This window comes from Melanostigma gelatinosum, assembly GCF_949748355.1.
Source record: "Melanostigma gelatinosum genome assembly, chromosome: 13".
Lineage (NCBI taxonomy): Eukaryota > Metazoa > Chordata > Actinopteri > Perciformes > Zoarcidae > Melanostigma > Melanostigma gelatinosum.
In genome coordinates, this window is record NC_136646.1 from 13,287,887 (window position 1) to 13,359,322 (window position 71,436).

Below are 71,436 nucleotides of genomic sequence, written 5' to 3' on the forward strand. Positions count from 1 at the left end.
CAGCTATTAGTACGACTGCTACTAGTACTACTACTACTGCTACTTCAAAAACTGACTTTACTATTACTACTACTACTACTACTACTTATTCTACTACTACTGTTATATTAAATACTACGACCACTACTACAGCTATTACTACGACTACTGATACTACTACTTCTACTACTTCTTCTTCTAATTACTAATACTTCGACTACAACTTCTACTACTACTGCTACAACTAGTACTTATTCAAATGCTACTAATACTTATACTGCTAATAATACTTCTACTACAACTATACAACTTCTACTACTACAACAAATATCACTACCGCTGGAATTCTTTGAAGCTACAGAAACCGTTCGAATATCAAAATGTTCAGCTCTCTCAGGAGAGGGGTGATATGACTTCATATTTGTAATCTTTAAACCTTTTGAATTATTAAGCTTTTTGCAATTGTTTTTGAATTGGATATCTATTTTCAGCAATGTTTTTTGCAATTAATTTCAGTTTTCAGCATTCCAACGCATTTTCAGCAGGAAATGCATTTTCTAGTTACACTTCATGTTTACTTCTCCTGATCTTTACCTCCTATAACAAGGTCCATAGGGGCATCTCAATAAATGAACATGTTATATTATATTATATAAGTGTTATTTACTTTTTTTTCGTGTTGGAATACATGTTAAATATTTAACTGCAAAGTAGTAATGCGTGTTTGATACTTACATTTTTTTGCATTAAATCATACTGGGATGTTTGCTAAAATTGATAGGATGGCCCGACCTAGAACATTTTCCACCAGCCGCCACTGGACATAAACTAAAATGTGTAAACTGACATATTGTGGCCCATTAACTTCAAAGCTGGAAACAACCCTCATCCCAACCGCGACTGTTGTCTTTATTTGTTTATATATGTTGTTTATGTGCACTGACCACAGTAAATTGCCTGCACCTGAACGCAGCATATGTTTTTGCAGTGACATTGACAGCAGCAGTGAGCACGTGTACAACAAGTGCGCTCTCCAAAAAAAGACTGATGGAAGTACGGACTACATTTCGAGCTTTCTGATTAGTTGGCGAATAAAAGGGGTGTGATTTTTCTTGTCATTTTCTGGCTGCAAGTTATGCTCCGATACTTTCCTGCAGGAAGCAGCATGGAGGCTAATGTGCGCTCAGCAGTCTGAGGTAAAGTATAAACACCAGCTGCTGTAACAACGAGGCTTAAATAAAACACTTGGTAATTGCATCAAAACATTGTTATTACAGGTGGTTTGCGGCTGCGGTCTGTGACAGGAGTTGACCTGCTAGCCAGCTAACCTCAATTTACTCAGGGCCTCGTTGGCTAGCTCACTCTGAGTCAGAGAGTTGGAAGCAGGTAAATACGTCATATTTAACTGTTGTCATCCAGAAGCAGACTGTTATATCGACGGGCCGGGTTAATTCACCCTGAATCTGGAAAATCATGGACGTCTGCACGAAGCCTCTGTGCTACGAGCTGCTGGCAGAAGTAGGAGAAGGCTCCTACGGTAAAGTGTATAAAGCCAGAGAGGTGGGGGGGAAACAGCGCCTCCTGGCGGTGAAGAAATTCAATGTCCGCGAGGACTCGTGGGAGGACGGGATCCCTGCTTTCATGATCCGCGAGGTGTCGCTGCTGCGTAAAATGAAGTTCTTCAACCATCCCAACATAGTGGAGTAAGTTTGTTTGGTAAACCTACAGTTTAAATTAGGCAGTCTAACACAACGGTAAATAAATCATTCATGAATGTTTTAATGTTCATTTATTATTATTTTTGTGAGAGAGGACTGGATTCAACTGGATACTGTGGTTTGTTCTGCTGTTGACTTGTTTTACATTACACAGAGAGGTGTTTCTGGTATTTAGCCCACCCTCATTGATGAAATAGAATAAGATACACATTTATTCATCTCGAGGGGAATAGTTGTGCAGCAGTTTTTAAGGAAAGAGTGCAAATATGAAATATACACAATGCAACGTTCATGGTATGGATCGTAAGTTGCTCATAGAGGTGTGTATGAAAAGTGACGTGTCTGTTTGTAAAATATCCAATCTCAAGTACCATACATGCTTAACTCTGAATGTTGTCCATCATATTGCACATTAGGCTATGTCGCATACACATAATACAAACACTTGTCACCTGCCACAAACTACATCCTCCAAAATAAAATGAATAGTAAAGTTGAAATGACACCTCTTTCTGCAGGTTTGTTGTATTAGACAGCATTTGTTTGATCTAGGTGTACCGAATAAACTGGCAACTAAGTGTGTATGACACAATTTAACACGGTTGCATTGAAAAGAAAAGAAAAAAGCTACGTCTACAGGCTACTTCGTGCTCCAATGGTGTTATACATGCAGATATATGTCATGTGTTTCTGACTTGTTGGGTTTGTTCATACTTATTTTAGAAACCATTTTATAATTTGCCTTTTGATATTATTGATTAGGAGCCATCTGTGGCGAAAATGCATGGTGCAAGAAATGTTTATTGTATCTAAAGGACAGTGATGGCAGAACAATACCGAGTGTATATATAGAAGTAGAAGTCTTGTATTTACATATTCCCTTAAGTTGAAGTAGAGCGTAAAATGGACTTATATGTATATAAATAGACCTATATATGGCTTGTTTCCATGTTTAGTTTTATTTATGTAATATTTAATAAAAGCAGTTAGTCACAGAAACAGCTGAGCACATTTTCTTGTTGTGTTTTAGTTTTTTTTTAACCCCTGCTGATTTAAACGTCCAGGTTGTTGGATGCCTCTGCTGTGCCAGTGGGCAGGTGCTTGGACCTCACTCTGGTGCTGGAATACATTGACCAGGACCTGTCCACCTACCTCTCCAAGGCTCCTGCTTCTGGACTGAGCCGTGACTGTATTAAGGTGTGGACTCATCACCAGACTTATCACCGCATATCTGCATGTATTTCAGTCTGGAAGAAGCACTGAAACAAACGCTTGCATACTCTACCTTTTTATTAAGTGTATCTATCCTTATAAACACAGGATTTACATGGTCCCTTCTTGACATTTGGGCAGCCAGTCTAGATACAATTTCTTTATCTTTTGTGTGGCTTTGAAGCATTTGAGGCATATTTTACACACTCCTACCGCACTCATTATTTCTCTGGTCAGACATCTAATATAAGAGACTTTATAAATCACTTTTCGACAGCAATCAATAAATGAAATGCTCTGACAAACATCTCCCGGCTTTCGCAGGACTGTAATCAGCTCGTCCAATCATTTCATTCTTCTGATTGTTTAATGGCGGTTACATAAAGCACAAATAAGCACAACCACGCCTCCGTGCAACCCTGTGGGACGGTGTTGCATTGCCGTGTTTTGTGTAAAGGCAGTTGAAGTGCACGCTTCATCCTGCTGTGGCCTCTCTCCTCTCATGTGATGCGTTTACCAATAACTGATGACAACCTGAATGTTAAATATGCTGTGGTCTTTTAATATCTCCTGACTTCCCAACTTAATAAAAATCCACATGTAAACAAATAAAGCAATGACTTTTGAGATACAGAGACATATTCAGTGTGAAAAATGGTCCCTGAGTTTTTTTTTGGCACATCTCTCAAGCCATTCTGCCGTCTGTCTGCACAGGATGTGATGCAGCAGCTGCTGCAAGGATTGGACTTCCTGCACACAAACATGGTGCTGCACCGTGACCTGAAACCAGAGAACATTCTGGTCAGCAGCCGCGGAGAAGTCAAGATTGCAGACTTTGGACTGGCGCGCATCTACACCTTCAATATCGCTCTCACTCCAGGTGTAAGTGATGCCTCACTTACACCTGGACACAGGCTCATCCTAACGGCAGTTATCCTCTCCTAAGACATTTTAGAGCCTGTTTCTTTCCTGCATACAGCAATGCATTCTGTCTGTTACTTCACCTGTTCAGGTGGTGACGCTGTGGTACAGAGCTCCCGAGGTGCTGCTGAACTCTGTTTACATGTCCTCAGTGGACATGTGGAGCGCTGGCTGCATCTTTGCTGAGCTCTTCCTCTTGAGGTAAGATGTCTTGTGTCTGGCCGGAGGAGATGTGTGAGGCCCTGGAGAGTGTAATGTAAGAGGTAAAACATTCTCCTCACTTGTCACAAATAGAGTTACAGGAGGCTGTTTGTTGTGCTTTGTTCTTTGAACACCTGTCTCCCACAGACCACTGTTTAAGGGATACACGGAGGTACAGCAGCTGCAAAAAATCTTTGAGTGAGTCTCTCTCTCTCTCGCGCTCGCTCTCTCTCTCTCTCTTATATATATATATATATATATATATATATATATATATATATATATATATATATATATATATATATATATATATATATATATATATATATATATATATATATATATATATATATATATATATATATATATATATATATATATATATATATGTTCTTTGCTTTACTGCGTGTCTTTCAGTGTGACTGGTTTGCCCAGCGAAGAGGACTGGCCCAGGGACAGCCCGATCTCATACTCGGTCAGCTGGGGACCAAAGGGCTCCTGCACCAAGCTGCTGCACAACCTGGGCCCAGACGAGAACGACCTCCTATCTGTGAGCAGATCTGTGTTTCTGTTTTCATGACATCTCACAGCCGGAGTTACACACTCGCAGAGAAAATGTACGGACAACATAGAGACAAGATTATAACGCTGATATGATTCGTAATTGAATTGAAATTTGACGTTTGTCGTTTATTTTATCAAGTAAGAAGGCAAACTTAATAATAATCACAAACTTTATATCATATCGCACATTTTATAGGGAAATGCAGCTCAGAGTGGTTTAGACATAAAAATAGGGAAAATAAGATGGAAAATAAAACACTCGATAAAAGATCTAGATACAAATGAGATGAAATAGAATACATAAAATCAGATCGAAAATATACCCATGAAATAATGATAATAAATTCAGTGTACTATTTTCTTTTCTACATCAGTGGTGGAGATTGAATTTGTGAAGTACACTCCAGCATTTCCACAGCATGACATGGCTCCACTCCACTCAAACCGTTCTTTTTGGTTTATGAATAAAAGTTGTGGATAGTACCTGATACGTTGAGGTTTCAAGAGAGCTGAGCAGATACTAGAAGGTGGAGTTAGAAAAATGCAGACCACTGATTGGTCAGACAGAATCGTTTTTTAACCAATAGCAAAAGCATCAGCAATTTCTTATTCATTCAACCCAGATTTTTAAGCAAAACCTTGCTTGGAGGCCCGTTGATGAAGTACAGACTTTCCTCTGTTTTTTGTGTTTCAGAATCCCGCTTACATTGAGGGTTACTATCTGCAGTGGAAAATTAAATTGATAAAAGTACCTGGTACCAAAAGCCAGTTGAGCCGAGCTATCTGCGCTTAAAAAGAGTTTAAAACCATGCTAGCAGCTTTGGCAAAGTGTACATTCCCACAAAGTCTTCTCTAAAAGTGAATACATATTTGATATCTGAAAAACCCAGAACGTCATTTAAAATACATGTATATGCAAAAAATAGTCCTTTGCTTGATTAAAAAGATTTTTAACCTCTTTCCCAAGGTGTGAGTTAAAGTAAGGTGTTCTCCAAAGCCAGTAAGATTCATCCTCTGGGAACCACGATCATCTGTACAACATTTTGTAGCATGTAGTCCAACAGTTGCTGTGATATTTCAGTCTACTCCCAGATGTGGAATGACCAGCATTGCTATCTCCAGAGCCATGATGCCAAAAATAGCCAATATTTTCTAGTTCAGCTTCACAATTGTAAAGAGTTGCATGTTTATCTGCTGATTATAAATCAATGTTTTTGTTGTGTTTTCGGCTACCTGTCAAACTTAATATGGAGCGACCGTTTGAGAGTTTATACAGTAGACGATTAACAGATTATTCAAATAATTCAGATGCATCTGAAACAAAAAGGATCACAGCAGCACATCACTGAGACTCTACACTTCTCCAAGCTGTTTGTAAGGTGTGACCTCTCCTTACCTGCAGCAATGTTTGGCATTCAGACCGAGCCGCCGCATCTCAGCTGCCAAAGCCCTGGCCCATCCTTTCTTCATGAAGCACTGAAGCTTTGGGAGAACAGAGACGTCCGCTCCTTCTGCTTCTCTACTGTCAGCTGTACTAGCTAGTCTTTGCACCTTTTAAACATCAGTGTATAGAAACGTATTATGCCTGACTTGTAGAACATGACTCGGATGGTTCGAAACACTGACATATATTTAGAAATGTTTTTCAAATATGTATTTGATAAGCAAAACATGAGACTTTTTTTTTAAGGAAGTTTGATTTACTTATAATTTGACAAGCATTCATATGAACATAGTAAAAGTATGTTATTTGATTCGAATTTGATAGTACGCTGTGTATTTCCACAAAACGTACCGCTGCTTTGTTGTTGTTGAGTGTTACCATTAAAAATAAAAATATCAACATCACTAGTATGAGCACCTTTAAGTTGACGCCTTGGTTAAATGTTTTTTCACCGAAACTTTTTTTGTTCTAGACTCGTGTCTTTATTTTTGTTATTGTGGTGAAGGTATTTATGGTGTAATCACTGGAATGGTTTGCACCTGTATTTTTGTTTGTATTGACAGATTGTACAAGACATCTATTTTTTTCCATGAGTTGCACTGTTCATTCCAGAAGTATTTCTATAAATAATTGTCTCTCAAACCCGTCTCTGCGTTTGAATCTCACCGTCGACAGTTGATACATTCAGGTTGATTGTAAGATCTGATGGCTTTGGTTCTGTGGCTGATGGTCCGTTTGAACATGGTGAGGTCTGGTCCTGCGCTCGTGTGAACAGTTCATTTTAGAAGTAGATGGAGATGATGAACGGATAAAAAGAACACAGATATCTTTCTCTTGCAACTGTACAGTCCGAACAGAAGGGGGCAGTGCTGAAACAGTAAGGGAACATAATGGGTCCTCGCTTTGCCCACAGACAGAAAGCGTTGCAAGTATTTGCTCCCCACTTAACGATCATATCATCCAAAATACAAAACAGTGTTTACCTCTAGTGGTGTCTTGCTGAAGAAACCAACCAGTGTTCTAATGCTAGAAAGACAAAGAGCCTGAAGTTTACTGTGTTTAAATAAAGTAAAATCAATTCTAAGTTTTCAAACTAGATTTTGAGTTCCTTTAAGTAATATGTTTATTTGGTTGGTATTGTGCTTCAGATTTTGGAATTAACCAACGAATGATCGCAATTATTGAAATTGCCAAAAACAAAACAACTGACGTGAAGTCATTTGACGTGAAGCTCGAAACGCCACAAAAACGCACGTGACCACAGCTCGAGGAGAGCTGCGTCTTTAGTTGCCATATTTACGGCTGCTTCCTGGACGGTGGCGGGGACGTCCCGGGGTTTGTCCTTCTATTTATACTCTCCCCCTCGATGCGGCGAGCACTCCGCAGCTGCGAGTGCGACTACATTTGGAGCGACAGTCCGGTTGAAGGGGGTCAGTGGGGAGGGACCGCCGGTCTGAGGAAGGGCAGCGGCACCACTCATGCCCCGGTTCACACGGCGCGTGGTTCATGTAAGTTCTCCATTCTACCCCCGCTGTCTCTAATAACGAATTTACAGTCGAAAATGTCGCCAGGCGCCAGCTAGGACCAAGTTCTGAAGATGTCATCACTGTTGGTGTTTGTTCTGTCAGAACCTGCTTAAGTTCGGGTAGTAGTACGGTGGTCATGGAGGTTCTGGTGTCCGGTCACTTTGCGAGCCTTGTGTTAAAAGTTGTGTGTAGTATTGTCTAACTCTAAAATATGCTTGGAACATGTTTTACGCGCAATTTACGCACGAACGAAACGGAAAGAACCGTTAATCTTAACACCTGTTTGGGTGTTAGCCTTCTCATTATTCCCCAACTGACTCAATTATGGTCTTTGCCTTTTGTTATAATACTTTATTTTTGTTCTCTATGAAGTACTGTAACATATTTCAATTTAAAAGTACTTTGGTAGTCCAAACATGTATGAATGCATTTTACTCTATGCGTCTGGTGATTGAAATGTTCATCTATTTTTTTCACAATCCATTTTAAATATTAGGAGTTTGACACTCTGGGTAATTAGTTAGACAAATGAATAAAATGTATATCTGAAATGTTAAAACTGCCATCAGAGCAGCTGTTAATGTGCTGCATCCCGCTGTGAGCTAACAAGTGGATTAGGGTGGTTACATGAGGAGAAAGCTCCTCTTTGCCCTGCATCCACATGCCTTTTAATGTAGGGATCAGGCCAAAGGTCAATGTAATATCTACATGAACACATCCAGAGTCGCGACTTTTGCTGCTGAACACTCTCATAGTGGCTGTATGAAGGAAAGGTCTCTGAGAAGTCCTCATGCGTCATGATGTGCTTTCATGCCGGTAGACCAGCCAGGACAGGTGTAATTGGTCGGAGGCTTATTCCTGGCTAGCCTTTTAATCAGGTTTACTCTGCTGCTGCTGTCTGCTGTCTGCACTTTGAGTAAAACCAGTCTGTCAGCATGTCAAATATATATCCGGTAAGGTTGAAAGTGCTATTGAGGAATTCATCTGATGAACTGTGTCGAAGATTTGGATTCATACTCTTAGCTTGACACTAATTGGCTTTTGCGTAACGCTCTTGATATTTTCATGAGAATATCAAACCATTGTGGAAGTTTCTCTGTCTGAGTGAGACATGGGACCCGTATGCTCATCCACAGGCTTTATTTCAGAGCTAGTGTCGCTGGATTAGAAGCCAATGATCCCTGTTCAGCCTCTGTGGCACCCCCTCCCCCCCCCCCCCCCCCCCCAATCGGCACTCCTGCAGCTTGTCACATGGCTTTTCGCTCTTTAAACAAGAGTGGCTACTTTCTTGTGTTCTGCCGGCAAAAAGCATAAAGGAGTGTGGCGTCCGGGGCACTGGGGATGCTCGTGGCTTGCTCACTCCGAGTTCTGCAAATCTGGTTCAAAGCACATGCACGCATGTTTTGAAGTGGCAACACAGACACACAGAACACAAATCCTTGAGCTTGTTGTCTTGTGAAGGGGATCAGTCAATCTCCTGCTGACAATGTCTGCAGCAGACCTGACCAGTAGTTGTGCAGGCTATGACAATCATCGCACTGTAGTCACTCTGTGTTTCTGTCCAGCAGTCTAAGAGAAGCAGCAAACATGCTAAAATAAACTTGCATCTTTCACTTTGTGAGCTGTACTGTCACCAGAGCCGTTCAGCCCTGCTGCAGATATATCTGCTTTACTAAGTCAGTGGCTCACGTCTCTTTGTCCTCGCTCCATTGTGCTTCCTGCATCAGGAATGCTGACATCCACAGTTTCAGCGCTCACAGTCGCTCATTTGTGAACCTATCTGGTGGTTAGCCGCTGTCTTTAAATGCAAATTGTGTCATATCTGTGCTATTTATATGTGGCTTACAGCCTCGGGCGTTGTTAGTGTTGTTTATTCACCTCCAGGCAACCACCATGTAGCCAACTGGGAGTATTTTTTTGGCTCATCTTTGTCAGCACGTTGCCTAGGAACATGCCATAATTTAGATAGGTCATAAAATAATTTGAATCCGTAGCCAATCAGGGATTCATTGCACCTTGTTTGATAACATTTGAACAAGAGGTTACAGTCAGTGTTGTGGAGAAGACCAGCAAGCCGGAATCCTCGGTGCCATCGAGGCCCAGACCCAGAGTGGAGCTGAGGTGTTGCGTTTCAGTGCAAGGGGAGATCCCTGCATGGCACTGCAGGCGGGCGCAGGTCGTCTTACATGGTCTCTAGCAAGAGGATGCGCTTTTAGAGAAATGAGTTAATTTATAATGAAGACTCCTCAACGTTGTCATGAACCTCTCTAGGAAGACGTATACAGACTGCTGAAGGGCACATGAGTGGTGAGTCTCTGTCTGAGTTAGCTTCTGACCTATTTTTTGTTTGCTTACTACTGTTTGCTTACGTCTCACCCATCAAGGAACAGATTGTTCTTCAACCTCTGATTGGTGGACTTTCAGCTAAGACAGTCTTTAGGTCCAATGGAATCTGAATTTTACCGGAGGCTCTCGTGTTTTGACTAAGCTGAAAAGTGGAGAAAGAACAACCCGTCTGATTTCTGTTCCCAAATGCTTTGCAATTGTTCGAGGAGCAGATAATCGACTAAATCCTCCCGAGGGACATGGACGCCACGGAGAACCCAGTCCTGGAGCCCAGGTCGGAGCGGATCGCTCGCTATAAGGCCGAGAGGAGGCGAGAGCTGGCCGAACGCTTTGGCAACATGGAGGAGCTACCTTCCAAGTGGGTGAGGAGGGATGGGAAAGAGGGGCACGACCCAGCGACCGAAGCCCACAGAGGGACTTTGAACTCAGATGGCCTCAGTGAGAGCGTGAACGGCAGGACGCGAGGAGTTACAAATGGATTAGAGGGTCCTGCAGAGTCCAACCACTTGAGAAGGTGAGTCATGTCTGCAGTGAAGGATGACTCCATTGAGTGAGTAATGCAAACGTTACACAGCCTTCACCCGGGGCTAATGTTTTCATAAAATCCCAAAATGTTGTTTTATTAAAAATCACATACGTGAATTCATCTCTGTTCAGTGTCTCCGTCCAGCTGGTAACGCAACACATTTTAGATGCATGCGGCCATACAATCTGTGTGAGCATCTTTTTTTTTTTTTAAACACTTTTATACAGAGCTTTAAAGAGGTTTTGCGTTGTGTGGATGCAGCAAAGTGTTTGTGTCTTTCTGTTTTCTCGAGCCTAAATGTGGAGGAGAGCAGGTCTGGGCTTAATTCGTCCAAACACCAATAAAGCAACATGGCCACATCCTAACCCCCGATGACACCGTTCACCTGCTTCAACCTTTTCCACCTTGACATCGATGCAAACTGTCGGTGTCGTCCTGAAATAACTAGGATAGTAAATATTTTGGTAACGGCGTCGTATATATATCATCACTGAGGAGAAGGGTATCGTGTAACCAGAGAGACAAAAGGGATGTCGTGTAGTTGTATGTTAAATGCATTTGTAACTTCATGATCTGTTGTCAGTAAACTGTGTGGAAAATGCACACAAGAGGATGGCTTTCTTCTTCTTCAGAAGCATCAAAAGAGTCTGATCCTCCTCCCTTTGTTTTAGTCACTGCTACTGAACAGCGTCACACAAACCTGGATACAATTAGAGGCCAAATAAGTCTTGATTTTAGACTTGAGAGCAAGAAGTTAGTGAGCGATTCTAGTATTCAGGATGTATTTACAACTTTTCCTCAGAGGAACTAGAGACTGCTAACCTCTTTAGTGTCAGAAAAAAAAAAAGTACAACGTTGCACCTTTCATGATTGGAGCTGCACACCCCCGAGAGCGTTCCTCACCCCTACATTGCCCACACCTGCATCCTCACTTCCTTCCCCTCACTCCCGCCCCCTCCAGGCAGGGTTCCCCGGACTCTGCCAGCATGCTGAGTGGGGAGGGGCACCTCGTCCCTGTTGGACTCGATGCCCCGCAGCTCCGCACTCGCGTGTCGGTGGGCCAGTTGAGAAGTGCTCTTCTGCAGCAGACGGGGAGCGGAGCGCCGCCCGATAAAGTGTAGGGTCACCTGCATGTGTGTGATCCAGACTCACTGTCAGCCCTCTGTACCTCTGTGGCTGTATTTTGTTCTCGCCTCAACATCTTCTTCCCCCCCTCCCTCCTACTGTTCTGTTTGTGTGGATACTAGTTGCCCTGACGCTGGGCAAGCCATGTCCTCTCTGGATCTGGCTGTGAAGCCGGGCTCTGAGGGGGGCCGCCGACGCTCCCGGCGGTACCTCCCCGGCGGGTCAGGCGGTGGTCGCAAGACACGCGGACGCTTCAGGACACAGCCGATCACAGCCAATGAGATGGAGGAGAGCAGCGGGTAGGTGCTGTGGTGCAAGATGAGGCACGTGGTTTGGTTTTTGCCAAAGAAGATGCTGTTTGCAGTGTTTTGCTGACATGTTTTTAAAGTAGTGTATGACTCGTTTCCAGAACCACTTACATCTGGTAACTTCCACGGCTTTCAAATTGCTGACGGTTTGTGTTTGATATCTGCTCTTTGCAGACACATGCAGTCAAAGTGCAGCACCTTTTACATAAATGCCCACGGGTGGTGTGGTTTGCATGCGTTTGTCCTGCGTCATGACCGCCACAGTGTTGCTTTACCGAGCATGCAAATATGACACAGTGTCTTGATTGTTCGGCGCTGCATACTGAAGCACAAAGACAAGTATTGTAAAGCTTGCAGCCGGATCTGAAAGAGGAACGCACAGGAGCCGGAGATTCAGCTCCACATCGCCAACCTGTTTGTGACTTCATGTTTTGCCTCTTTTCCCTCTTCTAGGCAGTTGGACGCAGAGGAAGAGGAGAACCGTAAAGGTAAAGCTGTGTTCCCGCCTGGCTTTAACCGCACAGTTTGTTATTGTGTGCAGAGACAAACGGCTTTTGTCCGTTACGCTGCTACGCTGGCCGTGTGAACGGTGACGCAGAGAGGGAGAAGGTCACAGCGGCACAATAATGGCCGCCACTGACGCGCCGTGATGTAAACACAATGATTGCAGGAGGGAAACAAGTTAAAGTCTTCAGTGGGATATTAAGTGGCAACAGAAGGATCATGAACGGCGTAAAAAAAAGACATCACACGCATCTTACAAAACATTTAGACAAACATAATATTTAGAGTGCATCCAACTTGCACAGTTGCCTCCACAAAGCCATATAACAGCTCATAAAATGAATCGGGTTATATTTTAAGGCCCACAATGTTTAAACTCCTCTTTGATGACAGATTTATGTCTCACAAAACCAGAGCGGTGGAGCACTGCTAAGTCAGTCCCCCCCCCCCCCATAAAAAGCAAGTCTTTACCAAGATTGACTCGCAGAGAATTTACGCCACAACTACAGACACAAGCAGACAATCTGGACACAAGTTAAAGGGATAGTTCTGATTTATTTTAAAGTGGTTTTGTATGAGGTACTTATCTTTAGTCAGTTTATTATTACCTTCAGCAGACGGACATTGGCGCTCCCCCAGCTGGGAGAAGCAGCAAAGCAAAACGTAGTTTAGAGACCTAAAAGAAGTGCAGGCTGTGTTTAGCATATTTTAACTGCCATGGTCTACTCTCTCTTTAAAGCCACCTTTGTCAAAAACAGTAATTGTACCTCACAGAACAAGGGAGCTGCTCGTCGACAGCCGCCTCGATCACTTATTTTGTTTGTGTTGTTTGACTTCGGTGTTTTAAAGGGTCAGTTTATCACAAACTAACCGATTGAGGCCTGTTTGAGCTGCAGCAGCTTCCTTACATTAGACAGTGTCTGAAGTGTGTGATGATTCATAAGCTAATGACACAGTGATGAATGCCTTTTGTCTTCTCGCAGCTGATGTGAAAACAGACGACAGAGCCAAAATGAGCGTGGCAGCCAAGATGTCTTTGTTTAAAGTGAGTCTATGTTCGTCTCAGCACTGAAACGGGATCCTTGCTGCTGCTCATGACCTGCTTCTTCTCTCTTATGTTATGTGCTGTCTGTTGCCCGCTTCTAAATACGATCCATCCGAGGCTTTCCCGTGCTTCTCCGTCTGATGTGACGGAGACGTCCGGCCGCGCACACTCGCAGCTGAATAATTTAAGGCTTTCTGAAAGTTTACTCACGACAATTAGGCTGCGATGAACTCGTCTAACTAGATCTGCTGCCAACTGCAAACTCAAATTCATCTAATGACAGATGCCCCATACCCGATCAAAAGCTACTATTATGACCTGGTGATACGTTATCGAGAAATGTATTGAACAGCCAGAGAAAGCTCCGTCCATCAAGGACAGTCATCTCACCTTACGGCTTGAGACGCATGGCGAGTCAGCGCTGAGCACGCAGAACACAACCGGCTCATGTTGAGAGATATGAATGGTTGAACAGGTGCACAGTTCATGCTACGGTGTGTCTGTTTGTACTTATCAAAAGAGAGACTAAATTTACAGTGTGAAAAACACAGTTCTTGTCTCTGCACAGAAGATGAAACACTGTTTTTTTTTGTTTTTATTTCCAATCTCCATTCCTTTTCACCTCCTGCACACTTTTCGTCATGAAGCACCAGGTGTAAATGTGCCAGACACTGTATTACCGTTAACAACCATAGCAGCGGTGTATAAAATTAGCCTGCTACTCTGTGGAGGCAGGCGGGGAGGTAACTGGAGCCGGCAGAGCTCTGGTTACACTGTGACCGGTTGGGCTGGCATTCTATCCATGTAGCCAACACACTCCACCAAGCTGCTTTATTAACCAGCTATCCAACCCACCTCCCCTCCCGCCACCCGTCCATACAAATAGAACAGGAGACCTCGGGAGAGGAGAGTTTTCACTGCCATTTGTGTGGTCTCCCTTATTACTTATTTCAGCAGGTGAAGGCTGTCGATTGAAGCTGCTAAAAGGACCAAATGTGACGGTCAAAATGTCATGTGCTGATATTAACATGTCTCCCCGCCGCCTCTGTAGGAGCTGGAGAAGTCTGCCCCGCCAGAGGCCTCGGCCTACCTAAAGCCTCGCTCGGGTAGCGTCTGTCACGAGCGCAGGGTGCGTCGGGGAAACGACCATCGATTTCTTACTCAGCCAATCACCTGTGAGGAAATCGTGGCAATCAGGTGGGCGAGCCTAGTGGCCACATGGAGGGAGATTTGAGCTTCACTACACATTTGGTGCTCTCCGGCAGCAGTACGGTGTATGTGGGATTGACTCATGATAAACTACCCTGTTCATGTTGCTGAAGGAGCACGTCATCCAGTGCAACAGTGTGCCTGAGCACACAAGATCTAGCAAGATCAATTCATGATTCGTTTAGCTTTTATTTTGTGATCATAAGCCTCTTTTTTTATATAACGTGTGCTGATGTTTCTCTGCAGCGCCCCCAAACCAGCACCACCAGTGCAGGCGGAGTCGGTGGAGGATGGCGACGAGAGCTGCAAGCTGACCATGAGTGAGAAGCTGGCCCTGTTCAACAAACTCTCCCTGTCGGGGAGGGAGGGGGGCGGCCCCGCTGACGGGCCCCCAGAGAGACGGAGGCAGAAGGGGACTCGGTACCGCACTCAGCCCATCACTGTGGAGGAGGTCAGCCTGGTGAGTAGACAAGCCAAAGATCAGTGTTTTATACAAAAGTAACAATAAAAGACGGTCAATACTAAAAACGAAACGAAGAAAGAACACGAGAGAAAGTGCTTTTAGAGGAGACCGTCAAGGCTTTTAAGATTACATATACATCATCTCTGAATATAAAGCATGTTTATAAATCAAGCATATTTTGGAAATGATCGATACCTACTGTACGTCTCACCCTTTGGCCTTGTCTCTGCTCAGCTCCAAAAAGGCCCCGTACAGCTTCCCGCCTTCTGTTTGTCCCGCCGTCTGTCCGACAGACAGCAGGCCTCGTCTGTCAACCTGAAACCCAGTGAGATACACTTTTCCCAGCCAAGACCTGACACTGGTCCTGTGCCTGCTGACCCCAGTGGCTCTACCCAGCAGGGCCTACAGCACCACGACCACGAGCCAGTCTTGAGAGGAATCCTGAAGAAGAGCTGCTCCGGAGGCTCAGAGTGGAGCAGGAAGGAGAGCGGTCAGACGGATGCACCTTCCAGCCATGAACAGAATGGCGGAGGCTGTGTAGAAGCAGGGATGCATGGGAGTAGGGAGAGCGCAGAGCTGCAGGAAATGTCTGCAGAACTACGGAGGAAGAGAGGAGAGGCTGCCACTCCCTGGAGGCAGAGGGCTCGAACCAGGAGGGAAACCATTGCCTGTACACCGATAAGAGCCATGTCGGAGCAGGACACTCCTCAGGAGGAGAGGCCCTGCCACACAAAGCTGCCGGGACAGCTGGTGTCCTCTGCGGATCACAGTTCAGATACGACTGTGAGAGTTCAGTGAGTGATACATGTCTCATTATAAGCAAAACAAAAAGAATAAATTTGGGGAGAACATCGACTGCTTCATTAGGGTGCTGCAAAAATGATCGCATTTACAGATGTCACCAACAAAAGTCAGCTCTCAGCAGTTTTAGGATGCCAATTGAACTGATATACAGTTTTTGGGTAGCATTTAGAAATGTTCTTTGGCTTATATTCTGTATATTTGTTGTGTCCAAAAGACAGCCGAATGAGGAAGACGGCGTGAGGAGGGTGAATGAAGAGACAGCCACGGGGCATGGTCAGGTCACACTGGTAGATGGCACCGTTAAACTGCAGGAGTCAACCAACACCAGCAGAAGTAAGGTGAGAAACAAAGATATGTCACACTGTTACTGCAAAGGGTCTGTGATATCTTCAGTATGTGCAGCGATGATGTCAGAGGAGCAAATCACAGCTGCGGAATCAACAGCTGCTCTGCTTCTTGTCTGTAAAGGGGAAAGAGTTTGGCCCTCCGTAATCTCTAATCCTTTGCAACCCACTGGCTCCAAACTAGACTGTCAGCAGAGACGGATAGAGTCTGATTTCACTTTTCAGAATCCCATTTTTGTGTCCCTCACTTTTAAGCTTTCAGTTTGATTTACTCTCTTAAACCTTCCCAAATGAAATACTTGTATTGTCAAACTAATCCAGAATAGAATATATAGTATAGATGTGTTCATTTAGGTTGCTTTCCAGCGGCCACAGTGATGAAGCTTAATCAGCTCTACCCTCACTCACACTTGCAGCCTGAGAGGAAGACTGTCATGCACTACTCCGGGAGTCAAAATGCTGCGAGCTCCTTTCGTAGTCATTAATCTCCAAAGCACCTCAGTCAAAGATAAGACGGTGTAAAGGACAGCACTTGTATTGTATCTTTTAAATATGTTTATCTTTGCATCTTCATCCTCACACTTCTGAAAAAACCCTGAAATGGCTTGATTTTATGCGTTGTGCAGAAAATCACATTAACTTTGACCAGTTTTGAAAGAACACAAACTCTTTGCACCTGCACAACATCAAAATAGTGTAATTTGATGTGGTGTGAAATCCCCAGTTTATTTTCTGATTTGAATTCTCTGCCCACATTCAGGGCTTATTTCAGATTCTATACCCAAACATTAGCTGTCACCTTGCTGGCTGTATAAAACACAGGCTGCTGTCATGTCAAGTCATGACAAAAGAGAAACCTGAAACATGTCATGTTGGTGCAGCCACAGTTGCCTGACTGAATGAACGAGTGAGAGAGATTCACAGGGCGGCACGATTCAGTAACACTTTGTTTTCAGGAAGGCATAAGGCAGTCCACTCGACGGGTCTCAAGAAAATTACACTTTGACTTAAAACTAGTCTTTAAACTGGTTAAATCCACAGATCTTGTCGTGTTTTGGTCTAAATTCTTGGGGAAAGCAACCACGGGCTTTGTTGACATTAGTTTTGAGGTTGTTGGGTTCACTCTGTTTGAAATCCAGAATGAGAAGAGGCCAGTGGTTCGATCGGTGCGTTTGTCATTCCAGTGACACCAGATATAGCATCTCTTAGCAACTGCACTCTGGATTTAGTAGGTGCTAAATGTCTTGATATCAGATTGAAGTTACTGGGGAACATCTAGTGTTCTTGTACTGAGAGGGGTTTGACTGTCTCACAGCATTATGTGGAATGTAAACAGACTGATTAGATTCTGGTGGTTAAATGTTGACCCTTTTATGAACTCAGCTGCACCGCGGTGACGTGTGTGCGTGTGTGTGTGTGCGTGTGTGTGCGTGTGTGTGCGTGTGTGTGCGTGTGTGTGCGTGTGTGTGCGTGTGTGTGCGTGTGTGTGTGTGTGTGTGTGTGTGTGTGTGTGTGTGTGTGTGTGTGTGTGTGTGTGTGTGTGTGTGTGTGTGTGTGCGTGTGCGTGCGTGCGTGTGCGCGCGCGCGCTCTAAGGGCACCGCCAGGCAAAAACAATGGTCAATTTTTAAGATTATGGGCTATTTTGCTTCCATAACGTCAAAATGTCTTCTTGCAGACTAGTGGAAAGAAAACATCCCAAATAGTTGTTTTGGTGTTTGTTACTACTTGTGTAGATTTCTCCTAAATTCACCAAAAGCTGGCATAAGAGAATGCCTCCTTTGGACATTTAAATGTCACATTTCAGAAAATTTGTATTACAAAAAAAACAATTGTCCTAATGTAATTTAACAACTGGATAAGTTTCACGGTAATATCTTTTTTTTTTTACTTCAGCAGGAAGAGACGGAAAACCTTCATGGGGAGAGTGTCAACACTCAGTGCTGGGTACGTTTTCCACGAATACTTTGAAATGCATAGATCCATCTAAATCCCGATTATGACGCTTGTATGAATCACTAATTTTACAATAGCTTTAGCCTCCCCCTTTCTCTTCTCTCCCAGGAACCCGTCTTTGCCTCTGTCTATTCTAGCAGTACACCCCAATATATCATGTGTTTCAATCAGGTAATTGTTTGTGTCGCTGCATGGCTGGCTCATAGTCGCTTTTTTGGTTTGCAGTGTCTTGTATGCAGTGAAAAGTTATTTTTTTCGCCCCACAGTCTCACCTGCAGACGATGTGTGAAGTTTCACTCTCGATCACGAGTCTACTCTGTCACCTGCCGAGTGTTTTGTTTTTTTTTGTTTGAAAATGATCCTTTTTCTGAAGTGACACATCGCAGCTCTCACAGCATCACTTTCTGTTGCACAAAACCTTTTTCTGTCATACGTCCGTATCCAACCTTCCGAACTTTAACAATCGGAAACAACATTTGAGAAAGACAAAAGAACCAAGCTTTTGGTTTTGTCAACATTATCACGAACGTGAACGCTTATCCTGCTGTATTGACAGTAAACTTAAGAGCAACATATTTAGAATGTTTACTTGTTGAGGAACGACATGTTTCCCTTTTATTTCACTCTGTGTTTATGAGGACAACACACATTCATCAATGCTCCGTAAATGTGCCTGAAGGCTAATTATCAACAGCTAAGACGCCTAAATGAATCATTTTTAAGATAGTACATCAATTATACAAAGCAACAGGAAGCAGCTAAACACAGATGCAATAATATGATGTAATTATGCCACAGTATATGTATGTACAATATAAAGTAATACTAAAATAAACAGTTTGAAAGTTTTCCTTTCATTCATGCCGTTTGTTTATTGTTCCCAAATAAATCTGATTCATTCAGCGTCATATATTCATGTAAAGGGGTCTTTCCCCACAACACTAAAGAGCTCACCTGTTGCTTACTCATCCATGTCTTCTGTTACTGAATCTTCAGACAAGTCTGTCCTTTGAGGCACAAGAAGTCTCCTCTTCTACCAAAGACCAGATTGTGCCTCAGCGGAGACAGAAGGTGACACAGAGCGGCATCTCTTGTTCACGTTTTAATCCACCGAAGAGCTCATCTGTGTCCTCCATGAACACGTCTGTTTTTATGACTTTATAGAGGATTGACGATGAGATGGACGAAGTTGAGGAAATGAATACAGAGCAGGAAAGGAAGACGCAGGAGACCGGATGTATGAACAAGAGAGGTGAGTTTACGTGTTCTGGTTTTCTCTACTCTCATTATCGCTTACCTTCACCTCAGGTTTGTGTCTCTGACTCGTGCCCTCTGTTTCCGTTAGGATCTCCAGAATCTGACAGAAATGACATCTCTCCTCACAAGGAACTCTCCTCTGAAGCTCCAACATGCTCATATGAAGGTTAGAGCTGCATTAGATATGAATAACAACTCTTTTTTTTTATTGTTTTCTCTCTAAACTGTTTACTCTTATTGTCTGAACAGAAATCCCCATGCAGTCTCTGGTTGAGTTTGAAGGTAAGGCCATGTAAAGCCTCTCTGACATAAGTTGTTAAAGTCTGAAGTCTTTTATTTCATATTTCCTGTCCCGTCCCCCTGCAGCTCCACAGAGCTCCCCGCTCTCAGTGGCCCCACGTGAAGTGAGGGCGGCGACGCCTGTGGGTGACTCAAACGCGTTCGATGCTGGTTCCTACAGAGATCGGGCACCCCCCTCGGCCTGCGCCCCCCCGCCCTGTGGAGACGTTGCTGCTGCAGAGAGTGAGCAGGACCTGAGTGTCCTCTGCCAAACCAACGCACCCATGTGAGCCTGGTTTTTTACCACATATTGTATCTATCTGAGCAATAATCTACACTGTGGCCTCTGACAGGTGTGGAAATTATCTTGACTTCAGGAAGATAAATTGCACCAAATCTATATTTGTAATAATAATACCGTAATCTACTGTATATAAATATATACAGTTCACTGACAGACATCAGGGCTGAAATGCATAAAAATCCCAAGAAATGGTCCAAAGAATTTGACTTTTTAAGCCACAAATAAACTGATAAAGAAAAAAGTAGAATCTTCCCCATGATAAGAGTTATATTGACAATATTCAAATTAGAATATTATCTATTTATATAAATGAATTTAAGAGCGATAAACTAGAAATTGTCAGTGGTAACATTTGTTGCGGTTCTTCATGTTGTTTTTATGTGAATATGTAATTAATTCTGAAACGCCTTAAAACCTAAAAACACCTCATGTTTTTACAGGAAGTCGTGTCGAAGTTTTCGCATTCATTGTTGCCCTTTTAAACACACCAAAATGATTGTATTTTATAGCCCGTCCAATACAATACGTACGACCTTTTCTCAATTAGATTTTGATGTGGTTTGTTTGCTGAATCCATCGATTCCAACTCTGGTCTTTGTTGTGAACTCTCTGCCTCCGAGCATGTAATACAGCCATCTGCTGGTGAGTCCCAGCAGGGTCAGCACACTTCTGGAGCTCTCTTAAATCTCGTAACTGTCTCAAAAGTTATTGATGGCACTTAATTTAATTTCTTCAATTCAGGGCAAAATCACGCTGTTGTTGTGCACTAAAGACCAAAGTTTACTGTGTGCGGCTTTATGCTTCCTTTCACAGCAGTAGTAACACATCATTAGTTCTAGTAAATCATATTGTTGTGGATACTCATGGAGACTACCTGTACTGTCTGTGTGACGCTGTGTTTGTCATGCGTGTGCGGTGCAGACTCACCTCATCAGGAGCAGAGCACAGGCGGTCCGTCCGTCCGTCCCGGCGGACTCAGGGCTCCAGAAACCCTCTGAGGGCTCTTGCTGCCCGGGAGGACATCAGGCAGGACTACATGGGAGAGACGGTCAACAACACAGCTGCTGAGGAGAGCTCCCAAGCAGAGAAGAGTGAGTGGGAACATTTCTTTGTCTTGACTTTGTCCTCCTTATTCGGCTTCTGCTTGATCCTGAATTTTCCCTCCCGACAGAGTCCAAGAACTCCTCGGTGGCAGATTCACATCTTTCCGCATCAGAAGACTTGATCTCGTCCTCAGATTCTACCAAGTCCTCTCCTCCCTTCAGCAGCCTGATGCTCATTCACGTCAAAGGTCAGAAAATATTAGTTTCCTCCGTGTGTGCTTAAGAGGACGTCTGTGTGTTGAGGTTTTTGTATTAACTCGTGCTTGTGGTGACAGGAAGGCGGCATGTCCAGGTGCGTCTGGTGGAGCCGTCGGTGCAGTCGCTGAACAGTGGCGACTGCTTCCTGCTGGTCACTCCGGAGCATTGCTTCCTGTGGAGCGCCGAGTTTGCCAATGAACAAGAGAAAGCCAAGGTACAACCGAGGACTGTTTTTATTGTATACAGCGGGGATCAACACAGTATGTTGTCAGCATAAATGTACAGGATGCAATAGGTGTAGAAGGCATTGCGTGCCATAAAATGTGAATTTAGTGAAAATGTGTAAAAAGGCTTCACTTGAAAACCTTATTATCCAACGTCGTAAAAACATCCCTTCATGTGCTGGAGAACAACATCTGTCTGGGTGTTACAAATTCAAACGGTAAGGAGCATTTTCACAGCATGCACATGCTGTTAACTGTTTGTGGAGGTAACAGTGTAGATGCTTTGTAATGCTTTCTGCTCTCAGGTTACATCATCTACAGCTTAATATGTATGTTTTGATTACTTTCAGTTCAGTTACTTCATGATCATTTTGCCATGGTGGAGGTTTAACGTTTCAAATGAAAGATTATACCATTTTGCAGAAGTAAAATTTAATCGTCGGGTTCGTAAATTCACTTTCAACTTTCCAGGAGTTAAATTATGTGACTTCATTAAGAATTTCAGCAGTTTTGCCCTTTCAGATGTTTTTATCACATACTTTATTTTTTAGGATCGCTGTTCCCAAACAATAATTACCACAGTTTCTGCTTTCAAACATATCACGTGTGACTCAATCTAAATACCATCAGGGAACCTCTTTTTGGTAACAGCTGCTATCAAAATACAGTTGTAATAATACAAAAATACTGTAACTCACAGCATCTGATGGGCCACAGAATGTGGTGCAGCACCTGGTTTATTACTTCATTCCATACGCCTGTTCTGCCGTCGTATTAGAAACGGATCATTATTGTTTTTCAGGCTTCTGAGCTGGCATCATCCATCCAGAGTCATCAGGATCTCGGCTGTCGGGCCTCTCAGGTGGTCCGTCTGGAGGAGGGGCTAAACTGTGACGGCAGCGTGGCTGCAGACTTCTGGAGGCTTCTAGGAGGAAGGAGACAATACAGAGGTTAGTGGTCGTAACGTCTGCTGAGTAGATTGTTTTAGAATTACTACCAACATACATTGCTGTAAAGACCAGGGAGGAGGCAGGGGAACTGGAACGTAATGAGATTATAAAGTGGAGTAGACTACGTGAACTTTAAGATTTCTGTATATTGTAATTACTGTAACATCAGTATATTCAATCCTGTTTTAATATGTATTTTGCATAATACTCTATTTGCTGCCGAGGCTGACTTTTTTTTTTTTTTTTTTTAAACATGTAATGTTGGCTACAATTGGAAAACAATTTAAACTGATGTTTTCATCTGATGTGATAAAAGTCGACAAAAATGACAACTGGAAAAATGAGATGAAAGATTTGTTTGCTTTCCCCACAGGAGCCGGTGCAGAAGAGGAGGATGAGCTCTATGAGTGTGGTGTGGTGGAGTCCAACTGTGTGTACAGGCTGGTGGAGAACAGACTGGTGCCTCATGAACAGGGCTGGGCCTCCATCCCCAGTATCTCCCTGCTGGGCTCCTCTGAGGTCTCCTCTCGATTCTCCTGTTTGCTCCATCATTCTTGCTGTTGATCATGTGTTGTTGCCAATTTGTTTTGTGTCAGACATTATGTCAGTTTTAATAGCTCATGTCAGATAGATCATGTCTCAGTTTCAACTCGATGAACCTACTGTGTGTGTGTGTGTGCGCAGGCCCTGGTTTTTGATTTCGGCAGTGAGGTGTACCTGTGGCATGGACAGAATGTTTCCCTCAGCAGGACGAACGTTGCTCTCCAGCTGACTCACCAAGTGTGGGTCGGCGCTTACGACTACAGCAACTGTCGAGTCAATCCACTGGATCCCACGCGGTGCAACCCGAACACGCAGCAGTAAGTTCACGCTGCAGGCGGTAAAGCTTTTAGTTCGTACTTCACGGCGAAAAACACACAGCATATCAATATTGGAACACGTTGCAGAAAGAGTGGAGTACAGCTGTGAGTATGTACTACACAGTGAGCATACAGCATTACTGCAGCCACACCCTAATGGGCTCTAAAACCAAAGCAAATGCATCGTAGGTCCACACTGCCACACATGGAAAAACCCCAGCACACAGGACTGTGTCCACATGGCATGCTGTTATAAGTCCACGCTACTGTACATGCTGCAGCTGGCAGAAGACAGTTGTTTAGAAATTCAATTCAAGTGGACAGAAACCTGTTGAACATGTCATTCCAAAACCATCTGCTGGTATAACAGCCTCCACTCTTCTGTGAAGATTTCAGCTGCAGGGATTTGCTCCCATTCAGCCACATTGGAGCATTAGTGAGGTCCATCACTGATGCTGGGTGATGAGGTCTCTGGCTCGTAGTCATGCTCCACGTTCACCCCAAAGGTGTTTGATGAGGTTGAGGTCAGGCATGTCCACATAGCTTTGGCCATGTAGTGTATACAGCCATATTTATTCTCTATAAGCTCCAAAGCCTTAGACTGCACCGAAATGTGCAGAAATACTAGTTCTGTAAATACTGAAGAGGCAGGTAAATATGAGTTAGTAATGATTTCTATTAAGGTTTAAGCCTCTAAAGTGTATATTTGCTGCACTGTACTGTCATTATACTCCTTGAAAATGGGTTCCCTTCCTGGACTAAGTCTTTAACTCTGGCCTCAGGAAGGGAGAGGGGCGTCCCAGCTGGGCGTTGTTCGGTTGTGTCTCAGAGCACAACGAGACGGCTCTGTTCAGGGAGAAGTTCCTGGACTGGACAGGCGGGAAAGGAGGCATGGAGGGAGCTGTTGCAGTGAGCAAGGAGACACAGGTTCATCCCACAGTGTAACATGTATAAGTGAATTGTTGACTGATACCAGGAAGATAACTGATTTTAAAGATTCCCTTTTTAGCTTTTAACTTCCAACTCTCCACAGCCCGCCCCCGTTCTGTCTTCCCATGCGACGTCTCCACCTTCAGGCGTTCTGAGTGCCTGTGACGCCAAGGCTCTGGTGTCGGGTCAGTCTCTGGGAGGGGACGGCTTGGTCCATAACGTGTTGGCTGGGGTTGACGTCCAGCGGGGGCACGGGGTCATCACGCTGGAGGAAGGATGTCAGATGGAGCTGAAAACAGTTGCTGTGGACACTTGGCATGTCCAGGAGTTTGATGACAGTGAAATTCCTGTGGAGAGCACCGGACAGCTTCACGAAGGAGACTCCTACGTCATCCGCTGGACGTACAGCATCAACACTGTTGGTCAGTGACATCATCATCCCATGATACCCTACCGTCACACTCTTCATTGTGTCTTATTCTGCTGTTTCAGTCGGTGTAATTTGATTTGAAATATCAATATCAATAGATTTTCTCTGCTGTAGATGAGACAAACAGCCCTGATGAGTGTAGCAAAAGTCCCGGACGAAAGGAAAACACGGCCTTCTTCCTGTGGCGGGGCCGCCGCTCCAGTGTCAGCGGGCGGGACACCGCTGCTTTCCTGTCCATTGGGATGAACAACCATGCAGACTCACAGGTAAGGTCCTCGGTACGGTCCTTTAGTGAGGGTTCATGGAAACATTATAGCGCTGTCACAGCACTGTGGAGAGATTAATACAAGATTTAAGTTAAAGGGAACCGTTCTTTACTCTGTGTACAAATATGGAGCTCTTATTTATACTTTTATGATAATAAAGTGGAGACATCTTAAGGCTTATATTGAGTTGGAGAAGTCAGAACTATATGCTGACGTCTTCATTTCCAGCAGGACTGTTTGTGTTTACAGCCTGTGTGTTTGTCATGTTGTTTCTGAAGGTGGTGGTACCTCAGGGAAAGGAACCTCCCTGTTTTCTGCAGCTTTTCCAGGGAGGCCTGTTCATTCACAAGGGAAAGCGAGAGGAGGCCTGCACTAATGCAGGTACAGTAGAGTAAGGGCATAGTTCTGTCTTCCCTGTGTCCAGTCTCCTTGTTTTGTCACTTGATTAAAAAATAAACCGTGTCTGTTTGTTGTGGCAGAGTGGCGTCTGTTCTGTGTGCGAGGTGAGCTCCCAGAGGAAGGCTCTCTGTTGGAGGTGGATTGCTGCTGTGCAGGTCTGAGATCCAGGGGCTCTGTTGTCCTGCTCAACAGCCAGCAGGGAGTGCTGTATCTCTGGACTGGCTGTAAAGCTCATAGCAGCTCCAGAGAGGTCGGCAAGAGGGCAGTGGAGCGTATCACCCAAATGTGAGTCACATTCACTGGGTGGGCTTTCAAACGGTCCGTTTTCTTTTTCTTTTTTTTTAGCATTGAAGGTTGAAATAATTTTCCAGCTTGTGAATTGTATGTGTTACGTGTTAGGTGTCCACCAGAGCTGGGTCTCAGCAAAAGCAGCCCTGTGACGGTGCAGGTAGTGGAGGAAGGCTCAGAGCCTGCAGACTTCTGGACAGCCCTGGGGCAAATGGACAGGAAGGCCTACGACTGCATGCTGCAAGGTAGTAAAACAGCTCCTTTCAACTCAGGATATATTTCTTTCCGCTCTTTAAAATCACTTAAAAAAAAAAAAAAAAATCTTCTGTCAGATCCAGGAAAGTATAACTTCACACCTCGTCTCTTACACATGAGCGCCTCCTCTGGGAGTTTCCAGGCCGAAGAGCTGCAGAGTCCATCGCGGCTGCCGGGACTCGTGATGGCAGCACCGTTTGTCCAGGAGAGTCTGTACTCTGTTCCACAGCCGGGTGAGAGCACACTCGACTCTCACACAGCTCTGTATCTTGTCAACCTCCCACGAGAAACATCAAGGTCATTCAATCTAATGTCCACTTTGTTGTCTAGCGTTGTTCCTGCTCGACAACCGTCTGGAGGTCTACCTGTGGCAGAGTGGTCAGCCTGACCAGACGGAGAGCTCGGCTTCGGCCTGGAGCTGCTGGCACGACGAGAGGAGGTGTGCCATGCAGACGGCACTGCAGTACTGCAAAGGTAGGAGGAAGATGCTTGTCAGGAAATGGCGTGGAAATGAAAGGGTTACTCGGTTTGTCGACGTGTTTAACACATTTTTATGGCTTGTTTCTGTATCCCAGAGATGAGCCCAAGATGCCCACCGCAGGCCTACCTCATATTTGAGGGGTTAGAACCTCTCACTTTTACTAACGTGTTCCCCCGCTGGGAGAAGAGCCTGGGACCCCACACACGGGTACGAACACCATGCAGTGATATCTATACATCTGCTGCTTCTAATTTGTGAGGTCTAGATATTAAAACGGCCTAATGTTGGCGGTCACAGCTGAATCTCTCTCTCACCGTGGGTGTGTTTTGATGTATGTGTCAGGGCGTTGCAGGGCGGGTGAAGCTGACCTTGGTGCAGGACGCCCTGGCCCAGCTCATGAAGACCCAGTACCCTCTGGAGGAGCTGCTGCGGAGCCCATTACCTGAAGGAGTGGACCCCCAGTGCCTGGAAGTCTACCTGTCTGATCAAGACTTTCAGGTAAACTCACAGAGCAGTATGCAGCGATGTCGTTCAACCAGCAGGCCGCAGTGTTCGCCGTATTTTGCAAATGAAAACGAATGCTCTGTTTTATAATCTGATGATAAATCCTGAGAGGAAGTCGAAACTTTAACATTTATATTTAATTATATGAATTGATTTCCACATTGTTTCCTCTGTAAATAAATCACTATTATGTTTCAGACTATTTTGGAAATGAAGAGAGATGAATATGCTTCCCTCCCAGACTGGAAGCAAATTGATCTGAAGAAAAGCAAAGGGCTGCTTTGCTAGGCAGCGGAAACAAATGGAGGCTGACTGGTGCTCTGAAAGCAGGGACTTCCTCCTCCAGTGAGAAGGGAAGATGGCAGGAGGGGTATCAGCACCATGCTGCTGCACAAAGGACTGCTTACAAAGTAATGAAAAGAGCAACGAAATTCACTTTTATTGATGTCAAACTAGTAAGTGTGTGATCTCTTTATCAGACATGGATTTCTTTGTAGCTGTTGTTCAGAGCAAGAGAAACCCCAAACACATTTTCCTATTAAATTGTATCTGTACAAATCAGTGAAAAAAGAAAAGGCGTGAAGGAAGGACATCAGTAACTAACTGGGATACGGGTGAGAAAACACAGTGCATAAAAAAGGTTCAATGCTAAAAAAAAACCAATGTAAACAAGAAGAAATAAAAGGCTAAACACTTTCTACAGTTTTCCTCCTCGATCGATACCGTTACATCATCTCTGCATGCTCAAAGCTACCGTTTTTGCTGAATTTCAGTTAACAGATTTTTAAAACTGCTGCTTCTCCTCCTGATTGTCACCAAAACCTTAAAACTAGTGTTTGACTCCGTAGCCTATGATGCGTGTTTTACAGCCGTGTGTCATACTGATGTGTTCATTTGTCTGCCTGCCTTGTGTGTACAAAGGTTCGTGCCATGTGTATTAGGGGCGACCGTGGCGCACTGGGTTGAGAGTTCGTCTGGGGACCGGAAGGTCCACGGATCCCTGACTGGAACGTGTCACGTGTCGAAGTGTACCTGAGCAATACACTGAACCCCCGGCTCCCCGGGCGCCTGTCATTGGCAGCCCACTGCTCCCTATATACAGGGATGGGTCAAATGTCCCCCTTAAAGGGATAAAGATAGTATACATTCTATTCTATTGCAGCTTAAGCCCATGTGTTCATTGTGGCTGTGGGTAAGCTAATGCCTTATTAGGACTCCTTGGGGATTCACTATTAGCTATGCATGGGAGAGCAGGTGGACATGCTCCAATAACATTCCTCTGGCCCAAAACAACGCGCTCATTCTGCTCCACCTCAATCAACACGCTGTTCCAAACAGCCTCACATAACACGGCAATACATGACGACATACTGTATCTCCATCGTGTGAACGCTCAATATTTCTGCTGATGGTGATGTCTTGATATTTGTGTAATATCCTTATTACTGGACGAATGTAGCTAGGAACCGAAGCTACAGTTGATTTTATAGTGTAAGCTTTTTCTAAAAACGTTTTTGTTGTCCGAATTAAAGAACAAGTGTTTCTTGACTCACTGTCCCTTGCTGACTGTCAAATCATACCGGGGGAAGAACAAGACTTCTACAACTGCGCAAGCAGCCCTGTGAGGCTGTACTTGATGTAAACGCTAACCTCAGCATACTCTCATTGATGTGTAAGTTAGCCATGTTATTTTAGTGTCGGCATGCCAACACACGCAAATTAGCACTAAACAATGTACAAAGGGGTAAATGAATATCTGTGCCGATTTTTAAGGCAACGGTTGTTGAGACACTCGATCCCAATGGTGGAGCTGCTGATGGCGCTTCAGGAGAGGGCAGGGGATCACCAAAGTCAATGGGATTCATCCTCTGGGAACCATGAATGTCTGTCCAAATGTTTGTGCTACTCCATCGAGTAGCTGTTGACATACTTCAGCGTGGACCAAAGTGGTGCTTCTCCATCGATAACGGCCTCAATTTATCATAATACGATGCAACAATGGGACAAAAGGAAATTACTCAACAGGAAAAAAACTCTTACTCTGCTGCTGACGTGGCTAAAACTATGGGTTCAACTCACAGGCCGGCAATTTCTAGCGGCGTAAGAGTATCCGAGGGATGTTTTAGCACATTCACAAGTCACGCTGCTGACCCCACAAATTGTAAATAAGTCCGGTTAGTCTTCCATTGGTCCACTGAGCTGGAACCCCTTTGGGTTCACTGGCTAACTGGATGTTATTTTCCTTGGAATGGATTAGCTGACTAAGCCTCCATGTGACTGAGCAGTGCTGGAGAGATTGGATTTAGGCCCACCGCTGGGTGATGGCGCACACGAGAAAAAGAGATTTCCAAGACCTCTCCCTCACAGGCAGTTTGAACAGACCGAGTCTAGATCTGCTGCAGGTTACACGCATACAAACCTCACCTGTATCTGAATGTGTGACATCTACTTACGATGTAGCTGTAGTGAATGTAGTCAATTTAAGCACTTTTTGGTAAGAATATGATAAAGAAACAATTTCCAAGGTCTCCTTTTTTTATGCGAGAAGTGAAAATGAGGGACGTCAAGTCCCTGCCTCCATCAGCACAGCGTTCAGAGCTGTCCTTGTTAATTTGGACTGGATGATAAGTTTGGTAGGCGTGCTTTTTCCAACACTGTCTGGCAGAATATGTGCTTTTTAAGTGTCAACTGAGTACAGAAGCACGTGGATAACATGGACATATTCTGTTTTGTGTCAGTATCTTTTTTTTTTTATGTCTAGATGGCCTGTTCTCTCTGTGCGTCAGCTCCAGGCATGCTTCGATCCGGTTCCGAGGCCAGCGCCGCCTCGCGCAAAACTACCATGTGATCTTCGGCCGCGTTGAGCGACTGGTCGATCCAGTCCATACTGCCAGACATGTGACAGGCGTTGCGGGTGACCAGCACCAGGTGGCTGACTGAAAGGAGGAGAGCGGTGGCCCTGAGGAGAAAGGAAAGGATTCGATTTCAAGCATTTATTCCCCAAAAAGCTTTTAAAGTGAAGCATAAAAAAGGGTCTATTGAGATCAGAGTCGAGGCTCTTTAGATTAAGCTATCAGAGTCAGACAAAAAAAAGCTCCCTTAAAATGATGGGACAACAAATGTGATTACCTGGCATCCAGGAGGACTGGATCCAGAGGCGGGTACATGGACCTGACCACGTCGTCCACCCTGCGGGACAGTGAGGACGTGCAGGAAGCAGGTTAGACAGAGTCAGCAATGTGTCGGTGAGAGTTGCGTCTGGATCTTATACCGTACCTGGGGCCGATGCGTTTGGCCACACTGATGATGTCACTGAGGCTGGCCGGTGCTTTGACTTTTGCCCCTGAACCCATTGTCATGGCAACCAGCTTTTCGGTCAAAGTGTGGCAGATCTGTGTGTGTGGAAGTAATACGCGTCAGAATCGGTGGTTAAGAATATCGACCAAAGATGGACGACAGGCGCTAGCAAAAAATACCGTTACCTTCAGGATTGAGATGCAGTGAGAGACCAATCCACTGTGGAGAAATGAGTCACAGAATGAGTAAGAAGTACCGATATATTTGAGTAGCAACACTAAAGTGTAGGAATACTTTAAGAGTAAAAGTCTTGCAATCAAAATGTTGAGAAAAAGTACAAAATTATTAGAATGGAAATATAATTTAGGTACCAAAAGTTAAAATACTCGTTACGCTGAATGTCCAATTTCATAATAAATTATCCAAATTCTCTACATTGTATTGTAGTAATTAATGCATTATTGTGTACATTGCATTAATGTTACAGCTGTTAAAGATGGGACTAATTTGCATAACTGAATTACTTTATCTCAATGCTTATGCACTGCTGGGTTGTGAATTTCCCCCCTGGGGATAAATAGTCTGATCTTAACCTCGAATAATACACCATTTTTTCAATTAAGAGCACTATTGTCCCCTCTAAAATGTAGTGGATTAGAAGTACAAAGTGTCAAAAAATTGTAAACTTTAAACTCATGCTATTGTGGCACCAGTAAGACGTACGAGGCGTCCTCTATCCAGTCCTCGTTCTCCAAGATGGCCTCAATGTGAGGGTTGGTGATGACCACGTCATCCAGCTCCAGCTCCGACTGCTCACTCTGGGTCTCCATGGCTCCAATCAGATCCACTGTGGGTCTGTAAAACAGAACAGGGAAAGCAGAGGAAGCACGGCTGGATTACCAGCCAGAAAGCCACAGTTCCATTACATTTAGATTGGCTGCGGTGAATTGATTAATTGATTGATTGATTGCACCAGTAAAGCCGGTTTTAGTGGCAATAGGTTCAGTTGGTGCCCTGTAGTCTAAAGGGGTCCTGTGTCTCTACTCTCAATGGATGTGTCCTGTGTAGTCTGCTGTACTCATTGTGAATTTGGAGGCAGCAGAGTACATATACAAATTTGGTGGGATGTGGAGGAATGAATTAGGGTCCAATATGGCAAATGTTTTTCCTGGTAGGTTGTGGAAATCAATATTTAAGATGATTTTTTACCTTTTATTCAGAACAATTTAAAACAATACACGAAAACAAACCTAGAAACCTTTGGTTGAACATATAGTAACTAATCAGTGTAGAGCTCATCAATGGGATGGAAAGGCAATGGAACACCAACCATGAACTGCAAAGTCCCTGATTCAGACACCTGAACAATTGCTAGTTATTAAAACTACTTTTTAAAAGTAATGCTGAACTATTGTAATACTAACCCTTATCGTACACTATCAAACAGCTGTGCAGGGAATTTGACAGGTAAACTAAGACCAAAATAACCAATATTTTATACTTTGAACTACCTTTTAGGAGCTTATATTCTGATAGAAGTTGAAACACTGATACAGATTTAAGAGGCCTTGTATTGATTCACTGACTTGGAGTCGAATGGGTAGAGCAGGTGGTGAGGGTGGCAGTAGCGGTGTCTGCACACCACCACCAGGGCGACGAAGGAGGCCAGGAAAATGGTGGCCAACACCCCAATGGCCACGATTACCACTGTCTCCATGGCGACTCCGGCTCCCACAGCGGCTGCAACTCGTTGAAGAGGAAGAAAGTCCTAATCAGGGTCGGCTGATTGTCCGAGCTCGATTATGGATGGCCGCTCATCTGTCGAGGAGAGTAGTTGGTGGTTTCAGTCTGATTGGGCGAAATCAAACCAGAGAAGAGTGAAACTATTATTAACATTTCTGAAAGACATTTCCCCCGATTTCCAAACACAATGCACCTCTGAGCCAATGGAGAGGACAATACAGTGCAATCAGCAGTGTTTTGACTGTTTCTAAATGTGGCACACCTTCAACTCACATAAAGCGGATCTTTATCTGAGGAGCCGGCACAAGTGCACCTGTTCTTTGTTTGCACTTCACACAACATAATGAGAACAGTACGTTTGCTGTACAGAGACTTTTTTGTTGTTGCTAAAATCGGAGTCGGGGAAACCACAATCAACAACAAGCACTATATTGATTCTATTGAACTTTAACAACCAGCCACATAACATGAACTTAAAAATCTGTGTGACGATTTCCTGTTTCGCCTCCCTTTGATTTGCCAGCAGTACACACACACACATCTGAACCCTCAAACAAAGAACTCCGGAAACAAAACTCTCAAGACCTTTGACCTCTTACCATCTGATGTTTTCATTCCCGGCTGAAGTACTTTTTGGATTATCTGCAGTTAGATTTAGGTGGCATGTTCCCACATTTAGCCTCTCTGTGAGAGTGTAAAGTGTGCCTGCCCTCTGCTCAGTCTCGTCAATCATTAACCCGTCCTGCACCACCTGATCACCTATACGTGGGATGTGAGTAAACTCTCTGGAGGAAAACTGTCATTGGCTCACCAGACAGCTCTCTAGGTGAAGACGAGGATAATTGATTTGTGTTTATGCGTAACATTTATAAAGCAGAGAGAGAGAGAGATAGTTGTGTGTGCGGTTACATGACCACAGGGCAGCTGACCTTCCAACATTACAACTTTGTAAATCTGCATTTTTTTTCCTGGATGATTACGTGAGATTGTGCCATGGAGTGCTGTAATTCTTTAATCAGATTAATTTGTGTTACACTCACCGTATCACACAGAGCTTTCTCCCGTCTCTATGCTGCCCCAAAGCCTCTCTGACTCTCTTTTCTTTTATAGAAATCCCTCTGCTAAAATAAAACTCTTACAAAGGCAAATGGAGGTATTTTAGTACACAGAAAATAACTTTTTTTTAGGGGAACATTTCCCCTAAAGTCTCAGCCTTAATGCTGATTGAGATCACACTGGTAGTCTTTACCACATGTAGTGAAGTTGTGGAAAGTAACTAAGCACATTTACTCACTGCTTTTCCCTTGAGTGTGTCCATTTTCTGCTACTTTATAGTTCTTCTTCACAACATTTTGGGGGAAATATTGTAGTTTTTACGCCACTACATTTATCTGACTGACCGCTTTAATAAGTTTTCACAGCAAGATTTTACGAAAAAACATATGATGAGCTATTAAGATACGCTCCACTACATTTATCTGAAAGCTAGAGTTCCTGTGGATTGCAGAGTCACATTTGACATGAAAAACCCTGATGAAGTGCCGAGTATTAGAACGTCCCTGTTGAGAGATGTGCAATGTGGCGGAGATAAACACAGATAATGAATAAAATCGTGTACAACTTAATTGTATCTCTCACCATGTTCCCTATTCTCCCTCAGTGTCAAAATGAACACAGACAGGCGCGCGCGCAGTAACGCAAACGCACAATTAATTTTTTCGCTTTATTTCACAAAGACATAAAGTATCGGCACTCTAACACAATCAATGAAGATGTCAGATTCACGAAAAGTCGACTGAACATTTCTAAAGTTAAACCACCAACACTTTGATTTGATTGAAGCACCAAAACAATTGATTACTTACCGAAACATTTTTTTCCTCAACGTTGGATTTCTTTTAGGAGACAAAATACTTTTCTCTCTGCCAGCATGCGCGCGGAGACGGCACCGACATCTCCAAATCTGGGGCGTGAACGCGCACGGCTGAGCTGAAGCTCTCGGTGAGTGACTGATGATCAAACTTTCCTTCCTTTTCCGTAGAAAACCGACCCCCCCCCCCCCCCCCCCCCCGTTTCTTCTGCGCGTGGGTCGACACGCCTCTCGACATCGATGTTGGAGCTGCGTGCGGAATGCGCGCTCTCGCTACCATGTTCGTTAATGCTGAAGATACAGTGTTATGCGAATATGACCCGATATGAACACACGTGGATACAGTTAACGCCAGGTGGCGTGCGCTTACCGCCACATCGTTTGGTTCTCAACGTATGGGAGAAGGTGAAGACATGACCACTTTGAATGTTTCCGTCGTGTGTTGAAGCCACACGTGGAGTTGGTTACTTTACACATATCTTATACTTCAGTAAACGCAGCAATACTGCTCTGTAACAAGTAGAAGTCATGCGTTCAAAATGTTTTCTTACAAAACAGCTGAATGTAATTGCAGTATTAAAGTAAAAGGATTTCTTGGGCAGAATGGTCCCATTCAGATATATATATATATAATTAAATATATCATATTATATGAGGCAGTGGTGTAAGAAGTTAAAGGGATAAATATGAAAAATCTGTAAATGTCATCGTCAATCATAGTAATTATGGTAAATATGGGGCTAATTTTAATAAATGTATACCTAAATGTCAGGTAGCTTAATATATACCAATACATCATAATTTATTAGTTGATTTATATTTTGGAATGATAATCTAAATCTACAAAGTAACCAATAACTAAAGGTCCCAGATAAATAAGAAAGTGCAATATTTGTCTCTGAAATGTAGACTAAAGGTGGAGTAGTATAAAGTACCATTATTAAGAAAATTACTAGGGTACTGTACAAATACTTCACACTGTATTTCATTAAGTGCAGTGCTTGAGTGAATGTACTTGGTTACCTTTCACCACAGAAATAGATTATAATATTCATAACTATGTTTTATTTAGTGATGACCTGAAACTAAGAATCGTGTTTTTGTTAGCTTAGAATGAACCCTTCATATATACAGAAGCCCAGAACGGACAAACCAAACACTGGCTTTTATGTAACCTGCAGGCCACCGTATAGTTCTCCGACACACTTGGAGAGGGAGTGATGCGCGGAGGGGCATTCAGGCGGTTGCAATCTGCAACCTCACCGCTACTAGCCACTAAAGCCTAGCACTGGTCCTTTAAATTTATGAATCCTTTAAATTCATAAATTGATAAAATTGACATGTTTACATCTACAATTCCATGTCAAAAGAATTGAATGTGATTTGGTTGGCAAGTGATGTTTCAATATACAATATATCAGCCTGGTGCTGATATGATGTTCCTTCAACCTTGCAGAGCTCTGCAGGTGGATGAGGTGCTGCTTCCCATGACAAACATGCAGGACGAATTCACAGAATACAACTTTAAACAGGTATGAACCTTGCATACACAGTTTGGTGCCTGTTGTCATACACTGATGCCCTACATCCACTTTTCCCTGCGTGCTCCTGTTTGCTGGAGCAGATCCACGCCACCTGCAGAGATAATTATCCCCTGACTGAATCCAGCATAAAAGCACAGTACCTCAGCACGGAGCCTGCAAAAGCCGGTTGAGCAGTCCTGCCAATCACAGCGATGCCTCATTAGGTGCGTCTGTGCAGCATTCTGGGACATGTTTCACTCGGCACAAGAATAGTAAAAAATATATATTTAACAACAAGCTTGGGTTAGGGGACAGAAGTATAGATTCTCATAGTTTCACTGAAACACCTTGACAACTCAACATCATGACCAGCATGATGGATTATTTCTGTATTTGCTGCTCACACAGACATCCACCCTTTCATCCACCTTTCCTGAGGGCAGTTAGTTGTCTTTCTTCTCATGCAACTGGAGTTATACAATATCTTTATCTTAAAAACAAACTTTACTAAAGTCTTTTCGACTGGACTCTGCTCACCTGTTTAGTTGTTATTGTTCATCAACGGCCAGCGAACGTTGCTGTGGCACCAGCAGATGAATTGGATGAGTCATCCAGTTGCCGTGTTGAGCAGCAGCAGAGCTAATCAGCTGGTAACAGTCGATTCCTCCTGGGAGTGAACCTGTCGAGCTGGAATTGAACTATTAACTTGAAGGTGCTGAGGTTGCTGTCATGAGACAATAAGCTGTAGAGGAATGTCTTTACCTTATTTAGTACACTGAGTTTTCAGACAAACAAACAATTTATTCCTGGTGAATTGTTTTGTTTTTCTTTCATTTCCCATGTTGTAGAAAACAGAGAGGTCCTCTGACACACAGGATGTGATGCGTTTGACACGTTTGGCAGCAGCAGTTGTTTGGGCCAGCAACTGTAAGAATTTGATAATTAGCATGAATGAGCAGCTAAGACTGCTGGGAAATGCAGAGGAGAAACATCAAAACAATATATGTTCATCACCAAAGACAAAGTAAATAAACAACCCAGAGACATAATAATCGAACAAAGAAACAAAAATGCTGCATGATGTTGTTGCACATCCTTATTGTTGTTATAAGATATATTACTATTATAAAATAATTTTTCATCAAAAGAAAATGCAGGTGGAGTTTTCTGAAGTTACCTCTTGAATCTGTTGTTTCACTGCAGGTTTACAGAAGCAGCCATTAGTATGTTGGAATGTTTGCCCACTGGCTATAATTGAAGCCAATGGATTGTATCATAGCAGAAACGTCCACCTGTTGTCTCCTCCGCAAACTGTGAGAGACAAACTGGTGTGCCAGCTGCTGAGAGCTTCAGTCGACACGGTGTGGTAAATGATGCATGCTTTCCCAACAACTCCTCTTTATTTCATTTCCCATGATTCCAGACATGCTCCTCGCATCATGGATGGATTCATGACAGACCCAGTTCGTTCATATCTATGTAATTTGCTCTCATACACTAAACAGAAGGGAAACAGGAACATATTTCTTCTTAGTTATTGGAATATGGATCATCGTAGCTTTGGACTGTCAGCCGATTATGACGGATCAATGTGGAGGGAGGAAGTGGGTTTGTTTACAGTCCCAGTGGCCTTTCATGGCATGTGTGGCCTCATGCAGCAGAGGAGTTTACACATACAAGTGTGTGTATGAAGGGAGGTGGTGGTGGTGGGGGGGGGGGGGGGGGTGTCTTTCTTAAACAGATGGCTGAGGGTGGCCTTTGAGAAGCTGGTGGATCTGGAGCAGCACTCTGATGATTTATCTATTTCTTGCCGTCTCCTCATCAGAAACAGTGGGAAACATTCTTCGCTGCCTGACAACAGTCTTTGTGTTCGATACCTGTTGTTGACAGACTTGCAGGCGACACAGATATACTTCCCTCAGCCTGCCTGGCAGGTGTGGTCGTTTAAGCGGCAAATAAATCAACTGTTGCAATTTCTTGCCGTGTTATTTTCACATTATTTTGATGTCTAAGATTGTGATTAAATTCAATGTCTATGTATTGAAGCGATCGGTTCAGCCTTCAGATGTAATCAAGTTTTGTCCTTGTTTTTTTTCTCTCTCTCTCATATTTTCCTGCATTAGGTCAGGCTTTACTTAAAGCGACTTGCTTGAAAATAGAAATGTAGAAATTGTTTTCATCTCCTGCAACAATATATTGGAAAATATTACCGGCCAGTCTGCAGAGAGAATTGTTGTCGGAGCCCTTGTACACCCTATTGTATTCTCTATGCCAATCTTATGTGTTTTGCGTGGGTGGTAATGCTTCCCAGATTTGAGAAAAAAAAGAAGATGTTTTGTTTTATCAGTATTTTTCATAAATGAATGAGTCTGAATCGATCATCCAATGAATACACTTTTATCTTTACATGCAGACTAAGACCAAGTGCCACTTGTGGTAAAGTTTGCATTCAATGACCCGAATCATAAAACCTGTTATGATCATAAAGTTCTCTGGCCTTTCAACGTTATAAAAAGACAACTTTCTGTGAAGAGCGACTTAAAAGTCTCTTGACTTTCAGAAAGGGGCTCAGAAAAAAAGTCCAAAAAAGCAAAACTCGAGTTTTTCTGAATGTACCCAGCTTTACCTGCAATCCCTGTGGCTCCAAAGGCTTACACGACTTCCTATTTTATAAGCAGCATGAGCAAGAACTGCTGGAAGCTCTCTGCTACTGAGAACGATACAATGGTGCTGGGTGGGGTGGGCTCAGATACACGGTGGGGGGACGCAGTGGAGTACAGGAGAAATAAACGTCCTTGAGCATCAAAGACTCCAGCAGGCTTTTAGCCAAATGGCTCTGCTTTCCCTATTTTGCTCGTAGTCTCTTCAGTGATGCTGAAATCCCTGTCTTGGCGGCCAAACAGAAAAACGGCGAACATTTTCCTTTTGTTGCTTTTTTTGCAGCAGATTAAAGGATGTCGTAGACCAGCAGAGCTTCTGAGTAGTTGTGTCCTAGTATTCGTGGATTCTGTGTGTAGTTCATTTAGGCAATACAATCATCTGAGGTCCACGATACAGAAAATGAGGTTTGTCACGTCTCATACCATTACAGTTTAGTGACAATTTGATTATATTATCCTAATATTTGATCAGATCTAGAAATCAAGTATATATGAAAGTATTTGGAGTGACAGTCCGTGTGTGGGATGTTTCTATACACCCTGAATCTTCCTGCACAGTTTGAAGTTCTTTCATTTTTTATAACTCAAACCTATTTGCTATGAGTTGATGATGTGTGGCACAGAATTTGTACCTTTTATGATCGACCTGATGCTCTCTTACACGTAGCACAAAATTGTGGCTACAGCTCTGGAATATCCTACATATTTCTTTTATTAAAGGCAGAGAAATTATAGAGTGAAGCCACCCTGAAAATGCACTTTTGTTCAGCGTCATACGGTGCCACTGGCTGTTCTGAGCGTGTGTTCCACCTCTTTGTTCCTGCTGAGTTCACATGAGTATGCTGGCTCGCAGGCAGAAGTCATGTTTTAATTTTAACAAACAGATACAACATCCTTCCACTGTTTTGACCCATGAGAAAATCGTTGTTATTATTCCTTGGTACATTGTGTTTCTGCTGCTCCAGAAGTTTTCTTTTGCCTTTTGTGGGACAGAGTAGTTTACCTGGAAACTGACAGATGACAAATTCATATTCTTCACCCTCATCTGTTTGCAGGAGGCATTTCTCTTTGCCCTCCGACTGTAATCCTCCATCCACCTATCACTGCTGATGATATAGCCTCTATTTTTCTGTTCCTCCCAATATTTCTAATTTAGTTTAATTGAATCAAATTTGATTTAAGGCATTACTCGCCTCTCGATTTCTTATCGCTGCACCGTGGAGCTGAGAAATTGCTTCCCCCTTAGAGCCTTAGAGCCTAATCTTAAAACAATTTATTGCTTCTCAAAAGCCGAAGGGAGAGCGAGAAGATATGAGAAAGCCGACACTTTTATCTTTATCGGATGTAAATTGCTAGATCCATTGCTGCTTTGTTTTCATACAGAAAGGCGGAGTGGATGGACTTCCCGCGCAGATGGCTGAATTAGACTGAATTAACACAACCCTCCTTTCGAAAACGATCTCCAGACTGGAGTTCCAGTGGTGCAGATATTTCTTGAGGGGAAAGTCGTAATAACCAACGTTTTCCTGACTGAATAGACTAAACTTTAGTCTATTCAGACTAATCAGTCTATTCACTAAAGCAATGTGAAAGGTCAAGGGTTAAGATGGGGCAAAAATGCAAAAGCAGTTGTACTAAGAAAAAGAAAAAGATCTAATTTCAGATTAGGGGGGCTGTGTACAACCATTCCTGTAATAAACAGTCCGACATTAACCCTCCCTTCACGCTGTGATTGGTCAGCTGTGTGGAGGTAAGAAAAGGAGTCCCTCTCTACCTCTGTTTTTTTTCATTTGTTCCACGACTATTTCTGTCACTTTATGTGAACGACAGAGTGCAACACGACGAAAGTCCTCCTAGAAGAGATTGGCTGAAAATGTGTACCATTATTCCCATATTTACACAATATTGTGTCTCCCCCGTCTCTGTGACGGCTGACCTTTCACTCCGCCTTCCACTGTAATCGTTTAGACAACGACTCACTAGTTTTCTTCAGCCTAGCATGCCATTTCACATTCACCTTTAGAAAATGACCCCGCGTTTGATATCTGTGCAGGTAAACGGCCTGCTGACATTTTGGGATGTCATATTTGATTAATGATTAAAATAAGTTGTTGACTTTTATATGTTTTTATTTGTATGTTTTGACAAGAGCTTTTTTGACAATAAAAAAGTTCCCGTGGCTCTGGTCCCTTGAGTTCTATTTCATCCTTACTGACCGCCAGAGGCAGTGCTTAACACTGGATGTATCCCGTCTCGCGCATGCGCAGGTCGAATATTTATATCAACAAAGTCACGTGTGACCTCGGATGACCACCGTCATCTATAAGTTCCGGTGTCATCCCGAGCTCAGTCCTTTTTTCTTCTCGCGTCGCAGGTTAGCTACCATGGTAGCTTAAACAAGGATGTGTCTACGATCAAGACATATTAGAGCTCGTCGCTGTAGCCTTGTGACTACCGGTCGGAGTTGCGGTTCTCTCGCCCTCCAAAGGCTGCGACGAGCTGTCCCTCTTCGGAGGGAACGGTGTGTTCGCCGTTCGGACATCGAGCCCCGGACTGGTGGACGCCTCTATCATCGGTCGTCACCAGTCTGATAAGGGTCAGCTAAGTCGTGATGACAGCAATCGGTAAGATCGATTAACATTGTTTTCTATAACAGTTGTTTGTTCCACGGTTGGCAGAGCGCTTCCGCTCTAGTAATCGAGTGGCGCGCTAACGAGAGCGTAGAATTACGCTGTCGGCCCGCCCTTCACAGTGTTACGGCTATCACAGTTAGCAGAGTGTTCCTGCTCAGGCAAACTTTGTGAGACACTAGTCCGCATTGGCGTTGTGTACATGGAGATTTAATCTTTACATCTGACGTAATTCGCAGTTAGCAGTGTCTTCACTCAGGCTAACTTGGATGCTAGCTGGGACTGCGTCCATCAACTTTGTAAACCTTACGGCTGTCACAGTTAACAGAGCGTCCTCGCTCAGGTCAACTCAGTGGGAAACTAGCTAAACAAAGCTGATACTGGGGCTGTAGCCATCAACTTTGTATCCTTACAGCTGTCACAGTTAACAGAGCGTCCCCGCTCAGGTTAACTCAGTGGAAAACTAGCTAAACAAAGCTGATACTGGGGCTGTAGCCATCAACTTTGTATCCTTACAGCTGTCACAGTTAACAGAGCGTCCTCGCTCAGGTTAACTCAGTGGGAAACTAGCTAAACAAAAGCTGATACTGGGACTGCGTCCATCAACTTTGTATCCTGACGGCTGTCACAGTTAACAGAGCTGTCACAGTTAACAGAGCGTCCTCGCTCAGGTTAACTCAGTGGGAAACTAGCTAAACAAAGCTGGTACTGGGGCTGTGGCCATCAACTTTGTAGCATTACAACGATCACAGTTAGCGGAATGTGCTCGCTCAGGCTAACTCGGTGAATGCTAGTTATACTAAATCAACATTGAGGTTGTGCCCATTGATGGTTTTTACGCATTACGGCTGTCGAGTTCGCTCCGGCTAACTAGACTAAGCTAATACTCGGTGTGTCCATTGATTGTTGTAAACATTATGGACATATCGGTAGCGGATATCAGTTAGCAGAGTGCTCTCGCTCAAGCTAACTGGTGGGACACCAATATCTGCAGCAGCTGTCTTAGTGAAGAGTGTCCTCGCTCCCCTCTCACTGTAAGGACTGTGTTCTTTTTGTCAGTTTTTCACAGTAGCAGAGTGCTCTCGCTCAAGCTAACTGGTGGGACACCAATATCTGCAGCAACTAGCTTAGTGAAGAGTGTCCTCGCTCCCCTCTCACTATAAGGACTTGCCTGGCCTGTTTCCACAGTGGCAGAGTGCTCTCGCTCAAGCTAACTGGTGGGACACCAATATCTGCAGCAATTAGTTTAGTGAAGGGTGTCCTCGCCCCTCTCACTATAAGGACTTTGCCTGACCTGTTTCCACAGTGGCAGAGTGCTCTCGCTCAAGCTAACTGGTGGGACACCAATATCGGCAGCAACTATCTTAGTGAAGAGTGGCCTCGCTCCCCTCTCACTGTACGGACTGTGTTCTGTTTTGTCCGTTTTTTACGGTAACAGAGTGCTCTCGCTCAAGCTAACTGGGGGGACACTAATATCTGCAGCAACTATCTTAGTGAAGAGAGTGGGCTTAGAGAGTGCCCTCGCCCCTCTCACTATAAGGACTTTGCCTGACCTGTTTCCACAGTTGCAGAGTGCTCTCGCTCAGGCTAACTGGTGGGTCACCAATATCTGCAGCGGCTGGCTAAGGGAAGAGTGTCCGAAGGATCACTCGCCACTGACTGCCCCCTGCCTGTTCTCTTAACATTCAGCAGAGCGCTCCCGCTCGGACTGATTTGGACTTCCGCATAAACTAGTGGGACAAGGGTTCCACCAGAATCGCGGCCATGTTAAACTCTCCCGGCTGTAGGACCTGTATAGCTCCTCTTCAGCCGGAGGACGGCCCTGACCTCTTGCCCTAGCAGGGAGAACCCAGGCAGGACCTGCGGCATCACGCCTTGAGCAGTAAGGTCTGCTAGGCTGGCCGAAGTGGAACACCTGATGCGGGAGGGCTACCTCCCCCTGTCAGGGCAGCTGAATCCAGACCAACCTACCCTGGTCATTTGTATGGCGCTTGCACGCCGGGCATACACAGCAGCTGGAACATCCACCTGTGAGTGCCTTCTTCAGGCACCTTCCCGCCCTCACCACCTTTTCTGTTCCTCCCTCCGAGGAATATCTGAGGGAGTTGCGTGCATGGTGGAGACACCAGGGCTCTCTCCCGCCTTACATCAGACCATGCAGGAGGTGGCAAATCTGGCCTTGCACGTATGCCAGCCAGTTAGACGACTATGGCGTCCATCAGTTTCCCCTGAGGAGACTCTGAGGCCCGATGCCAGGTGCCCTCGACCCAATGTCGGGTCAAAGATGACCTGCTATCCAGGGCTTGGGACACAGCAGCGCTGTGCACCGTATCGACAACTCCCTCTCCCACCTCATGCTTTCCCTCGCAGATTCTCTGCAGCGGGCTACTTCGACGCTTCTGCTTAGTGATGCTTCATTGCAGGCGTTTGCGCTCATATCGAGGGAACGTGGATGTATGATGTCCACCCTGGTTCAGACTCGCCGCCAGGTTTGGCTGGCGCAGTCACCCCTATCTGAGACATGTAGGAGGACCCTCCATACTGTCCCAGTGGAGCCTGGTGAGCTGTTCGAGTCAGCTGCTGTACAGGCGCTTCAGCGGACTGTTAGAGCTAGCCAGACCTGGCAGCAGTTCTCTGGTCTTTGCAGGGACCTGCCTGCACCCCCAGACCTAGGGGTCCCATTTTTGGCCCACAAGGCCGTTTCTCAGCCTCCAGCTTACCCTAGTAGCGCAACAGGCCTCGGCGTCCTGCTGAGAGGCCGGACCGCTACCTATACAACCCAACTTACGTCCCCGTCCCCCCCGGCAGGGGTGCCAGGAGATGTCTCCAGGCCGGCTGTCGGGGTTCTTTCTCCCATCAGCGGATTTCCAAGGGAGAGTGGTTCACGTCTATCGACGCCTGTTCCCATGGTGCATCACCACAACTTTCAGTCCTGGGTGCTTCCATTCGGACTCTCCCATCTCCCCATGGGTGTCCACAGTGTGTTACTGCTGGCCTTTCCCCCTGCAATCGCAGGGCGTGAACATACTGCCGTACTTAGACGACTGGCTGACCTAGGCGCCGTCCCGGCTTCAGGCGCCACAGGACACTGCTCGCCTTCTCTCACGTGGCCCGGTAGGCCTCAAGGTGAACATGGAGAGGAGCTACCTGAGCCCTTCTCAGAGCATAACCTTCATTAGGGTGGCCCTATGAGGGCCTGTCTGTCGCCCCAGTGCGGATGGCTGAACAGCCTTCACTTGGATGCCAAGTGGCACAGATACAGGGCAATAATATTATCGAAACAGTGTCTATTCATCTATTCACTATCCCCATGGAGGGAGTGCATATCTGGCGAACAGTGTCCCAGGAACCGAGCCCCAGGGGCTCGGTTCCATTCCACCAGGAGATTGTCACAACAGTTACCTGCCTCTCAAGGCGGGTGCAGGGTGACAGAACGGGACAGCCTGGGGGCAGTTGTCTGCTGAAAGACCGCAGGTCCAGGTTCTAGAGCTAGCGCTCGAGCACTCCCTTCCATGTTTGAAGGGAAAGCATGTGCTTGTCCGGTGGACAGCACCTCTGCTGTGATTTCCCATGAACTATCGATGGGGCACCAGATCTGCAGAAGTTGCTACGGGGATCACCGTGGCCTTCTGACTTGGGAGGCCCCTTGCCTGACCAGCCTGTGGGCAATGTACCCACCAGGAGAATGGAACAAGGTTGTGGTTTTCCTGTTCCGTTACAAGCCTCCACCGGGAGAGTGGCGGCTGCATCCAGACGTGTCGACCCACTGCCCCCACTGGGTCTCCCTGACGGAGAGGACCAGCCCTCTGGGTCAAGATGCCCTGGCTCACACGTGGCCAGAGGATCTTCTTTATGCCTTTCCACCAGTCCCTCTGCTTTTGCTATAAGCTTGTCAGAGTTCTTCCCCGACAGGAGGGATCTCCTGTCGCAACTAGAGGGTCGGATTTGGCATTCCAATCCCTGCCGCCTTCAATTAGGGGTCACGGGAGGGCCCGACCGGATGCTGAGTGGCTGCATAGAACCAGTCTGATGGACTATTCTGAATGCCAGTGCGCGGTCTACCTGCCTGCAGTACAAGAAACAGGTGGAAGCTGTTCTCCGACTAGTGTGCGGCTCAGAACAAGGTCCCAGTACAGCGCCCCGTGCCTGCTGTACTGAGTTTCTACAGTCCCTCCTGGATAAGGGCCGGTCTCCCCTGCATGGGACCTACCCTTGGTACTGGACAGCTTATGCTTGTCCTTTTGAACCCCTGGCACAGGCGGAGCCTAGATGGCTATCAGCAAGACGGTTTTCTCCTTGCTGTCAATTCAGCTCAATGTGGGGGCGAGCTGCATGCCCTATCAGTGGAAGAATCAGGTCTGAGGTGGAACTCAGATGGCTTGGGTGTCACTTTCTGGCCTAAGGCAGTGTTTCTCCCAAGGGGGTGGATACGTTCACATATAAACCGGCCTATCCAGCTGGCAAAGTTGACCCCCCCCCCTCCCCCATCGGGAGAGGAGAGGTCAAGGCTGCTGTGCCCAGTGTGGGCCCTCAGAGCTTATATGGAAGCCACCGCCTGCATAGTCAGTTATGGTGAGCCTAAGAAGGGCTGTGCTCCTTTTTAAGAAAAAAAAGGAAAAACGGCACCTGTCCCACTGGATAGTGGAGGCCATTGCCGATACATACAAGGCGAGCGGCTGCGCTCGGCCATCCGGGGTGAAGGGTCACTACCAAGAGTGTCTCCACGCCGAGGGCAAGCCTGAGTGGTGTGCCTGTGGGGGATACATGTGCGGCGGCCTCATGGGCATCACCGAGCACATTCACCAAACACTACAGAGTTAACGTTGCCACCCCTCACCCACTGGGGAGGGTTCTTGGCCAATTTTCTCTGCCGGAGCTATAAGGGGTAGTTACTGTGCTTCCTCGTGACTCTTTTGGTATAAGTCATCCAGTGTTAAGCACTGCCTCTGGTAGGGCTGGGCGATAAATCGATTTAATCGATTAATTCGAATGTGTGCTTTAAGGCGATGTGTTTTATTGAAAATCGAGAAAATCGCCCCCACTCCTCCCCCCCGTTGGGTTCCCGTAGTTGAGTGCGCGCGCATTGTTTACAAACGAAAACAATGGCGGCCAGCAGTGAAGCTCTCGTTCTTAAGAGAGGGAAGAATGTGTCTTCGGTGGTCTGGAAATGGTTCGGGTTCATGTCATCTGACACCGAACAAACAGCACCACGATGTAAGGTCTGTCTAAAAGCTATTGCTACAAAATCAAGCAGCACAACAAATTTAATGCAGCACCTCAAACAGAGGCATGCCGCCGAGTGGGAGAAGCGTTGCGCCCTGAGCAGGGAGCAGGACCGCGGGAGCACAAGCGATGCCGTCTTCCTGGCAAAAAATATTTAGAAAAAACATGCACTACTGTTTAATACTGTTGGTTATGTTGTGAATGCACTTGATTTTGTTTACATGCACTTATTTACTGTGCAAAATATGTTATGTTGATGTTAGATCAGATGTTGCACTTTTGAAAATGTGAATGTTAAAGGGTCACATACATTTTATTTCATGCTGTGTTTGTATCAGTGTATTCAGTTAGAAAAGCTTAGTGTAAAAAGTTACATTTGCACAGTTGTTTACAATGGAAGGCTACTATTTAATGCCATTTAATGTTATGTTTAATTTAATTTTATATTTAAATGATTCAGGCAAACAAAAGAGTGACCAAATACTTTTTGTATACTACAGGCACCTTTCTACAATGTTCAGGTTTTGTTTGCACTTTATTTTTATCAACCTACGAGGGAAAATCATCACAAAATAAAATAAAAAAATGTTTTCAACAGCTTCTGTCATCTGCAAAAATTTGTGGGGGAAAAAATCGATTTAAATCGTGAATCGGATTTTTTGTAAAAAAATCGGAGATTTTTTTTTTAGGCCATATCGCCCAGCCCTAGCCTCTGGCGGTCAGTAAGGATGAAATAGAACGAAAGTTACGAACGTAACTACGGTTCTATGAATCCTGGATGACCGCCAGAGTTCTTGGTCACTCGGAATCCCGTGAACTCGCGAGAAGATTCCATAGGACTGAGCTCGGGATGACACCGGAACTTATAGATGACGGTGGTCATCCGAGGTCACACGTGACTTTGTTGATATAAATATTCGACCTGCGCATGCGCGAGACGGGATACATCCAGTGTTAAGCACTGCCTCTGGCGGTCATCCAGGATTCATAGAACCGTAGTTACGTTCGTAACTTTCGATTTACCTCCTGACCAAACATAGTGTCTGCTTTATGATTAGTTCTGCCTCTGTGTAAATATTTCTATAACTAAAACTAGTGATGCACAGTTAACCAACATTTCAGCAAAATCACAATATGGCCCAGTGCAATAAACCACAAGAGGTGCAATATTTGTTAATATTTGTTTAATTTTGTCAAAATATCATTTTGAATGAAGAGATGTCCTGGCCTCCACATCGTATTCTACAGACTTAAGCAAACGTCTTTGTTTGGCACAGATCCCCAGAAAAAAAAGTGTTTCTCAATAAAAACTAGTATAATTATGTTCCTTCTAATGTCGCAAATCATAAATAACAACAACAACATTAATAATAATAATGAAAGTAAGATATTTTTTTCCAAATCGTTCAACCCTAACTAAAGCTGCAAACTGCCATCTGCCAAGTGAGAGAACAAAATGCTGAAAATGTGTCTATGTGTCCCCCGTCTACTTCCAACTGTGTATTTCTACCATCAATGGCAGCATAAAGCAAAGTCGTGTGTGTGTGTGTGTGTGTGTGTGACATGAAAACACTGAAGTTACGCTGTTGTGTAATGGCACTGATGGACAGCTTTGTTTCTGATGAGGATTTCTATCCACAGTGAACCTCTGTGTTTTGCAGAATGATTCAAATCAACGATGGTCCGTGACCACTGTGCCGATGCTCTGATTGACTGGCTGTCATATGTCCTAATCAACCATGTAGGGTCAGTCAGGACACGCTGCCACCATATACACCCCCTCATCCCTTTAATCAGATTCTATTACCAGAGAGACCTGCCTCGATTGTATTGCTCTTCTCTTGGTCAGCGGCTCCGGGCTTTAACTGAAGACAAAATGAAGCTCGGTTGAAGTGAAAGGCTGCTTGACAAGATGTGGAAGCGATGTGTGTGCCGAAACCTTGCTCCGCAGCGCTGATGAAATCCGCTCTGTGGTCTATTGATCTGGCCTGCAGTTTGAGTGATGCCGTCTTTAAAAATTCATTAGTTTTAGGCATGTGGGAGCTGCAGGGCGGTAGGCGCTCCTGTAGGGCAGATTTGTCTATGTTTACACAACCAGGAACGTTCAGTCAGAAGCAAGAAAAGAGGCCTGACAGGGCCACCAGGGGCCCAATGAGTCACATCGTACACACACGTACACACACAATCACACACAGTCCCACAAGATGAGAAAGGAAGCGAACATGTTGCATGTTCTTATGCACCTATATCCATCTGTGGTTATTATTTATTGCCTAGGGTGAAGCACCTCATCCTTCCCTGTGTGGTTGTTGGAGACTGTAACAAGGTCTCTTGTTCTGTTCTGCAGCGATAGCACCACAAATTATTCATCCTAACAGATGTAAAATGCACACCCTTCATTTAGAGGCCGTGGTTGTTCAATTACCGGTATAAGCCATAAATCAGCTGTAGGGGGATTTTATGGAATGCTATTAATAATGCATTGTGGTCAGAAATGTCAGTGTTCATGTTTTCATACTTTAAAATAATCCCAGGATCTTTTCAAAAGGGTGAAAATCAAACAAAAGAAAAACAACTTTTTAAATTTTGGGCAGCTGTTGTAGCGGGTCATCCACTGATCAGAAGATCGGCGGTTCAATCCCCAGCTCCTCCAGTCCGCATGTCGAAAGGCTTGATGGCTGTGCCATTGGTGTGTGTGAATTAGAATTAGATCCTGATGGGCAGGTGGCACGTTGTGTGGTAGCCTCTGGTATCAGTGTATGAATGTGTGTGGACGGGTGAATGTTGACATGTAGTGTAAAACACTTTGAGTGGCTGGAAGACTGGAAAGACTGGAAAGGCAAGTCCCTCTAGCATCTTTATCTTTTGTCTGAACTTTGTTGTTGCAAAACCTTTCTAATTAGCTTTGTGATGTGACAAACAGTCTCACAGGCTACAGAGCGGAAGCCCTTTCTTCAACCATCTTTATTAATTAACAGCAGCGTGTGCTGCCAGAGCATTTTTATGCCCTGCTTTTTTTCTCATCAAGTACTCGTGTTATCCTGCACGTCTTTTACTGTCACAAATTAGCAAACAAGGAATTCATGCCATGTAATGTCAGTTGATAGAGAGATTTCTTTTTACATCACAGCAACAATCATATGAGATTAGTTCACTGAATCCAAACGGAAGCTACTTTTAAATGGAAACGTTTTTTATTTCTTGTTTAACCTCCTGAAAACGAGCAGCCCTGATATTGAGGGCAATCCATGACGTCGTTACAAAATATCGCTATTTTATATCAGTCTGCAATATCGTGCTTGGTATCGCTCGAAACTTGTCGGCCTTTGCCTTCTCCATTTATTTCTACGGTGTAGCAGTCAACAGAAAAACGATATCAGTTTTTTATATTGTTACTTTATAAGTAATAATTAGGAGGTTATGTTAAACATTTGACTTTTAAGTCAAAGTGCAGATTTCTTGAAGTAACAAATATGAGATGTCAATATTTTGACTTCCCATTCGTATTTTTTTTTTTTTTAATGGCAGAAAATGACTTCCATACTCGTCAGTATATCTGCACAAGCTCATCTTCATGTTCCTACTCGTGCATACACTGTGTGTGTGTGTGTGTGTGTGTGTGTGTGTGTGTGTGTGTGTTTTCGTGTCGGGGGCCAGCAGTGGTGAAAAGGCAAATGAAGAGTTAATCACCTGAAGAACATCACGTACTGCGGAAAATACCCTGACTTGATAAGCAGGGACATTAAGACGTGCCAATTAAGGCTTGTTGTTAATTATAGCTGTGTTCTTCAATTAGTGCCGAATGGAGGCGGGTCCAGTCAGTATTTAATGATGAACAATAGAGCAGGATAGACCTCTCATAGTGAGGACAAGTGAGATGAGGAGGATGAACGAGCCTAAATAGCTGCGAGGAAGAAAGAAATTAACGGGAACAGAGACGATATAATAAAAGGAGTGAAACAGACAGAGGAAAGCAAATTCGGAAGCCTAATCATCCGCCGCTGTAATTTTACTTGTCGCCAGTATCTCACTGAAACCCTAACCCACTCAGCCACCGCCACAGACAAATGCCCAGAACGCTCTCACTTCCACATGAAAGCAGAGTGTTGAATGAAATAGCACTTCTGGCTTCAGCTTGTTACACAAGAGGCTTGTGTGAGAACATACAGTTGGACAGTAATGCCTTCTCTCCTCTGCAAATGTCAACGCACATATCACACTCTGACAGGTAATTCAGGCGTCCTCAGGGGGAATAAGTCTGGATGTGTACATGTTAGATGTTTGTGGAAGGGCCAGGATGTGTGTCGGTGTCGTCTTGTGCAGGTCTAACATGGAATAATGAGATCTGTGACGCTGGTTTTGACTGTAATCTAACTTTATTCTACCGTGAGCGCCGATTCGTTCTGCTGTCACGCTAATTAGATATACGACTGGACATTTGCAGGCTTGAATGTTTATCGTCGTCATAGCTGTCTCCTGTCTGATGTCTCGCTGACAGATCACAAGGCAAGAAAAAGCGTTTCAGAAAATGAAAGAGCACCTTTAAGCTCATTGTCACTCGTTTTCTATTTGAACACAGTAGAAGTAGCGCTCAGATCCTTTACTTAACATTGAACTGATTGATTCGGAAATCAGGATATATACTGAGTACCGTACTCTCCGGACTATAGAGCGCACCGGTATATAGGCCGCACCAGCTGTAAAAACTGTAAAAAACAGTAATAACGGTAATAAGTCAACTAGGAGGCGTCTCCACAGGTCCAAGCCGGGAAGTGGCTTACGGTACCGGTAATCCCTCTGATCCGAGCCGGAAAGTGGCTGGATAGACACAGGATCGCTATTGATCGCTGTCGCTGTCGCCTTCGTCCTCCTGTGCACTAAAACCATTAAAGTCCTCTTCTTCAGTGTCGGAATTGAACAGCCTCAGAATTGCATCGTTCGTGCTTTCAGTCAATCTTTCGTCAGTGTCACTTTGCTCCCGAGGCAAATCCGCCCTTGCGCTGTCCTCTTCATCTCGTAGTGTCCCAGCCTTTCGGAACCCGTTGGTGATGGTGGATTCTTTCACACTGCTCCGCGCTGTTAGGATCCACTGGCAGACTTGAGAAAAAGCTGCTCTTGTCATGCAGCGTGTCTACGTTGCTCATAGCTCTGAATAGCATTCACGGCTAACTGGCTTGGCCAGTTGCTGCTAGCACAACAGCTATTCAGAGCTATGAGCAACAACAGTTATTGCCTCATTGCTTTTCGTTTGGTAGCCGTGAGAGACCTCAGTCTGTAATGCAAGTATGTCTGCATGAAAAGATGTACAAAGATATATTATATATTCGCGAATGCTAATCGTGGTTAGCATTTCCCCATTGGCCGTAATGTTAAAATTAGCTTAGAAGCTAGCGAGTCGGACATGTACTGTTAAAAGCATCTTGCCGTTCAACCTTTTTTGTTAACAGTCCGAGTGAGAGGTAGGTCAAAGGTACTTCATCCATCTTGTAGCGACCCTGTCAGTAACAGCTGGTAGCAGAGGGGTTGCTGGGAGCAACTGTTCTGTGTTGGGAGCTCGTAAATGTTGTTAGACCGGAACCGGAAGTTGCGGTTGTTGTTGTGGCGGAGAAAAGCTACGAAAAAAATCCGTATATAAATCACACCGGACTATAAGCCGAGGCCTCAACGCGTGGGGTAAAAAGTAGCGGCTTATAGTCCGAAAAGTACGGTATATTTGGTGTTTTATTTAAACTGTGTATTCCTGTGGTCAAAATTGGAAATACTAAAAAGAAGGAAGAATATAAGTTTTATTTATTTTTCTGCAGCGATAGCATCCCATTCCAACGGGAGGGTTGTGAATGTTTGGTTCTGACTGACATTGTTCCGACTGGTAATTCAGATTTCTTAAATGGCTGTGATTTTGCATAATGACTAACATGTTCACATATTAAGCTGCTAATACAGATGCACTTTTACTTAAAGGAGCAGTGATAGTGGTGAGGTTGCAGATTGCAACCAACTGAACACTTCCTCGTTCACCCTCCCTTTCCAAGTGTGTCGGAGAACTACGGTGGCCTTCAGGTAACGTAAAAACGAGAAAGGCTCAAGAATTTAGTGCATTTGTTAAATTTAGGAAACATAAATATGTGAATAAACACAGAATATTAAAGCTACAGAGGCATTTTATCTTGCTCTTTAAAACAAAGAGAGAAGGCGCATGTGATGCTGTGAGCTAATCACCTTTGTGCTCCAGCCTTCATTAGTTTCTCTGGGAATCGATGAACAAAAGCTCCAGACAAATGAAACATCCGCCCTCGTCTACTTTTGGCCAAGCATCTTTTTTTACATGCGTCATCAAACGACTAACACTGCTGAAGGAAATGCGTCTCATGCAACACAAAGCCTCAAGGTGAGAAAACAGAGCATGAAGATGGAAGTGCTTTTGCGTCATTCGTTACATACGTCAGGAAAAAGAGTAAAGGTTTAATTTAAGAGAGGTTTTAGTAACCTAAGGTGAAGGCTGTACCATTTACCTCTTCAGCAGATACTTTAGATGCACCCAAATCTCCCTAAATGATGTCAGACCTGAGGTGGGCCTTTCAGAGCCAACAACTTCACAATAACCTTTCCTACAATAACATTATTTCCATTGTTAAAAACACCATGTAAATGTTTCAATTATAAATTAGCTCACATTTTTTTTAAAACATACATTATACGTATACATTTAGCGCTGTGTGTGGACGTCAAAAAGCCACTTAATTTTAAGTCTAAATTTGAGAGAGTGTGTGAGTGTGTGTTTGGAGTTTTTACTTTTTGTTGGTTTGGCTGCTGGTGACACCAGTGAGCCTTCCACCCTACCACAGCGTAGGGAGGCCATTGTAACTGCCCGACAGCCGCGGTTCATCTTTTTGCTGTGTGTGCGTGTCAAGTGTGTACCAAGAGACCGTTGCTTTTCCTTTTTACCTCATCGGCATCTTAACAAAGCTGTGGTTACATATCAGAAACAAAATGAAAGAATATGAAGCTTGTTTCATTCTTTGTAAATTTAACCTCTTTACATTCCACAATTTCCTCTTTATATATTGTGATCTCCACCATATCTCTAATCTTATTCCTAATTGTCGTTTTACATATTCCTGGAAAGCATTTTTTGTTTTAATTTTGCACCATACATCATGTGTACATGATTCCGTGCACGTCATTGAGTATGACGTGTCCATGCTTTTGTTAGCTTGCGTGGATGTGGTTAGAGGTTCGTTGTGGCTCAGACAGAGGTGGTGCTGCTGAGGGAGAGACATGCCCTGATAAACCACATCTGTTCTGGAGACGTGTGCTTGATGCCTGAACTGAAGCGTGACCAAGAGGTGAGGGAGGAGGAGCCCATCAAAAGAGGAGAGACGAGAGGTGGAAAATGGAAACTTCTACTCTTTCGTTTCCTCTTTTTCCTCTTCTCTCTCTGAGTCCCTTTGTGGTCTGTTGTCTCTTTCCAGACAGGAAGCTACTGTAAGTACCTTTAAGGTGTATGCTCGGGTAGATTCATCTCTCCATGCAGAGGAGTAACTGAGGTGAACAGATGCAGCATCAGAGAGCATTACATAACTCCTGTTGTCTTGTGTATTTCTGTGTGGTGTCCTTTCTTTTCACCCTTTTCAATATGTAATCAGACACTCAAATATAGACATGTTGTGAACTGTATGCGACTCTGAATATATGCATTATACACCCCACCAAGATATTCACAGCAGCGACACTTTCCGGTTCAATCTAACACCTGTTTAATGATGCTGGCTCAGGGCTCCACGGGGATACCGTTTAATATCATCTCTGAAGATACCACCAGGGGTTCAGGTAAAGTTTCTTTGGATGTCGTCGTACTCTGTTCCCTTTGTTGTTGCTCTGGATGTGGCAGAGGCTGGTGCTAAAAGCTGCAGCTTAATTACAACACAGCAGAGGCTCCCTGGGCCAGAACACCTCATTTTCCCAAATTGCCCGCCTGTGGTGTCCCATTAATTGTAAAGCAAACACTTGTCAGTATAAATGATCATTTAAAAAAAATTGTCCTTTTGAAAGATAAAGAGAGTGGGGAAGGAGTGAATGGATGGAAGAGGGGGCACATGTGCCCTGGGCTTTTGCAGACCTACGAGAGTTAAATGTGCCTGAACCCTCTAATGGTGCCGCCGTGCATTGAATTTCTGATGTGGCTGCAGACAAAGAAGCAGTGCTTACTCCGCTTACTGCCGATGAATATTTTTGTCGAGCGATCATTTGGTCTATTAGACGTCAGAAGATGGATTCCCAGAAGCCAAGGGGATGTCGTTGTTTATTTCTAATGATATTAAACACAGAAACCGGAAAATGTTTGCTGTTTCTGCTTAAAAAATGACTTAATCAGTTGTAAAAATAGTCATTTTCTGTTAATTGAGTCTTCGATTAATTGTTTCAGCTTTCCCAGCGATGCACATAGAATCTATGCAATGCAAGCAAGTGTGAGAAAGACACAATTAAGGCCAGTGTTGGGCATGATGACGGATCTTGCTGCTTTCCAATCAGGTTTTAAGATTTGATACAAAAATAATCTGTGTCTTCCAGGTCTGGGAAGCTCCTGCTGTGAAGGCTGTGTAGTCAAAAAGCAGGATATATAGCCATAGATGTTCAGTGTAAGATGGAGTGTGTTGTGTCCGTCATGGTGACTGTGTAATGCTGTTTGTGCCGCGCGCTCAGCCGTGATAATTAAAAAACTCCCTTCGCCATCGTCCCCTAGAGTGCTCACTGTTCACTGCATGACTGAAAGAAACTTCTTTGCATTACCTAACATCCAGAGTCTCACATGGAGGAGATCAACACTGTAAAATAGTTGAGATCAAAATGAAGCTTGAGTTTGAAGATGGGTGTGATCAGAGCAACGGCAGCAGAAGTAAGGGGGGTAGGAAGTGGGCATTTTACGCTTCTGTGTTTGGTAATTTCACCTCACATGTTCATCTTCAGAATTTATAGATTTATAGAACATCTCACCAGGCTTATATTCAACTGTTCATATTAAGGTTTGTTATTTAGAATTAAGACATTTTTCTCGCTTATTATCATATTTTTCAGCAGTCATTTCAGTTTCAACAAACTTTCCCTTCTTCTAGTTTGGACAAAGTTACAGGCTTGTCTTGGAAAATAATGATAACCACAGTGTTTTTATTCACTGAAAAAATCTCTAGGTTTGAAAAGGTTGTTCCCACTCAGATGCAGCACACATTATCCATCTGTTGCAGTTGAATAAATACAGTCTCTTGCTGCATCATTGCACTCCTTATATTTGGAATGCAGTTGATTTAATGGGAAATGCGCATAATTTCAAGGAGCCATTGATTAGATTTAACTTTGTCCGAACATTTTCAACACACGATGTCATGGATGTTAATGACTTTGATTACTCAGCTCGACTAGTAACTGATGTCCTATTGTCTGTCTGTTTCGAAATAAGAATTCAGTTGTTCATCCTTCCTGGAAAGACGGCTGGTATGATGACGAAGTCTGACCTTGTGCGGTAACAGAGTGGAGGCTGAATATAATTTCCCCGTACAGGAGTCATGCCTATTACTGTGAGTTCCCTCCATACAGTGCACTGAATTAGTTAGGCATGGCTGCGTCATTTCCTCCGAGGCATGGCACTAATCCGGACGTTTACCTTCATGCAGCTTAAACCCATCTGATGTCATTTGTATGTACACACTTTCTCATGTCAATTAGCAGACCTCTGACAGCGCTGCGCACATGTCGACTGTAATTTACCTCTGCAAACAAGAGGGGAAGAGGTGGTTACAGAAAACGTGCACTGTATGTACAAACACATGCCTTGTTATTATATTGAAAATGCATCTCAGAGTGGTTAAGTGTTGCACCGCTACTTCCATTTATCTGCATCTCAAAGTCTGCTTTTAGCGTCTAATATGGACATTGTGCACATTTTCTTTTTCAGAATATGATGGACTATAATGCAGTACATGTAGGACTTAGGATATCTGGTTGCCGACAAATCACTTGAGGCATTTTATCAGATTTTGCGCAACTTCCCCTGGATTTATACAACTTTATATATGTTGTAATACTGGCCAGAAACAAATCCTCTTACTAGCTTTCTGGAGCTCTCAGCCATGTCTCACTGTCTTCCTCAGTGGAAGGAGCTCATTAGCTGTGTTGTCATTATGAGACAATGACACATGACACTCGATGCCGAAGGCCCTCTTTCTTTATGAAATATAGCCGGTGAAGTTTTAATGTAAACAAAGATATGTTTACATTTTCTGTTTCTCACCAAAACCCATTGTGTGTATCCTTAAGGCCGAACAAACATGTTGTATTCCTTCCTCAATAATTTGCATTTGTTGCAAATGCAGTGCAGTTGCAATGGAGTGCTGGGTCTAACCTGTGTAACAGCAGCAACAGAAAGTTTGCTTGTCCGGTGCGCTGAATTCGAGCTAACTGCCAACTTGAGGTACGTCTCCTGGAGCAGTCACACGCTCTACTCCTTGTAGCTCTACAGCCTCCCAGCGGCGGGGAGAACGAGGCGAGGGTGCGCTCCATTTTCTCTTTTCCACCACTTTGGATTTAATCCAGTAAACACACCATCAAAATGTACACAATGTTTTAAACTAACATTCTGGCCAGATCGTACTTGTTGCACCCTTAAACACATTGTTCTGTAGCCAGTAATATACACCAATTGATGACCATGTAGGCCTCATTGAGACTAATGCTGTCACTCTGCTGGATGGTAGAGTTGAAAACCAGTTCACACTTAACACTTAGTGTCTGTGAATTATGTATTCTCCCCAAGTCTCAGAGGTACTTAGCATGGAGACGCAAACACATATATTGATGTGCACAAAATTATTTTTTCATCACGACTTCTCTGGGTTATTCCCCCGCTAATGATTCAGTGCTAGAAAATAAATCGATACACGTCAGCAGCCTTCCTTGTTTCACATTATTGCAATTTGTCTTCAGAAAATACGTCCACACAAACTTACCAAGCAAATACGTAATGTATCACTTATTTCCACAGTGATTTGAGCTGTTCACGGTGACTCATGCTCGCCACAGTAATGAGCGAGACGCCTCATAAACAGGAAGAGAAAAGCGTCCTCGGGCTCATGCTCTCATCCTCTGCTCCACATGCTGCTCAGCACCTCCACCTTTATGCTTTTGTCGGTGGGAGCAAAGTGGTTGTGACTCACACCTGCAGACACATAGCAGTCAGATTGGATGTCGGGGGAAATGCTTTCTTTCTGTTGCTGTTCCTTTAATCTACATCCTGTCCGCATTTCTCCCGTTCTTTTGATCTCCTCGATCAGAGTGTGCATCAACGACTGCTTGTTTGCTGCTGGTCTGATTGTAAGGCACAGTGGAGAGAATTCTTGCAGGGGAAGCAGTGGGTTTCCTGTTTGTGTTGTGGATGAGAGCTCACATGACAGGGTCACTGTGTGTCTTGTGTGTTGTTGTCCATAGGTGGGCAGTGTTAGAGAGGTACTAAAAGCTAGATCAAACCCGCCTCCCTCCTCGGAGGGATGAGCGATCTGATTCAGCTGCAGCTTTTTCCTGGAGGATCCATCTCTTCACCGGAGCATCCAGGCGAGAGGCCAGAGACTCAGGTGCACAGCGTCCAGTGAAGCAGAGAGCAGCTCTGCCTGTGCGTCACTTCGACAGGAGTTTCCTGTTTCTGCCTGTGAGTGGGTGTGTGGCCTCTACATGTGTGTCGGTTTGATCTGATTTTCCAAAACGGTATTGGTTACTGTAGACTGTGAGGGTTCTAAAAGTGATAAAAGACATTTCTTGTACGACACAAGCACTTTTTTGTTGTTGTTGTTGTTGTTGTTGTAGTGTCAAAGCTCATACGTGTTCAGTTTGTCCCTGCATAGTTCTCTCGTGAGTGAACTGTGCCAGCGAGGAGGTTGTTTCTCAGGGGATTGCCACTCTGACAGTGCGTTGCTCTTGCCAGCTGAGCCCAGAGACTCATGGGATATGGAGATAGTATCCCAAGGGTTCATCACATAAAGTAGTAACCCGAATATGTGGCAGGACCGTGTATGGTCAGTGTAATAAATTGTGGCCAAATTGTTGCAGAAATAGTCAGTGGGAGTGTCTTGTGAACATGGATATTAAATCTATGTACTGGTGTAAATATGAGGACTGCTTTGATTGAATAAATTCAACAATATAATCATGTTATTTTCAATCATTTTTGTTCCTGGATTACCCATTCAACGTTTTATTGTCTTTTTTATTGACAGCTTTACTGCTAATTTCTTCTCTGCTTCGATCGCCAACAGCTGTCTGCTCTCAGCACCTCCACCGTCATACATTCTCTCTCTCTCTCTTTCTGTATTCTCTCTTTTTCTCTCATTCTATCATTCTCTCTCTCTCTCTCTCTCTCGACCGCACACGATACGTATGCACTGTTCCTTAAAGCAGCAACGCTACACTTACATGCGTCATAATGCGTCAGCCCTCTACAAGTTAAGGACGGCACAGCAACAACAACAACTGCGTCGGTAGTAAGTGGATCAGATGATTGATCGCAGAGTTGTTACCGGCAGCTCATCGTTCTTATTCATTTCGAAAGAGCAACGGCTAATAAGGAAACTCCAAAACTCTACCAATGGTGTAACATCCATCCCTAATCCAGAGTAACCAGGACCTTGTTTCTGGTTAAATGTGTTGTAGCCCATAAGAAAAGAAAAAGACAACTCATGTGGGGTTTTGAGGATGAATATGAATGTCTTTCCTCAGCTGTGAGCCCCCTGGCCATGCGGGTGGATAAAGGTTATCATTGCATTGTTGGCTCAGTCTTTCCTTCATAGTGATCCGGACACGCTGACACTTGTCTCTGCAGTCCACACAATCTGCCCGTTGTTGCTAAAAGCTTCACTCCAAGTCAGATTCTCAGATCTGTTTAAAATCCTTTGATGATTGCACATTTGGACATCCGCTGCACAAACACCGCTCTGCTCTGCCAAGCCTGTCCCTCTATTTAAATTGGGATGCTGTTTATAAGGGAGATAAATTCACCCTAACCCACAGTGTGGGACTAATTGGACTTGGACATGTATACTGGTGGGCAGCTTTGTTGCCTGTAGAACTACAAACACTTGAATAAGTTGAATCCTGCTTTGTGCTGTCATGACTCCTCAGGTCAGGAGGGTTCACCATGTCCAACTGCGGCACAAATGAAGCCCTGTGGGATGCTGCTACTGTAGTTAGCCAAGGGAAAATTAGTAAATGTTTCAAAGAAAAACACCCGTGACAATCAGAGAACACTTACTGAGCTGGATGCAGAAACGAGCTTCAGCTTGCTGTTTCAATTTTCACGCCAATTATCGGATTTTCTTCCAGGAGTCTGAGCCAGGTTTGATTCTTACACACTCTCGTCTGGATAAACAAACTCACAGAAACGGGTCCTTATTTTGCACACACAAATAGTATGTTATTTTATATCCATTTATCCCTGTGTTGTCTCTGGAGATTTACAGGCTTCAGATATTTCTGGTATTTCTCAGCCTCAATAAAACTATTTATTTTTAATTTTGCTTTCCTCTATATATTAAACAAACAAACAGTATTTAAACTGGTTAATATGTGAGTGTGAAAGTTTATTCTTGACCCTTGTAACAAGAAATTGGCATAAAATCATAACTTAAGTTCCATTTCCTAACATTTTCCAGCTTTCAACCGCATCTCATAGTCATTAGGGTTCAACCAAGCAATTTGCATGCAGTGGAAAGCTCCAGGAAAAAAGCGAGTAAGTTGACCTTTAGACCTTGAGATTGTTTTGTAAAATGATCTGTCTAATTTCTTGTTTTTCCAGCTTCAACATTAAAATAATTACAACTTGTAATACTAAGCAGATAATACAATATATGATAACATAGCACTCAGTTTGATATACTTTTAATAGTGCATTACATTTTACCGTTAATTAAAAAGTAAACTTTCTCACATTGTTGTATTTCATTTTTATTCACTGAATAATTTCAATACTTCTTTCTTCAATGATTCCAATAAACAGTTTGAATTTGAAGCAGTTTATTGTTTTGCTGGCACGCTCGAAACTTTCCAAACTTTCCAAACTTTGCCACAATTGTGCAATAAATGTGCTCTCCTTCTAATCTCCGAGTTTTGAATGGTAATTCTTCATCTTGTCATTGATGGATGACGATGAAATCTATTCATGATAGCAATATTTAGATGGTATTCATATTGTCTTTATAATTATTAGCATGCGAATGAAGGCCGTCCTCTGTGTTTCGTCTGGCTGCTGCAGACAAAGCTCTCTCAGAGGATGTCACAGTGCGACGGGTCTTGCTGTCTCCTCAGAGATGAACTGTGGCTTCGCTTCGTGGTGAGACAGTCAAAAATGGAGGAAGGAAGTTTCTGTGCCAGACGCTGGGCTGTCTCATATTGTCTCGCATGGGATTTAACACATTTAGGATCCCCCGGGACTCGACAAACAAACAACACCTTCTCTACAAACACACAATCCCTCAGCTGCTTGATAGGCGGCGTTTTTATTTATGTTTTTTGAGTGAGGGATATTTTAAGATGGATCCTTTTCACGCACTCCCGGTGCCACCTGAGGCTGAATGCGCACCGCCGAGCGCTTGGTGCTGGCTCTCTGGACACAGCGAGCCAGCAGGAGCCTTTTCCGGTCTTTTCCATCCCACTCCACGCTGCCCCGACCAGCTGGTGGAGCTGGGTAGCTGCAGGCCGTCTTGGACCCCGATCAAGTATTGATGTCTGGCTTTCCGAGCTGGCTGACTCACCAAAGAGCTCTACGAGACAGAGATGGAGAGGAGCTCCAGAGACGACGGTGGTTTCAAAGGGTAGCTTGCATAAGAATTGAAGAGCTAATTGCACCGCTTTGAGTCAAGATAATTTCTTGCATTTCTTACTGTGTAGCTACTTTATAAAGTTAAATGCATCAATCTGGTGCACTATGAGAGTGAAATTAAGAGGCTAGATAAACAATGTTGTGCTTTAGCAAATCATTTTGCCATAAACACATTGGTTCTATAGATGTGAATGGACACAGCGAAAACGTCACACCCACAAAAACATGGTAAACATGGGGGCCGTGTTTCCAGACGGGTTAGGAGGGTTGCCATCGCTGACATCGCAGATGGGACAATCCGCCTCCATGGACAGTCCTGCCAGGATTCCCGTCTTCGCGGAGGGAGAGAGGGCGCAGCAAGCATTAAGTCCACGGCTGTGGGTAGTGGCAATGTGTGCTTTAAAGCTCAGGGTCTGAGCCACCTTCACCCCAGACTTTTCCCAGTTTGTGGGAAAAGTCTACAGCCATGCTAGCAGCTCTGCGACGCTGCACTGACTGCTAACGCTAACATAGCGACATGCTCACAATGATGATGCTAACATGCTGATGGAAGCATAGTGCTTACTGTGTTCGACATTCCAATTTAATGAGTTAGCTGCTACCATATTATGAATCAGCACTGAACACAAAGCCCAGCTGAGACGGGTTGAGATGGTTTCGTTTTTCAGGTATCTGGACATAAACCACAGTATTGGCCAAATACAATTTTGACCTGATGATGGAAGATGAGAAAGATGAGAAAGTCAGGGAATCTTTCAGTTTATTATAGTTCCCCTCTTTAATGAGGCCAAATTTCATTGCAATCTATCCAACAGTTTTTGAGACATTTCAGTCTGGACCAAAGTAGTCGACTGAAAGACTGACCAACACTGTCATCCATAAAGTCATGTACTTGGCGTGGCTAAAAAACGGGTATTGGAGTGCCATGGTAGCCGAGGGGTCACAGTGCCATGCCATACAACTCCAATGTCCCAGGTGTGATTTATCTTCTTGGGACTTTTTAAATTTTTTTTATTTAAACCGATAGCTCGTATACCATTTAGATTGTTGGCTTCAGGTTTGGTTTGTGTGATATCTTATGTACATAATTGTCTTTTTGATGTGGAATTTACATTCTTCTTATTCATCATATTTTTAAATTATTTTTACACTTAATGCAGACTTTTGACACCATGCATATTTTCATCCTGTTCTGTGCCATATCATGTCTTATTGTTTTTGTGCTCATTGTGATTTAAATTGCATTTTATTTCCATTATACTTTTCACCCTATTCACTCAATTCTTATTCGCACCATATACTGTCGTTTCTGCTGTCATTTGCTGCAGCAACAGTCCAGTTTCTTCAAGGCAATCATTAAGTGTTCATCTAAGAGTGCCACAAAAAAATCAATTTCTCATGTCTTCTACAAGCATCTCACCTACTGACAGAATTCACTCAATTATTTCTGTCCAATGTCTGGCTTGTGATACAAAGGGCTCTTTCAAAGTGTTGGCAACTAATTAGTATTAAACACAGTTCAGTAATTCAGTTTAACAGTTCAATAGTATTCTGTTAACAGGGAGATTATTGTTTTGTCTAAGATGTATTGAATTATATTAACTGCAAGATAAGATGTATTCAATCTGAAATTGTGTATTGTGTAGTATTGGCCACCAGTTATCTTGCATCCTGTGTCTGGCCTAGTGCATGTTGGGATATCCTGCAGCCCTTTAGCAGACCTCCTTCGATGACAAAGAGCTTGATTTCCTGGTGACTCATTTCATCAGGAGACAAATCAAATACTAAGACGAGAGGGTTTTTCTTTTGAGCCGCTGATCTGATGCTTCTCAGGAAATGTATTTTTGGTATTTTCAAAAGACAAATAGAATATTGACTGCCACTAGGAGCAATAATACTGTAGTCAAGCAAAGAGCAGCCTTCAACCGAGCTGACTCACAAAGGTGAAGCAAATCTGATCGAAACAGAGAGCAGGGTGGGAATGGGAAAAAGAACAAAAGATAGATGAAACAACAAGAGAGAGCAAGAGAGCGAGAGAGAGAGAGAGAGAGACAAAGAAAGAGAGAGGTGCATTCTACGTGCCAGGAATATATGATTTGATCTTGTTCTCAGCACATAGACACTGTTGACAAATGAAGCCGAGGCTTAACAGCTTAACCAACACTTCTTTGTTCTGAGCTCCATTCAGATTGTTGCATACATTAAATGTTCCCTTTACCTCTTGAGGTGCCGGTGACACAAACACATGCACACACCCTTATATTTTGAATTAGAGTCAGCATGTCTTCACTTCACTTCTCTGTGCACTATTTACTTGAAACCTTTTTTTTCATTGTCAAACTTGCTTTTGTATTTCTGCAGACATTCTGCTCATCTGCGTGCCCGTATGTTGAGGCTGTGAAGGCTGCTGTTGACACTAAGAATTTTGTTGTCATGTTTTGGATTGTATATTTAAAGAATACGTTTTAATTTACACTTCTTCAAATCTTTTCACATTAAAACCTTTCCAATAGTTTCTGAGTTTCTCCAGGAAGTTGTTTTTGGGGAGACATTTTCAATTTGCAAGGCATTCTGAGTTTTATGAATAGCTGCTTGACATCAGTGAAGTGTAGAACTGATCAGAATGACACAATTAGCGACTTATACTGTATTCATGTCAGAGCAATTCCATAAAAATAAACAAGTTATGCTTAATTTAGCATGACTGCCATAACAGTAAATCTATGTTTTTTCTGCCTTTTACAATTTTTCCACCAGTGTTGTTGTTATCGCAAAACCAACCACGGTGCTATGACAGATTTCAGATATAAAGACTGATTTGGGGTTTCAAAGGAATCATTTCATATTTTGGAAGATATAAGCTTTCTTGCCAAGAGTTATGTGAGAGGTATGATACTACTCCGATGATTGTATGGTCCATTTGTAGCTGGAGCCAATAGCCATCGTAGCTTAGCATACAGACTGGAAACAACAACAGTCTGCCAAACTACTGACTCATAAAATGGCAAATTGACGTTTTGACAGTTACATTTTTGTACAGATTAAACAAATAAGGATGTAAGGTGTGGCTGTTCTAGTAATTGTATCTTGTTGCCATTGGACAGAGCCAGGCAAGCTGTTCACCCTGTTTCCCGTATTTATGCTAGGCTAAGCTAACCACACTAGCTAATCGTACAGCTATGAGAGTGGTACCGATCTCCTCATCGTGCTCTTGTCAAGAAGACAAATAAGAATATTTTCCAAAATGTAGAACTATTCCTTGAAGACTTTAGACTTTTGCACAACAGCCATGTGCCAGGACTGTATCTGAGTTTAAAACTGTAGCTCACTCTACTGTCTGTGAATTTCTAAACAGCCTCAAAGATGTTGGGCTCACGTTTTCTTCTTGGATGGGCTAAATATCACCTCATTTAAATCTGCAGATGAAACAACTTTGGTGATGTTTATGCTAATACGGGGAGCTGTGACTGTACCAAGTCACTGAGAGTATGAATGATAAAGTCAATATTAGAATCTCTTTCAAGAGGCCGGGTGGCTTAAGATGAATGTGCTTTAATGGGCGTCACACGAGGAGTTTTCTCCACTCATGACAGCTGAGAAAATATCTGAGCTAAGTAGTCTGACGTTCCCGCTATACTTTCACTACCTTTTGGGGCACACTGCACAAAGTGAGCAGAAAGGTTAATTATACAATGCAAACACACACACACATATCAGACTGATTTTAGGGAACTCTGTCAGGATTTCATTGTGTTCAAACTCCCTGCCGAGTCTACGTTTTTCCATCACCACACAAACAATCCATGGGGTTACAATAATTAAACCAGCGGGGGAGAGAGAGAGAGAGACTATTGGTGAGACCACTTCCAGTGTCAGTGTTAGCTACATGGCAACAGAAGCATCCCCTCTCCTGTCAGGCTGGCTGACCAACGCAGTAAAGCACTTACTGGCCAGATTTATGGAGGTATATCGAGACACTTTGGGTAAATAGGGCAAAATATGGTGAATATCTGACTGAAAAGAAGAAGTTGAACTTTGAATGTAGCCCACAGCAGCTCTTCTCTAGCTTAAGCGTCTTAAAGGGTTTGCCGTTTCCCTCGATTACAAACTCAAAGATTATTCGTCACACCTTGTGTGTTTGTGTGTGTGTGTGTGTGTGCTACAGAAACCATAAAAAAACATTTCGCATTCAGGCACAGATTCATCACAGGTTTTAATAGTCAGAAAAAAGAGTGTGTTTTAACTTAGAACACATACTTTTTTATTGCTCAGCTTTTATTGGTTGGTTGGTTTTTGTTGACATATGAAGCTTGCGCCTTCGATTTTCTTGCACTTAAGTTAAACAATCTTGTTAAGCCTGATAATCAGACTGAATCCCCATGTTTTTTTTTTACTTTATTAGCCATGTTGTGTTTGGGAAGAGAGATCATTTTCGGTTGGCACAGAGGCTGTGGTAACGGTCATTAGAAGCACTAATGTTAACACATGCTGATATGAGAGTCGCTATTTCAGAAAGTTGACTTGACCTGTACACATTCAAATCCAACGCGTTTTGAGGGCAACGTATCACTGTTTATAATCTACGTAATTACTATGCATGTTATTCTTTATATTGTGCATGTTTACTAATATGATCCACTTAACATGTTTCTATTTGCTTCTCCAGAACAAAGGAAGCTTTATATCGTGTTGAAGATAAATCTAGGTTTCCATAGATGGCAGACAAGGAGGAAGCTAAAACGACTTGCAGACATAACAAGAAGCAGAGAGAAGGACATAGAAAGGCAGCTACACCTGCCAGCCATGTTGCTGTCACTATAAATTGAATTGAAGAGCTTTGATTTTGCTGGTTTTATGAAACTGCCACAGGTATGTGTCGTTCCTCCTTCTCATCTTTGTTGTACCTGCAATCAATAACAAGCTGAGAACCAGAAATAAACCTTATTGAATTCAATAGAGCTTTCTAAAAAAATGAAAATAATGACATGAAGTCACCATCAATCACTTCTTTGTATTCACCCACAAAGACGATCCCTTCTTCTTTCTATACAGTGTATTCAAATCTTGCATTCGCTCCAATTTGCCATCGATCCAGCAGGCTCTGGTGTGACTCACAGGACCTCAGACGTCAGAGTGAAACCTTGTCAAACAGCAAGGAGAGACAAAGCAAAGGGTTTAATCACACAGCCTGGAGTCATGGCCATACAGTAAGCTATACACACTCACAGTTTATCGTAGCCTCAAAAGAGTTGTGATGACGGCGGTGCAGAGCGACTTTGTGTGATTCATCAAAGTCAGCAGGGTCCGCCGGTCAGGTGACTGAGCTTTTCTGATAAATATGGGCCTCCGTTAACCTGTTTGCCTGCGACTTCATGTTTCCTTGTCATTCTGACGTCCCGAGGGCCGGTGGCGAGCCCAGGACAGACTCTGGATGACTGAGGCTGACAGAGGGCCAACCCCCTGCATGCGATACTGTGTGATACTGTGATACCCGATACTGTGTGATACTTTAAATTAGAGCCCATGGCAAACATTTGATCCATCTATTCTATTGTATCTATTAAAATGGCATATTCTGCTATTTGTTGCTTTGGATTGAGGTCCCCCAGGACTTCAACTGGTATTTAAAATTATTATTTTAAAAGCTCTACTTGAAACAGAAAGCAGTGATATAGTCATCCGGAACAAATAAAAGAATAAATCAACAAGTTTACCTCTTGGGATCTGCAGGGACCCCAGTTTGTCGGACGAGGGTTAAACACTGAAGCAGTAGAAAGAGAAACAGGGCGAGTGTCATGAGGCTTCATGTGGAGAAGAAGATCTACGCCGTGATGTGGACTGACACGAAGCTTTTATGTGATGTTGCTGTAGTGGCAGCGCTCACTGAGCCTAACACCCTGCTGAGCATGAGGCGTCTGGTTCGAGAAACTGAAACTGGGTTGGCAGAGGACTGGATATATATTTGGTATCTATTTTCTCTTTCAGTGGCCCGTTCATTTATTAAACACCTGATTTTTCCACACTAGCAAACAATAGCAAATGCATTCAGTGTTTGTTTTTGACAGTTTTTCTTTGTGATATTTCGTGACAGCACACTGTGTGGAAAGAGCGCCTCGCAACCCATTTGTTTTGTTTTGATGACGACAGAAGGTTGATAGCCGGTGTTAGTCGCACCCGCAATCTAAAATTGCATATAAAAGCTATTGAACTTTGAATGGCAAACATTGGCAGCGGCTCTCGTAAATGCTCCTGCTGTCACTGTGATCGCAAGAGGAAATGTTGAATGTGAAATCGAAATGTCTCTCTGCCAGATTGTTTGTCACGTGTTCCTTATTGGTTCCCAACTGGGAGGCTTTGTTGTCTGCGTGGAACACTGAAGGTCAGTGTTTCTGTTTAGTTTGAGTGTTGTCGTGATCTATTTTCAGTAACTCCTGTCCCTTAAGTGCACCTCCGTTGTCTATCTCTCCTTTTCCACTTAGAGGGTCTCCCGCTGTGACTTCACCGCTGATCAATTTAATAGTCAAACACATTGTGGAGTCTTCTCTTAAAAGGTCAGAGATTAAAAAGGACTCAAATTTGCTCTTTCACCTGCTGTAATAGAAATATTGAGAAGAACAAGTTGCTATCGATATCAACATCAATTGCAGTGATTATAAGCTCCTTCTAATCTTTGATAATCATGGTGATGTCCTCCTGTCTCCACCCTGCACATGCAAAACCCAGAAACAGTCATTCATGGCAGCATATGTAAGTGAACAGATGCTCACTTTCTCCAGCATGTCCGCTCGAAAGATCACCCGTCACAGCGATTTGTCGAGCTTCCTTTCAGCCCGACGGCTTGTTGGTTTTGTGTTGTAATTAAAAATGACACCTGGCACAGGTTCTTTACACATGCTGGTTTTCTGGTTTTGGTTGCTTGTCAGCCCCCGCCTTGCTGAGGCACCTATTTGTTTTTGCCTCCCAGGTTGCTGTTCGTGGACTCTAAAAACCGCAGCGGCAACAACAATGAAAAACAATTCTGTCTCTCACACCTGTTTAAACTTGAGTTGACATATGGTGGAATGTAAGTAGGTATATTTACTCAAGAACTATACTTTAAGTACACATTTGAGGTATTTACTTCTGTTTCCATTTTACACAAGTTTAAACTTCTTACTCCGCTACAGAGGCAGATATTGCACGTTTTACTCTACGTACTACATTTGTTAGACAGCTGACCTTACTTTACAGATTACATTTTTCATGCCATTCTTGTCCATTGAAAACCACATGTCTCCAGATGTGGGTCAATCCACGCAAAGCTGTCGGACTGGACGGAGTCCCAGAAGAGGTACTTAAGGACTGTGCTTAACAGCTTGCTGAGGTATTTACAAAAAGCTTCAATCGGTCTCCATATAGTGGCGGTGCCACAACAAATCCAAACATCAGCAATCCCTTACGACAACAGTATGGAAGAGCTTTCCCACATCAAAGCTATCATCCCTGCCTCACTGGACTCACACCAGCTCACTTACAGAGCTAACAGATCTACAGAGGATGCCATCTCTCTGGCTCTTCACACTGTCCCGACTCACACGGAAAGACAGAGCACACTATCTGAGGATGCTATTTGTAGACTACAGCTCTGCTGTCAATACTGTCATCTCCTTCAAGCTCACCTTCAAACTCCACCAGCCAGTCTACAGCTAATCATCATGCAACTGGATCCTGAGTTTCCCGTCGGAGCGTCCTCGTGTGGGGAGACTGGGGCACACCACGGGGATAACTTTAAAAGGTCATGCGATGATGAGTACGCTCCAGTCTCCAGACAGAGTGGAGAAAGAGTCCAGGTTTCAGAGGACCGCACACGATCCACTAACACCACTGCACTGGTCAAGAAAGCACAGCAATGACTTTTTTCCTGATGGGAAGCAGAAAAAAAGATGGTCATGCTCCATCTTTGTGTGGTATCTCAGGATAAGAAAGCTCTTCAACGAGTCGTCTCCAGAGCACAGCAGATCATTGGGTCATTGGGAATCCCCATATCCATGCCACGGTGTGTCTGAACTCCTTCCTTCTGGTAGATGTTATCAGACTTTGTACTCCCACACATATAGCTTTTCCCCTTAAGGTATAACGGCACTGAGTCCTTTAAGTGCCCCCTGTAATCTGTCTGTGCCCCCATCATTTCCTGGCACGGTGTATTTTTCCTGATTTATTATACCATGAATACAGAAGTTATGTATCATTGTTATGTTAATGTTCTCAATATTGTATTGACAACCTTGAAGTACAGGATCTGAATACTTCTTCCTCTGCTCTTAATTCTCTGAAGGAGAGGCAGTAAATCAATGAATCGTATGTGAGAGAGCATAATGTTTAATGATGTCTGTAAAGCTGCGGAGATGAGTCGTGACCTCCACAGTAACGGTGTAGGTGGCCAGGTGGATCAGAGTGAATCGGATTCTGTGATGGGGGGCAGATTGATGGCTCAGTCTCAGGATGGAGGTTTCAGAGTGTGTGCGGGGGCTTGATGACCATTTTCAGAGTGTAATACTGAAACAGCGAGACCAGATGAGATGACTTACATGTGTTGCGGTTTCTGTGTGGAATGTGTTGCTGCTGAACCTGACTGATACCATGGCAACTAGAGGGTTTTATATCACGACAAAAACCCAGAAATGTACAGGTGTTGATAATAAATAATGTCATTCTATATCATTTTTACTTACTGAGAGCCAATAAGTAGTAACTTTTGTATCCTTGCCATCTACATTGATGTTTTTAGTCAACACAAATGTTATTTGAAGAAATGTGCTGATTTAATACTTACTTTTGTACACATATTAACGTTTCTTTCTATTGCTGTTCCTCTGGCTCTGGTTCAGAAACGTGCCACGCTCTTTGTTGCTCCAGCCTCCACAAAGCTCTGGTCGACTCTGTTTTTCCAGTTGGTCAAGCAACGTCAAGCAACACTGGCTGCAGATAAGATGACAGATCCCAGTCGCTCAACCTTAACTGGCAAACGAAACTTCGCGATACATTTCGAGAGGACCACATTTATCTCTTAGCAGGAAGCAGGAATTTGCAGTTGTGCAGGGTCACAAGATCTGGGTGAAAATCAGTTTAGAGCAGCCAATCCTCTCCTTTTGAACATTAAGGTATTTTTCAGTGTAAACTGGTTGAAACAAAAATGTTGAGCCTTACAAATAGCCTGTTTATTACCAGTACCTCAGGTCTGTTTGTGTTCAGGGCTGTAGCCAGGATTTAAAAATACAGAAGGTACTCAAAGGGCACAAATGCACAAATTTACTGGATGCTGGATTGTTTTTGAAGTGAAGTATTTTCATACTTTATTCATTAAACTTAATTGGAAACATTTCTGAGGACTTGATGTCCAGCTATCCTTGCACACACACACACACACTCTGTGTGTGAGGCAGCACTGAGGTTGTACGCAGGCGGTGAACAGTGAGTGGACGCATGCACACACTGCATGTGTTTGGATGGTCTTATTGCTGGACTGTGACTCACAGCGAACCTGAAGTACGAAGAACAACAAAGACGGGAGTTTATGTGAGCAGCCAAATCATGACATGAATGAAAACATATTCCTGCTCTGCCAACGGTGACCAATCCAGAGTGAAGTTGTGTTCATTGTAATCTGGAGAGCGGTAAAATGCTGTAAAATGCTCTGGCTCTAAAGTCCTGTTCACAAAAGTGGATTCATTTGAAATTGCTTCATTTTACATTTTTACACTTTTTCATTATCTTCCATTAGATTGGAACCCGGGAATTTCATGTCGCTCGGGAAGTTTTTACGAGTTTCACCACAACTCTCTTGGCTCGGACAGCTGCTTTAATAACACTTTATCAGCACATGCTGATGTGGAAACCAATAAAACACAAAGTGAGGGATACAGTCACACATCTTCCTGGGACAGTGAAATATCTCGTCTGCCGGCCGGTCACTGCAGGCTGCTACAGGTAGCTAGAGTTACTCGTGCACGAGTTATGGGAAGGTAAGAGCGCTCGGCTGGTCTTGATGCGAACTTGAGGTGAACTGAATGGGACAAAGTCTCATATCAGCACGTACGTTTTCCCACACATTCTTCAGGTTTCTTTTGTTATTCTCCGCTGCTCTTACTGGTTGCCAAGGAACAGTATCAGATGAACGCTGGATCTTATCTTGTCACGCTTGTAATTTCCTGCGGAGCGGCTCTCCCCTGTGGCTGCTGCTCCCGTGACGATGGAGATGAAGAAGAAGAAGAACGGAGGAGGGGGGCGACAGTGCGGCCGCCGCTAAGACAACAGTGCAGTCACACAGGCTGAAGAGGCCTGTAATGACTGGGTAAACAAATGTGGAACATATGGAGCCCTCCATTGCCAGGGACACCACCGCCTCATCAAATACACCTCACATTTCACATGGAAATTCAGCAGGACAATGAATTTATTTTGATGTTCGCATTCAAAAGGCCTCACAGAGCCGTGACTCCACAATCACGCTAACAAAAAGCCCCACTCGTCTCATTCAGTGCAGCTAACGCAGCGGGTGTTTTGTTGTTGTCAGGGATTTCTGCAACGAGCGGGTGTGTGTTATTTTTACTCCCACAGGAGCTGCACGGTGAATACTTTTTACACCTCGCTGTAAGATAGATAGCCGAGGCAATTTTAAATCCAGCCAGAGATAGATGGAGCAGGCAGAGGCCGGCGTGAGTGAAGACTTTGGT

The 71,436-nt window shown here is 43.9% G+C and overlaps 3 protein-coding genes across 9 annotated transcripts; 2 read left to right on the forward strand and 1 right to left on the reverse strand.

Annotated features, from left to right (window-relative positions):
* Positions 1-1,452: 1,452 nt before the first annotated feature.
* cdk21 (cyclin-dependent kinase 21) lies at positions 1,453-6,075 on the forward strand (the record flags this gene model as incomplete). Its single annotated transcript, XM_079282632.1, has 7 exons — positions 1,453-1,682; positions 2,762-2,894; positions 3,624-3,791; positions 3,922-4,031; positions 4,179-4,229; positions 4,449-4,581; positions 5,998-6,075. 7 exons carry the CDS (start codon positions 1,453-1,455, stop codon positions 6,073-6,075), a joined length of 903 nt encoding a protein of 300 aa, XP_079138758.1.
* A 1,348-nt stretch (positions 6,076-7,423) lies between these two features.
* On the forward strand, positions 7,424-27,617 carry svilc (supervillin c). Of its 7 annotated transcripts, none has more exons than XM_079281328.1 (34): positions 7,424-7,547; positions 10,124-10,425; positions 11,399-11,554; positions 11,685-11,861; positions 12,324-12,358; positions 13,358-13,419; positions 14,471-14,616; positions 14,875-15,088; positions 15,326-15,885; positions 16,110-16,233; positions 18,134-18,184; positions 18,302-18,364; positions 19,190-19,264; positions 19,358-19,445; positions 19,539-19,616; positions 19,700-19,732; positions 19,817-20,015; positions 20,955-21,124; positions 21,205-21,324; positions 21,412-21,548; positions 22,361-22,508; positions 22,882-23,027; positions 23,193-23,368; positions 24,151-24,295; positions 24,402-24,720; positions 24,843-24,994; positions 25,273-25,375; positions 25,474-25,678; positions 25,793-25,926; positions 26,014-26,169; positions 26,267-26,410; positions 26,512-26,624; positions 26,760-26,915; positions 27,120-27,617. In XM_079281328.1, exons 2-34 carry the CDS (start codon positions 10,151-10,153, stop codon positions 27,207-27,209), a joined length of 4,950 nt encoding a protein of 1,649 aa, XP_079137454.1. In that variant the 5' UTR covers positions 7,424-7,547; positions 10,124-10,150; the 3' UTR covers positions 27,210-27,617. The 7 variants fall into 7 exon arrangements, with proteins under 7 accessions (XP_079137454.1, XP_079137457.1, XP_079137456.1 ...); XM_079281331.1 differs by having other exon boundaries at positions 19,548-19,616; XM_079281330.1 differs by having other exon boundaries at positions 18,137-18,184.
* Positions 27,618-29,250: 1,633 nt separating this feature from the next.
* tmem98 (transmembrane protein 98) lies at positions 29,251-31,940 on the reverse strand. The gene is made up of 6 exons (XM_079281124.1): positions 31,805-31,940; positions 30,942-31,073; positions 30,404-30,437; positions 30,198-30,313; positions 30,051-30,110; positions 29,251-29,880 (listed from the first exon to the last, which is right to left on the reverse strand). Exons 1-6 carry the CDS (start codon positions 31,933-31,935, stop codon positions 29,679-29,681), a joined length of 675 nt encoding a protein of 224 aa, XP_079137250.1. The 5' UTR covers positions 31,936-31,940; the 3' UTR covers positions 29,251-29,678.
* Positions 31,941-71,436: the final 39,496 nt, after the last annotated feature.

Excerpts from the sequence above, each read along its gene's own strand:
- tmem98 (XM_079281124.1), bottom strand. The coding sequence starts at position 31,935 with ATGGAGACAGTGGTAATCGTGGCCATTGGGGTGTTGGCCACCATTTTC. Across the intron at positions 31,074-31,804 it reads CTCTACCCATTCGACTCCAA|ACCCACAGTGGATCTGATTG; the intron begins GTCAGTGAATCA and ends TCTGTTTTACAG. Across the intron at positions 30,438-30,941 it reads GACTGGATAGAGGACGCCTC|TGGATTGGTCTCTCACTGCA; the intron begins GTACGTCTTACT and ends ATTTCTCCACAG.
- svilc (XM_079281328.1), top strand. The coding sequence starts at position 10,151 with ATGGACGCCACGGAGAACCCAGTCCTGGAGCCCAGGTCGGAGCGGATC. Across the intron at positions 18,365-19,189 it reads ATATCATGTGTTTCAATCAG|ACAAGTCTGTCCTTTGAGGC; the intron begins GTAATTGTTTGT and ends CTGAATCTTCAG. Across the intron at positions 26,170-26,266 it reads GTACTCTGTTCCACAGCCGG|CGTTGTTCCTGCTCGACAAC; the intron begins GTGAGAGCACAC and ends TTTGTTGTCTAG.